Source organism: Chenopodium quinoa, unplaced genomic scaffold (assembly GCF_001683475.1).
Source record: "Chenopodium quinoa cultivar QQ74 unplaced genomic scaffold, ASM168347v1, whole genome shotgun sequence".
NCBI classification, from domain to species: Eukaryota; Viridiplantae; Streptophyta; class Magnoliopsida; order Caryophyllales; family Amaranthaceae; genus Chenopodium; species Chenopodium quinoa.
Window position 1 is genome coordinate 1,142,452 of NW_018743792.1, and position 54,877 is coordinate 1,197,328.

At 39.4% G+C, this 54,877-nt stretch overlaps 2 protein-coding genes and 1 long non-coding RNA gene across 3 annotated transcripts; all 3 read right to left on the bottom strand.

The window, feature by feature from the left end:
- Nucleotides 1-4,671: 4,671 nt before the first annotated feature.
- Nucleotides 4,672-5,166, bottom strand: LOC110685257. Its single transcript, XM_021861754.1, has 2 exons — nucleotides 5,065-5,166; nucleotides 4,672-5,007 (listed from the first exon to the last, which is right to left on the bottom strand). The coding sequence occupies exons 1-2, from the start codon at nucleotides 5,164-5,166 to the stop codon at nucleotides 4,672-4,674; spliced, it is 438 nt and encodes a 145-aa protein (XP_021717446.1).
- Nucleotides 5,167-10,082: 4,916 nt separating this feature from the next.
- LOC110685177 lies at nucleotides 10,083-13,142 on the bottom strand. The gene is made up of 2 exons (XR_002503937.1): nucleotides 13,102-13,142; nucleotides 10,083-11,614 (listed from the first exon to the last, which is right to left on the bottom strand). It is a non-coding gene; the product is annotated as an uncharacterized LOC110685177 (long non-coding RNA).
- Nucleotides 13,143-20,812: 7,670 nt separating this feature from the next.
- LOC110685258 lies at nucleotides 20,813-21,445 on the bottom strand. The gene has a single exon (XM_021861755.1). It carries the CDS (start codon nucleotides 21,443-21,445, stop codon nucleotides 20,813-20,815), a length of 633 nt encoding a protein of 210 aa, XP_021717447.1.
- Between the last annotated feature and the right edge of the window lie 33,432 nt (nucleotides 21,446-54,877).

Here is a 54,877-nt window from a genome sequence, read left to right on the forward strand (position 1 = left end):
AACCGTTTACACCAAACCGTTAACAAACCGCAACCCGTCTGCACCGAACCGTTTACTACCCGGACCGTTTACAACCCGAACCGAATTTAAACCGGGTTAAAGACCGTTTACACCGAACCGTTAACAAACCGCAACCCGTTTGCACCGAACCGTTTACAAACCGAACCGTTTAGAACCCGAACCGAATTTAAACCGTTCAAGAATAAACCGAAACCGAACCGAACCGATAATTATTTAAACCGAACCGAAACCGACCCGTTAGACATTTAAACCAATTTCAAATCGACCCGATTTCAAACCGAACCGATTTCAAACCGAACCGAAACCGAACTGTCAAACCGTTTTGACAGTGCTATATATCCTAACTCTTAGTTAAAAAAAGAAAACATGTGGCCTCACAAAAAATAAAAAATAAAAAAATGTACCTAATTAAATTAAATGTATCTAGTCATATTTAATTGCTTACTCAAGTACTGTATTTACTTATAGAGTTACATCAATGTTATTAACCTTTCTCTCGTTTTCTCTAACATTCTCTTTTTCATAACTTTATTATAATCAATAACATTGAGACGGGATAGTTCTATCCCACCTATATCTTTACTGACTAATATAAGAAGCATAATGACTTTTGATTACCATACAATAATTATGAATTTGAACTTAAATATAATCTGATTACTTTGTAATTCTATTAAAGGTATCTTTACAGTTAAAAATAAAGACCACTCTTGGTCTGTAGTCCACAATATTATGAACAACCGTAATCTTGGAAAAGAAAAAAAAAAGGAAAAATAAAAAATGTGCATAACACTCGAATTCGAAGTTATAATATCATTACAGGCAAAAAAGACTAGTAATTGTTCTTCGGTAGGGACAACGATGACGACGAATGATTGATGAGCTAATGCATCGAACAACATCAAGAAACACATCCTCATCACAAGGGATCCACAATCTTAACATGGTGGGAGAGTCAACATGCTTGTCTCGTGCCAAATCAAGTAAAGCCACAAAACAAGGGTGTTTGAGCAACTCTATATTTATTATCACTCTTCATGTTATCTCCTATGTATACTACCATATGACCTCTATACTTAACTTTTTTTTTTATCTTCCTTTTTTGGCGGGCAGAAATAGCCTTTTGAACATGTAGTATTAAATTATAAATTAAGGTGGCTTATGACTACTTAAGAACAAACTAAGCTCAATTATTTAGGTGATGTTACCGATCTTTTTTTTATTAATACTAGTCTTTAATTCTCCATGCATGCTTCATTTAGCATCCAATAACATTTTCCCTGTTTTATTTGTCTTCACATGCTTTAATTTATTTAACATTCAGTAACTTCGGCCATTTTTTTTTTAATTTCCATTGAGCAAAGTTTACTTTACTACAGAACAAGTTAGGTAAAAAAATGGCACATGGGCTGGTTTACAAGTCATTAACTTTAACTCCCAAACTAAGGATTCCTGGATCTGGATTAAAGTTCTTTAAATCCGGCCTCTTCTAATTCACGGCCTTATTTGAAAACGAGAAAACGGTTCTTTGGGTTGATATTTAACTTAATTGGTATGCTGATACTAATGTCATAGCCTTGGTAGACTTGGACCTAGATCAAATCCCAAATCTTGATCTCATTGTAGATACCTTTATTACAGATGATAACTCTTGGGATCACTCTACTTCTCTTTGTCTTTCCGGCTGATCTGGATAAAAAAAAAAAAAAAATACGAGGCATTCCCTTACCTTCCTCTGTCATGGCTGATGAAGCTTATTAAGGTTTATCTTAAGATGGTCAATTTACGGTTAAATCTGCTACATGGTTAGTTCATAACCACTCCCCTATAGTTCTCCGAAGTGGGAATTTCATTAAATATGGAATTTGGATATTCCCCCTAAAATTCAGCTTTTTAATGGCAAATTCTCTATAATAGTCTTCCTACTCATCACACTTTTACTTCTAGGAGTATTAATGTTCATTGTCATTGTGCCTTCTATAACACCTGAAACCCAGGGTCATTTATTTTTGCATTGCCCTTTCTCTTTTCACCTTTGCTCTACCTCATTTAATTTGTTAGAAAATGGATTGGCATCCTTCCTCCTCCTTCTTTTTCCCTCCATGCTCTTTTATCTTCTCTTAAATTTCTATCTTAATGTCTGCTTCCCAAGTTTGTAATTATTTCATAAAGTATTTGAAAATGCAGAAATGTGACTGTTTTCAAAGCCTCAACCCTCTCTATCCATACAATTCTCTTCAGTGCTTTTTCTCTCTACCAAGAATGGCATGCTGGAAATTTTCTAGACTCGCTTCACCCCTCGTATACTAACTCTTCTCTTAATCCTCAGAACACCACATCTGATACGATCGTCTCATGGTCTTCTTCCCCAGTAGGGATTTCTTTTTTTGGTTTTTTTTTTTTTTTTTTTTTTGGTAAATCAGTGTAGAAATTTTACAGCTCAAAAAAACTTTTCACAGACAAGTCCCAATAGGGAGCAAACCACCAGGCTACAAACAGCCCAACAAACAAAATAAAGAAAAACCTATACAATGAGTTTTTCTATATTTTCTCTATCTACAATCTTTATCTTCTTAGAATTTACACCTAGAAGTCTGTTTCTCACCTCAAACTTTATACACTTTACAACTGTATCTATACATAGGACTTTCATATCCCAAAGAGCTACATTTCTAGCTCTCCAGATCTGATAGATGATTGCCAGAGCACATACTCTAAGCAGCCCTTTCTGGAAGCTTGAATGCTGATTTTTAATCTGCCTTAATAGCACTGTCAGGGTTCTAACATTGCATCTTGTATTCAACCAATGTAGGATCTGATCCCATATCTTCTTACTATATATAACTGCACTTGAAGGACAAATGATCACGTGACTCTGTCTCATCTCTACAAAGAAGGCAGTCTGTCAAAGTTCCCGCACCAAAACTATGTATTCTATCTCTGGTCATTAGTTTTCCCTGAATTGCCAGCCATGAGATAAACTTGTGTTTTGGAACAGCCCATCTTTCCCAGACAAATTTATCCCACCTGCATTTAGGGTAGCTAGGCCTTAAGACTTGAATGCTTATTAATCTTGTACCCTCCCTGCCCAAATTGACTAGCAGAGTAAAGATTCTTTAATTTCTCCTTTACTTCACACAGGTTTTTCCAATACCAACTTGCATCAGCCTGTGGCTTGTACTTAAACCAATCTTTCCCTTTCAAATATACACTGCTCACCCATTTGATCCATAGGTTCTCTTTCTTTTGTGCTATAGCCCAAACATGTTTGCCAAGAGCTGCAGTATTCCAGGTTTCATCATCTTGTATGCCTAATCTACCCTATGACTTTTTCTTGCACACATATCTCCAGGCCACATAACAAGCTTTGTGGTGCAGGCTTCCATGCCATAGAAAATTCCTACAGATGGCATTAATCTTCTCTAAAATGGCCTTAGGTAAGACCATGATTTGTGCCCAGTACACTTGGATGCTTAGAAGGACAGAATTTATCAGAGTTACTCTTGCTGCAAAAGAGAGATTTTTGGAGCTCTAAATCTTGATTCTAGAACACATTCTATCAACGAGATGTTCACACTAAACAACAGAAATCTTTTTTGAACAGATAGGGACACCCAACCTAAAAGGTAATCTACCTCTTGTGAAGCCTGTAGTCCGCAAAATTTCTTCTATTGTATAATCTTGTATACCAGCACAGTAAACTGATGTCTTCTCTGGGCTGGCTTGAATATCAGTAGCTTTAGGGAAGACTTGGAATCCCTTCATGAGTAGTTTTATAGATTTCAGATCTCCTTTAAAGCAAAGGATTAAATCATTTGCAAAACATAAGTGAGTGAGCCCTGCTGCCTTGCATCTGGGGTGAAACTTAAAATCAGTTTTGGAGCTGAATATTTTCAGAACCCGAGAAAGGTATTCAATGCATAGGACAAAAATTAAAGGAGAAAGAGGATCTCCTTGTCTTAATCCTCTCTTAGATTGAAAATAGCCATGTAGAGAGCCATTGATCATAAGAGAGAATCTTGGAGTTCTCACACACACTATAATGAGTTTTACAAAGTGCTCAGGGAAGTTGAGAGCCTGCATCATTTCCTCTATAAAGTCCCACTCCACAGTGTCATAAGCTTTCTTCAAGTCCAACTTGATGAGACAGCTAAGACTAGCACCAGAACGCCCATAATGTCACACTAAATCTTGACAAACCATGATATTGTGGACTATATATCTACTATGAACAAATGCACTTTGATTCTCAGCAATGAGATGAGGCAACACTTGTTTCAACCTATCACATAAGACTTTTGAAATGCACTTATAAAGTACATTACAGCAGGCAATTGGCCTAAACTCAGTCACATTGAGAGGAGACTTAGTTTTAGGAACCAATGTAATCGAGGTTGAATCTATTTCCTTCAAAAGCTTGCCAGTTTGCAGAAAATTCAATACAACCTTGCTTACATCTTCACCCACTATGTTCAATCTTTTCTTGAAGAAATTGCTCCCTAATCCATCAGGACTAGGTGCTTTATTCTCATTTATGTCAAACATAACTTTCTTTACTTTCTGCAAAGTAAAATCACTTGTTAAAGTGTCAGACATGGCTGTTGTGATCAGGATCCCAGATTGGACAACATGGTTATTAACATGTGATCTTTAGGTGGCAGCAGTACCCAGTAATGCATCATAGTACTCCAAGAAAGCCCTAGGAATGTCAACCATATCGACCTGTGTGCCCTGTATATCTTGAATAGTGTAAATCTTGTTCTGCATTTGTCTTTTCCTGAGAGCTCTATGAAAAATGGCTGTGTTCTGATCTCCTTCCATTGACCATTCCACTTTTGCTTTCTGTTTCAAGAAAGAAAAGTAAAGGTCCTGAGCTAGCAGCAACTCTTTTCTAGCCACATTTTCATTTTCTCTAGCAACATTGTCAGTTGGCTTGTTGTGGAGAGCAGTCTGACATTTGTCAAGGTTTTGCTTTGCCAAATTGTACTGGATTTCAACATTTTAAACTCTATTTTTGCTCAAAATGATCAAGCATCTCTTGACTTCCTCCAGCTTCTGCACCACACAATACATTGGAGTTCCTTGAACATGCTTCTGCCATGCTTGGGAAACAACACCTGCAAACTCAGTTCCATTGCTCCACATATTAAAATACCTAAAAGTTCTCTTGCCTCATGTAGGGAATATTTCATAAATCAACTTTGGGCCCCACTGTGATCATACAATTAAGCATGGTGGCGTCCAAAGGGAAAGAAGGTAGAGATAAAAGAGTCGCCAACAAGTTTAAGGAACATGTAAATCGTTCATGGGTGTGAAGGTTACACCCCATTCATAATTACGGAGATCGCTAACTCCATAGTGGTCCGAAACCATGACTGGATATTCAGAGATGATGTACGAATCCAACCTAAAAGAGACTGAACCCGCCCTAAATCAGCCTCTACTAAATTCTTATGATATTCATGTGTGCTTCCTGATCAACATACATAAAACAAGTTAGTCCTAAACCTATTTAAACTATGTTGGTTGAATATTAATGCACAAATAAATCTATTATTGGCGATCATTTGAAAAAATCATATTAGACCTAAAATCAAATTATTAGTTATCTTATTAGACGTGATTCAAGTACAAATTCCCTTTAAACCTGCACGAAAGGGCGTGATCAAGCAATAACAATAATTATGAATAATCAAGCAACATATTATAATTGACACAACAAATCATCATCATAATAACAAAGCAATATCTCCAAAATAATATTAGCAAGATCCTAGGCATGACTTTAAACGGATTAATAACAAACCCTACCATGTCACTAAATAATAAAAATCAAAGCTTTAGCCTAAGCATGATACTAGAAAGCAACATGATATAAGCAATATCAATTAACACCCTAACATGATACTAGAAATCAAAATCAACATCCTAACATGATACTAGAAATCATAAAGACATCCTAACATGATACTAGGAATTAAAATAATAGTCTAAGCATGATTTCTATATCAAAGGAATAAGGATTGTAGATTTACTCACTTTGATGTCTCGTATCTCTTTTTATCAAAACAATACACACGTTAGAAACTTCAAGAAAAAAATAAATCAAACTAAGTAAATAAATCAAATAATAATTGAAATAGAGTTTTGAGACCAAACCCTCAAAACTATCAACCTTTCACGTCAAGGTCGAAGGACACTACGAGAAGGGCTTGGACTATTCAAATCTCGCAAAGGTCGTATGATGTGATGTGTTTAGGCTAGGCTAAGAAAGAGAGAGAAAAGCTTAAAGCTTAGAGAGGGGGTTAGATGATCATTATTGGTGAATGAAAACGGAGGAAAACGTCCCTTTTTATAGGGAAAAGATTAGAAAAAGAGGCAGAATCCGACTCGGAGTAAAACGCCTTTCATCGCATGGCGATGGTTTCATCGCGTCGCGATGCTTATATCACTGCGCGATATTAGAATCGCCGTCCGATGATTCCATCGCTACGCGATGCTTTTCAAAAGATAAGGTCCGTACGGAATCTGACTTCCAACCAAATTGGGTCAGTCGAATGTCTGTACTTATCCCTATTTTATCAGAATTAATTTATTAATGTTTTATCCGATATAAAATTCTTAAACTTTATCGTTTCAAAAATAGGATAAATTAGAACCTTCTAGAGGATTCCAAAATATAATAATCAATCCTAAGGGATTTAGGACTCAAAACAACATTCTGGAGAATTCTAGAAACTTATGATAAATCCTAATGGTTTTAGAAATACAGTTAAGATAAATGGACCCTCAACCATGATCATTGGGTCCGCAGATAAGGCTCGATTTGGACCCAGTATAGTATTTTAGTCATAACTTCTTTATAACTTGTATTTGGGCTTATAATATATCGTTGGAAAGATTTTTTCAAACCCTATCTAACTACACAATCATTGGACCATGATTATGGACAAAAACAAACTGATTTGGACGTTTTTATAAAAAGGATACGAAAAGAATGATTTTAAGTACACGAAATGAATTATTTTGTGTTTAAAACATTTAAAGAGAGGTTAGAAATATGGTCAAGGCTAAAGGAAATTCACGTGACTCTTCAAATCTTCCCTTACTCGATAGTCAAAGACGTGAAAGGTACTCATCACGGGGTTTGGTTTTTTGGGAGACGTAATTAGGCGTCTACAAAAGCCCCCACTTTGACTGAGTTTGGAGAAACATAAGTTTCGAAAACAAAAGTCAAAATATTGATAGGGACAGAGAATGATTCAGAACGCTTGGCGATTCTAGATAATTCTTTTCAACGCCGATACGTGCAAAAAATTGCTAGTTATACAAATAAGGGAGATAGAAACGCGTATCTTGCACCGTCGAGTACACGCATCTTGTCTGATCTAATTTGTTTGACAACCTCCACAATGTTTCGTGAACGCCGTCAAAGACAGCATTGCTTCGCTATCTTCAGTTGTAGTGACAATCTTCCAAACCCTAGGGAACATCGTCAAAGGTGACCGTGCTTCGCCATCTTCAGTTTTGTGGCCATGCTTTGCCACGGCTGTGCTTCGCCGCCATTATCGTCGTTGTGGCTATGCTTCGCCATGGTAATGCATCGCCGCTGTTGTTGTCGTTGTGGCAGTGCTTCGTCGCTTCATTGTTCTTGTGGTCGTGCTTCGCCACTGTTGACAATCTCCTCCATGCTTCGGGACATCGTCGAAGACCGCAGTGTGTCGCCATTTTAAAAAATCTTACCATTGCTTCGACGTGACCAATTAATACTGACAACCTCCACACCCTAAGGAAAGCTATCGAAGATCTCAATGCTTAGTGATCCCCAAATCTCGCCAATGCTTTAAGCGGGGTTAACCCATGCTTCGCTATGCTGAATATGTGCTCCTCCAGTGCTTCGGTGGACTGCACCAGTGTATTGGTGCGATGAATTGTGCTCTGCCAATGCTTCGGCGCGTTTAAGTGTAACGAGCCGATGCTTAGGCGCTTGTGTATTTTGATGAGCCAATGTTTAGGCGCTTAAGTCATTGAAATGATCGTCATCAAACCGATCATCAACCAAACTTGTAATCGGGCCGATTACTAATCAAATCAATTGATAAGAGGCTAAATGGCGCACCTAGGAGCCCAAACATTAAATGTAGTCTGCATAATCCATTTATGGGATCCACAGAGTTTGACGCTAGCTGTAGCAGGCGCATCGCGCAACTTCAGGCTTCATCGCGCCGCGATGGGAGTATCGCATTGCAATATTTTCATCGCTCGGCAATATTTTTTCATTTTCCAGATTTGAACCCCTTCTTCTTCCTTTTTCCGGGGTTGCTCGTAATTTATTCATTTTTGCCGAAAACTTCAAAGTCTTTGTTCTTGGTCGTTTCCCAACCAAATCGCTTCAAACTGGTTGCAAATCGACGCTCTTCCATCCTAATTTGCTGATCTAGAAATGGTACTCCGGTGCTTTGTCCATATGAGTCCCCGGGCTCTTTTGCAGCTGGGGTGTCGTCTCAGTTTGCTGGTGGGACGTATGAGGTTTACTCATCGTCGCAGCAGGAACAACCTACTTCTTTTGCTGGCGGAGGTACTCAATGGGCTGGTCCTACCATTACCATTCCGACGACTAGTGATGCTGGTCAGGGGCTGGCCTCGCGGAGTGTAGTGTTTTATGATGCATTCGGTGTTCCTCGTCCTCTGGCACCGTAGTTGTTCTTGTGTTTATTCACTATGTAGGACTTTGCTTATGTTTATCTTGAGGTTGACCCAAGGTTTAGTGTTACTCAACTCATTGTGTGACTCAATGTGTTTAAATCAACTCGACTCAATGCGTTTTGACACATGTGTAGACTCAACTCGATGTTATGCGACTCAACGTGTATACATGACTCAACTGTGTTTGTGTGACTCGAAAATACAGAAAAGCAAAAAAATTCCGTCATTTTTTGTGGAGGGTATCGACTTTCTCCCGAAAAGAAAGACGTGAAAATGAAAAGAGGTAGAGTGTCGGTGAAAGATGAAGGTTTTGAACTTTCCCAAATGGAAAAAGAGATGAAAAGAATGAATGAAGCGATGGTGCATGTTTAATGAGCTTAATCAAGCGTATGCGTTGATGTTGTATCTCGTGGTGCAAGGATTGTAGCATCCTAGACTATCTTAATTAATGGTTCGGTAATGAAAGTATTTGGGTAACTTAGGCGCGGAGGCTAAGTACTTCACACATTGTGATGCAATGATGATTATGATAATGAGTGATTCTAAGATGACAAGGCGTGCTTCAAAGTTGTGTCAAGATTCCATGACAAAGGGTTCCTAAGGGAAGTATCATTTGGCTATGTATTTGTGACGTGTATGAAAGTGATGCTAAAGTTAGGCTGCAAAAGCTAAGGGTGTGGAAAAATATTTTGTGTGGAGCCTAATGAATATTTTGAGAAGAGCCAAATGATGGTGACTATTAGCCTGGGTAGGCTAATGAAGTAGGGATCAAGCCCCCAAGTCTAACTCTAAATGGATAAGGGATGAGCATTGGAGATCCCTTGATATGATCATGCATGAATGTAAATATGAATGTGATGAATGCATTTTTATTACGGCCGCACCCCAATGTGAGGTTGCCTACGTATCCGTTAGAAATCAGGCCGAACGTAGCTCTAGCCGAACCTTGCACAAGTGTGTGTATGCCTCAAAGAGGTCTTTCAAGGGTTGTGATGGGGTTAGGCTAAAGGTTGAAGAAAAGATAAAGGCTCAAGACCTAAAATAAGCCCTCAAGGTGTGCAACCTTGCATTTGAATCTTGGTGTTTGTATGCTTGAGGTTTCTCACTTTTAAATTTCTTTTGTTTATTTTTTGCATTTGAAATTTGTTTTTGAATTTTCTTTTGTATAAGAGTGGGCAATCTTGATCATGCGATCTATCATTCACTTGGCATTCATGTTTCTAGGCATGGTACCAAGCACTCGATAAGAGACGCAATCTGAGACGTGTTCGTATCAAAGACATGTTCATATCAAAGACATTGGAACACTTGCCCGACCTTTTGCACACTTTTATTGCATTTTGAACTTTTTTGTATTTTTTTTTTTTTTTTTTTTTGAACTTTCAAAATTTTGATAACTGTCACTCAAGCTTTTGTATTTGGCTTTGATAATTGCGTAAGTTACACACCATCCCATCCCAAGGGTAGGTAAATGTGGGTTGAAAAAATAAAAGGTATATCGTTAGACAGGGCTCAAAGTGGTTTATAAAGAAAGGGATTGTGTAATGAATGAAAAGGGTAAAGGTAATATGATGTGGCAACAAGGGGTGCCTCAAATCATTAGCATACCTTGTGCTTAGTTCGGCAATGATTTTTTGATTTTTTTTTTTTAATAAGTAAAATGCAATGTAATGGTCATATGCAAGGAAATAAATGCTCATTTTATTAAAATGGAAAGGGTGAAGATAAACTTATGAAATAACTCTAAGGAAGATGAAGGGTGCCTATGCTAGACTTATTAAGGGGAAGGGGAAAAACAAAAATAGGAAAAGAAGCATGAAATCTTTGTCATTGAAGCGCACCTTGTGCTTTGTGCTTATCACAACTCGGTCTTCTTGCCAGCAGCTGGGGGATGGGATCTTGTTTGCATTGATGAGATCTTGAATGAGGTTTTAAAACCTGTGACATTCATCTGTGGTATGGTCGTTGCCTCGATGGTACTTGCAATAGGAGTCGGGATTCCATTCGGGTGTTCTCTTTCCAGGGGGGATCTTGCATAGGCCCAATTGGAGTGATGATCCCTTGGCATGGAGTCGATCAAAGACGATATTGTAGCTTATTCAAATTAGGGTGAACTTTTTGTCTTGTTCCTTGGTCTTTAAAACATCTTTGTCAAGAGCCTAGATTTCATCGATGTAACTGCCATTTTGATGGAAAGAAGCGGAAGAAGGATTGTTGTTCTTCCTGCTCTTGCCATTGTCGGGCCATTGTTATTAATCTTTGCTTTCTTATTGCTCAAAGGAACATGAAGACAATTTGAATCTATGAAGTCTTGAATGTGATTTTAAGGGTGAAGCACTTTTCGATGGTGTGACCGTGGCCTCTATGATATTTGCAATATGAGTTTGGATCCCAATTGGGAAGCCGTTTCTCAGGTACTAGATCTTGGATTGGACCAATGGGATGATTGAGACCTTGACCATGGAGATAATCGAAAGCTTCATTATAAGTCATTCCTATTGGTGTGTATTCATCAATGGTTCGTTTTACCCGTGGCTTAGGAGCATTGAGTTTTTCCTTAAATCCTTGATGGGAAGAAGGAGTAGGAGGATACTCGTTCTTTTCATTCTTTCGATCCTGACGATGAGAGTTTTGTTCAATGACCATCATCCGATTCTCTAGGCCTTCCACCATATTCAAGAACATGGCAACGATATCTCACAGTTTATGAACGTCTTCTTTTAGAATTGACGAGTTTTCCCTGGTAATACTTAAGAAAACTTCTTCTTGATTAGCCATTATTATGAACCTTTTTTTTTTTTTTCTGCGTCGAATCGATCTATCAAAGAGTAGTACTTGAACAAAGGTGTTGTCTTTGATTAAACGCTCTTCTCTCCTTGAACAAACGCTGTGGAAAGGGAAAACATGGTCACTCATTGTCAATTACTTGACTCAAACTCGATTCAGCATGCATAGGTGTATGAGGTGAATGATATGTATGGGGAATGCAAGTAAGATGAGAGAATGTGGAAAGTTTTATAAGAAAGAAAGTGTAAGGTATGTGATGGTGTAAAAGGAAAGAGTGTATTTGTGGAAAGAAGTGGAAAAATCCAAGAATAGAATAGACCCTCAACTCAAATCATGGAAAAGAAGACTTATGCATGGACCTTAAGACATGCTCATAATGTGAAAAAAGTATGTACAAATTGTGTGAAGACTTGTGAGTGTACGTGATATGTTCGAGACTCGTGTCATGACCATGTGACTAGACATGTGGTTAGACTCATATAAGACCAAAGAAGATCTTGTTTATTCATTAAACCGGTTAATTATGAAAATTAGACTTGACACGAAAAGAAATAAAGAAGGTTGGACGCTACTTAAAAAGAACTCCTAAACTGGACAAGCTGTGGTATTTCGAAACATACGCCAAATGATAGATAAAATCCAGTGCTACAGATATATAGGTGGCATAACATGTAACTCTTTCTAAAACTCCGTCTATGATCTATAGGTTTATTGCCTCCTGTAAGGAAAATTTCAAACATTAACTTTGAGCCCCACTGTGATCATGCATTTAAGCATGGTGGCGTCCAAACGGAAAGAAGCTAGAGATAAAAGAGTCACCAACAAGTTTTAGGAACTTGTAAACCGTTCACGGGTGTGAAGGTTACACCCCATTCACGGTCACGGAGATCGCTAACTCCATAGTGGCTCGGAACCATGACTAGTTATTCGGGGATGATGGTATGAATCCAACCTAAAAGAGATTGAACCCGCCCTAAATCGGCCTCTACTTTATTTTTATGATATCATGTGCACTTCCCAATCAACATACATACAACAAGTTAGTCCTAAACCTGTTTAATCTACGTTGGTTGATTATTAATGCACAAATAAATCTATTATTGGCGATCACTTGAAATTAAAATCATATTAGACCTAAATTCGAATTATTAATTATTTTATTAGACGTAATTCAAGTACAAATTCCCTTTAAACCTGCAAGAAAGGGCGTGATCAAGCAATAACAATAAATTATGAATAATCAAGCAACATATTATAATTAACACAACAAATCATCATCATAATAACAAAGCAATATCTCCAAAATAATATTAGCAAGATCCTAGGCATGACTTTAAACGGATTAATAACAAACCCTACCATGTCACTAAATAATAAAGATCAAAGCTTTAGCTTAAGCATGATACTAGAAAGCAACATGATATAAGTAATATCAATTAACACCCTAACATGATACTAGAAACCAAAATCAACATCCTAACATGATACTAGAAATCATAAAGACATCCTAACATGATACTAGGAATTAAAATAATAGTCTAAGCATGATTTCTATATCAAAGGAATAAGGATTGTAGATCTACTCACTTTGATGCCTCGTATCTCTTTCTATCAAAATAATACACACGTTAGTAACTTCAAGAAAGAAATAAATCAAACTAAGTAAATAAATCAAATAATTATTGAAATAGCGATTTGAGACCAAACCCTCAGAACTATCAACCTTTCATGTCGAGGACGAAGGCAACTACAAGAAGGGCTTGGAGTATTCAAATCTCGCAATGGTCGTATGATGTGATGTGTTTAGGCTAGGCTAAGAAACAGAGAGAAAAACCTAAAGCTTAGAGAGAGGGTTAGATGATCATTGTTGGTGAATGAAAACGGAGGAAAACGTCCCTTTTTATAGGAAAAAAATGAGGGAAAAGATTAGAAAAAGAATCAAAATCCGACTCGGAGTAAAACGCCTTTCGTCGCGTCGCGATACTTATATCGCTACGTGATATTAGAATCACTGGCGATGATTCCATTGCTACGCGATGCTTTTCAGAAGATAAGATCCGTACGGAATCCGACGTCCAATCAAATTGGGTCAGTCGAATGTCCGTACTTATCCCTATTTTATCAAAATTAAATCTATTAAAAACACATATTTTATCCTATATAAAATTCTTAAACTTTATCTTTTCAAAAACAGGATAAATTAGAACCTTCTAGAAGATTCCAAAAGATAATAATCAATCCTAAGGGATTTAGGACTCAAAACAACATTCTAGAGAATTCTAGAAACTTATGATAAATCCTCATGGTTTTAGAAATACAGTTAAGATAAATGGACCCTCCACATGATCATTGGATCCGCAGATAAGGCTCGGTTTGGACCAAGTTTAGTATTTTGGCCATAACTTCTTCGTTATAACTCGGATTTGGGCTTATAATATATCGTTGGAAAGGATTTTTCAAGCCCCATCAAACTACACAATCATTGGACCCAGATTATGGACCAAAACAAACTGGTTTGGACGTTTTTATAAAAAGGATACAAAAAGAATGATTTTAAGGACACGAAATGAATTATTTTAAGTTTAAAACATTTAAAGAAATGTTAGAAATATGGTCAAGGCTAAAGGAAATTCACGAGGCTCTTCAACTCTTCAACTGACTCGATAATCAAAGACATGAAAGGTACTCATCACTGGGTTTGGTTTTTTGAAGAGACACAATCAGGTTTCTACACCTCCCATTTGATCGTCATACACAGATATAATCCCCGGCCAATGATCAAAATCACCCTCATTGCCAAAGAACATTTCTTCTTGTCTGAACAGGTTATCCCATTTGTCATTTCACATTCCCCTGTCTATTTTAAGGAAAACCCTGGCATCCCCACATTGCTTGTTATTCCAAGTGAAGAAGTTTCCTCCATACTTCATATCATAAAGACCACATTTCTTAATACAGTCTCTAAAATCAGCCATGTCTTTCCATGTTACAGCAGCACCTATCCTCTCTTTTGCCTCTAGAATACAATTGAAGTCACCCATGACAATCCAAGGATCATTAATGGAGACACTTAGAGCCATCAAATCATTCCACAAAGGTATTATTCTTTCAGAGTTAGCATTAAAAGCATAAACAAAAGTGTAGTGAAAACTCTCATTTATACTTTTTGGCTTAACAAAGCAATGAATAATCTGACTAGTGCACATGAGAATGCTCAAGTCAAAATATTGAGATTTCCATGCCACCAGAATTCTCCCACCTGGATGCATACTATTATTGCAAGTAAAGTTCCAACCCTAAAAAACTTTAAGGTAAAATTTGCCCATATTATGGGATTTTACCTTAGTTTCAAGGAGCCTAACTAAGACACAATTGTTAGCAGAAATTACCTGCCTTATTTTCATTTGTTTGCTTAGCAAGTTGGCTCCCTTCACATTCCATGACATGATTCTATCCATGACTGTCAGAGGGTATTCCACCTTCTGCAGAACGAGAGTCACCTGGTATCACCTCATCTTGTATTTCATCAAGGGCAGCAAATGCATTATGAGTGACAATTGCTTCCACCTGACTAGGACTTTTCCTAGCTTAATCCAGGATAGGCTGAAAAGAATTCTCAATATGTACTTCTCCAGGAACACTATTCTCCTTGTTTTCCTCATTTCCCTGTCTGTTTTGTTACCTTCTTTTCTTTTTCTGTATCTTTTTCCACCTGTGCCTTTGAGTTCTTCTTCCTCTTAGGCACCCATTTTGTTGTCTTTTTTCCTCTACAATCTTTAGATGTATGGCATAGTCATTTTCATGTGACACAAAGAACAGGTCTCCATTCATATGTCAGATTCACCATCACCCTATTGCCCTTCTCATTGACAAAAGTGATAGAATCAGGCAATTTCTGGTCAAACCCAACTTCTATCATGACTTTAGCAAAGTGCAGCTTCTCCTTTCATGCAGTAGCCTGATCCATTTTCACCCAATTCCCAAATTTACAAACAATCTTCCTCAATGATTTTTTTTCCCCAATATTTTAGATCAAGTTTACCAAATCAGGTGTCCAAGGTTTCAGAAATACAGGTTTATTGTCAAAAAGATTTTAGGTCCAGCAATCACCTTATCCCGATTCTCCATAGTATTAAATCGAACTATGAAGATCCCTTTCTCCTTCAAAGACACCTTATCAACACCCAGATTCCTCTAAATTCTTCGAAAGAAACCCTCCATTACAGTCAATGGCGGATTAGCTCCACAAATGAAGCAAACAACAGAAGAATTCTAATAATCAATTTCTTCTTGAATATCCTCTAAATAAATTACAATATCTGAAATATCATCAATCAAATTCATAAACTTATTTCAAACTCCCCCATTATCATCATTATCCCCAATTTTCACCATCAAAAGAATGCTGTAAATTCCTAGAAATAGAATTTGCATGTAAAACAAAGGGTTGAAAATTGGCAATACCTTGCTCCATGATCCCTTTGAGCTAGCTTTTACAGTACTAACCCAGTCTGAGAAAGTCCTTCGAACATGTTCTCGTTGCTCCAATTCCTCCAGAGAAGCTTTTGGTGATAGAATTGGCTCTTCCAGAAATTGTCGATTACTGGGTTTGACGACATTTCCTCCTCCAAATCTTTCAATGCTTCCTTCGATTTCTTATTCCTCTTTGTTTTTTGTGTGATTTTCTATTGTTTCTGCACAATTTTCGAGGAAGATTGTGCTCTAGTGCCCACTGCAATGGCGGTCCAAGCTCACGCGCTTAGACAAGGCTCACACGCTCTCTCTCTCTCTCTTTCTCAGCAGGATATTGCAAGTTAAAAAAAAAGAAAGAAATAACATGTTAAAAAAGGAAAGAAAACATACATATGTTGCAAATAATTTGTAGTTTTTCATTTACGGTAAATGTGACAAATTAAATAAATTAAAGGATAATTTGATGTTTGGTACCACCAAAATACCCTACTTTGATTTTTGGTACCTATTTAAAACTAGTTTTTATTTTACAACCTATCAAATTCTAAAAGTATAGCTATTGGTACCACTTAACGATTTTCGTTAGGGTTCTGTTAGTGGTTAGCTAATTAATTTTTTCTCGTTTTACGTGCTGAAAAATGTTCGATTAAAGTTTTAGAGGTCATTTTATTCCTTAGTGTTCCAAATTGAGCCCGGAATTGGTAAAAAAAATAATTTAAGTTCCTTGTTTTGTGTGTGATAAAATATATCGATTTGCATGTCATTATCATTTTTAGCCGTGAAAATTGTTCGGGTAAGATTTTGGAGGACGGTTTAGTTCTAAAGGGACCAAGTTGAGGTAGGAATTTGCCAAAAAAAAAAACGTGAATGCCTCGTTTATCAAAAATTGTTTGTTAGCTAGTCAAACCTCTTGATTTACCAAAAAAAAGTGACCATTATAGAATATAGTTTATTTAGCAATTGGCCATTGGCTGCTGGCGGTTTACTTGGCTGGTCTGACTAGCTGTTTGTATTGATTTCTTATGTTGGTTGTTTGAGTGTTGGCTCTTATTAAATATGTTTGGTACAGTTGATTGTTAGCTGCTAGGTTTTTTTTTTTATTTTTTTTTTATTTAATATAAAAATGACATTTAAGAACATTGGTATATTTTAAAATCTTTATTCAGTAATATACAATAATATGTATTCACAATTTATAAAACATATATATAATTGTTATTAAAAGCTCAAGATCATTGAACACAAATTTTTTATAGGAAATCCGACACCAAGATTGGTAATTGATTTCTAACTTTGTTGATAATTTGTAAATTTGAGATGGTGTCGTGTGACACTTCATTACAAAAATCTGGCTTGTGGTTGAATAAATATCAAGCTATGGAAAACAAAAAGTTCTTTTTAATAAACTACTAATTTATTTAAAAGCTAAGTTAGAAAAATTAAAGAACATAATTATCTAAGATACTGTACTCTTATAATGTTGATACGCATTCTTAAGTGCCCTGAACTTAGCTGCTATCTTATCATAATCTGGCAATTTGGGGTGTACATGACCTGGTGAAGTCGAGTTCCTTATACCGTCCAACTCCTCTACAGTCTGAGGTATCGATCGAATGATTTCTGTACTCTGTAACTCTATTTTATTCCCTGAGGCATTGTTGCAACACTAACATATGGTGCAACTCGTGCACGAGCCATGGTACCACATTCCAATTCTTCGATTTCTTCACCTTCAACTTGGTAATCGAGTGCATTTCCTAGCCCTTGTTCGTCGCTAATAGACCTATAATCATCATAATAATTCTCACATTGCAAATCATCTACAGTTTTTATTATCTCCCTAGATACTGATCTCCTCATCCTTTCACTAGTAATCATTTCGCCGTCTTTACCCCTTGTATCACTATAACTCATAACATTGTCATACAAGGAGGAAAAACTGAATACAAAGAATCTTTGATCCTGATCGATGCAGTGAAATTCATCTTTCATAGGCAACATGAACTCTTGTACATCGTCTAGGTAAATGATCGAATCCTCAGAATACTGAACTGAACTTTCTGAAGAACTGCTAGCTTTATCACTATTGTTTGGTTTCGTAACATCAATTGCACCTGTTTGATACTCATAGCAAGTGATCAGTCTTGCAATGGTCTGTACTTCTTGCAACGGAGTTTCGATAACAAGATTGGGAGATGGCAACACAATGGAAAAGTTAGTAGCAGGGCTACTTTGTTCTTTCTGTTCAACTTCATAAGATTCAGTAACCTGCAACAAAGTACTTTTTATGTTATTACATTTAAAATCACAAGCAAATTTAATCGCATTGATACGTAATGAGTATAGGAATCTATAGTTTGTGCTTGAAAATACGGCTTGTATTCAAGTGCTAACACCTCTGGTTTAAAGAAAAAACTTCTCACAATTTCATCCAACAATCTGTTCTTTTCAAATTCAGGATTTGACCGTGCGATTAGTTTTTCTTTCACCTGCAATTTCACCCAACTAATGCTTAAAAAATAGTAAGAAAATAATTGCAAAGTTTCTAGGTAATAAAAGAATAGAGTTAACCTGAAGGTTAACAAGGTTTCCAGGGTGCAATTCAACTGCACTGGTTATAAGCTTCGGACCATAGCGGTCCCTGAAGAGCTTCCTGACATGCCTAAGCTCTGGAACATCACCACATCTTGCTGAGGCAAAGATGAGTGTCGAAACAGCCTCGTTTAAATCATTGGGAAGATCCCTTCAAAATACCAAAATGCAATGCAATGCTATATGGTTATATGGATAGTACTAAACTGCATTCCAAATATTACTAAAGATTATGTAAAGCGAAACTTAGCTACATCAGTAAAATAGAGATACATACTTGTGTCGACGAATGTATGAATAATTGAGTAGTATAAACTTGGAGAATTGATCCAACAGTTCATATAGAGCTACCATATTCTCATCCAAATATAATTGATCAAGCTGCATAAATTGAAAATTTTCTGCAATTCAAACTAAGTAATCCTAGAATTTGTTGATAAAATATACCAAATAGTAATGTTGCATACCCTGTTTAAAGCAATCTGTTCATAGCCATTCTTCAGAAGCTGAGCAATGTCTTCTTTTGACTGCCTTATAATGGTAATTTTTTTGTTCTTCAGAATCTTCAGACGACATCGAACTTTCTTGATCAACTTTTTACTGAAACATATGAAGTAAAAAAAATGAGCAAAAAGTTATATTACACTACAATGTACAAAAAAAAAAGACCAAATGAGTGTATTTTTGTATACCACTTGGAAGCTTTTCTCCATCCAAATATAACGTTCAACATTTTCAAGCTCAAGTTTAAAAATTGTGGAGAAAAAATATGGAAAAACTAATTTTCTTTAGAGTTCGTTCTGCTAATGTTGGTAGTGGAGAGTAACCAATTTTGCATGTAAATTATAAAGGACAGAAATTTGTTTTTACAGTACCTCTCAACTTCATTGGTCAAGTCCACTTACTATACCCACAACCCACAAACGGTTAATTTTATTAAATTAATTAATTTTATTTATCAAAAATTATTGCTAATAATATTTGAGGTGTTTTGAAAAATGGAATTTAAAAAATGTACAACTCTTTAAGAGCATGTGCAATGGAGGGGATTCATGAATCCCCTTAATTCTTCTCTCTCATTCTCTCCTTTTAACACATCATTTCTCTTTCTTCCACATCATTTTCCACTATCTCCATCCTCTTCCTCTTCCTCTTTCTTTATTTTTTCCCACAACAAAGGGGATTCATGAATCCCCTTCCTTTCTATTTATGCCCCACCAACTTCTATTTTAGATATTTGTAAATTTAATATGACAAATTATTATAATTAGATTAATGACAATTTTAATATATTACAAAAATGTACAATTAATGATAATTTAAAATGCATAATTAGTAAATAGAACGGTTGTCATGCATATAAAATAGTTAAAAAGGAACATTGCAATACATTATGTAAAAAGACAATTCATGAAATTCGGAAACATAAAAATACATTAAAAGCCGATAATTGAAAAACAAGAAACTAAATCATAAATACATTTTATTTATAAGGTGAGTTGACAAAAGTGCTCCCAAACCTAGCCCATATATGTTCCAGCAAATCAATCTTCAAAGATATATTAATTTGTTTGTCACGAAGATTATCTCGTGTAGCCATCATTGTAGCTAAATTTTGATCTTTATAACGCCCAAGGGTAACGGTGAAAGTTGTTGCTCTTCTCCTTGATGATCCTGCTAGATTCTCAGGTTGTTCGGTGGAAAATTCCGTTGGATCCCAATAATTCATGTAATTACCGCGCTCATCTTCTACAATCATATTGTGCATGATAATACACGCCATCACGATTTTCCATAGCATTTCGACACTCCATGCCAAAGCCGGATGTCTAATTATTGCAAATCGAGCTTGTAGCACACCAAAAGCACGCTTAACATCTTTTCTAATACTCTCTTGTTTGATTGTAAACAACTTCTGTTTAGGGGTTTGTGGGGAGGTAATAGCGGAAATAAATGTTGCCCATTTTGGATAAATCCCATCTGTGAGATAATATCCTTGGTTATAGGTATTTCCATTCACAGTGAAATTAACTTGTGGAGCTCGACCATTTAAAATATCGTCAAAGACGGGAGAACGTTGAAGAACGTTTATATCGTTGCATGTCCCTGGCGTGCCAAAAAAGGCATGCCAAATCCATAAATCCCAAGAAACAACAGCTTCTAAGATCACCGTCGCCCTTTTAGATCTTCCTTAATACATTCCTTTCCATCCAGCTGGACAATTTTTCCATTCTCAATGCATGCAATCGATGCTCCCCATCATGCCAGGAAAACCCCTTTCTTCCCCTTGTTTAAGGAGACGAACAAGATCTTCGGCGTTTGGCTTCCGCAGGTATTCTGTTGAGAATTCATGAATCACTCCATCAACAAAGTGTATAAGACATTCTCTTGCCGTACTTGCCCCAAGTTTTAGATACTCATCAATTTGATCAGCTGGGCAACCATATGCTAACATTCTCATTGCTGCAGTGCATTTTTGAATTCCAGAAGCACCCAGTCGCATTGTGGCATCTGGATGTTGTTGAAAAAATCTATCAGTTGCACTCAACGTATTCACTATCTTCATGAATAGAGGTTTTCGCATACGAAACCTACGTCGTAACTTTTCATCACCGTATAATGGATGGTCACTAAAGTAGTCTGTAACTAATCGATCATGTGCTCCTTCACGATCTCTTGGAACGATCCACCTTGACATTTTTTCACGTCGTGAACCATGAACTTCTTGTTCTTCTACATCAGTATTAACAACATATCTTACTGTATCCTCTATCACTTGTTGTTGTCGATTTTCCTCAATAGAATCTAACAACATGGAATCGCATATTTCATCACTAGAAGTAGAAGAACTAGAATCAAAATTCATTTTACAATTTTTTGATAATATTTGTATAAAACTGAATGTTAATATTTGTATGACAATGATAGAATTATATGTGAATGAAACTGGTCAATATATAGACAATATGATCCACATGAACTAAGTAATAATGCAAGAGAATATTTTGGTAACACATTTCAAAATTTGAATTATGAGATGTATTTCAGAAGATTAGATTTTTGCATGACAATAATCTATAGCTTTTCAGAGATATGTATGGCTTTACAGAAAAGTTGACATATGAAGTAGATGTATCAATGCATGAAGTGACTACACACTGAATTTTGTTTTTTGTTTTTTACCACTCCTAATAATAATAATTACAAATTAATAATAATAATAATAATAACAGTCATAATAATATTAATTATAATAGTAACTATTACAATATGATTAAACATATATTAAAAACATTAAAAGATAAAAACTAATACATTAAAAAAATTAAAATAAATTCAGAAATAAATAAAACATTAAATAAAACTAATACATTAAAAACATGAAATAAATAAAACATTAAAATAACATATAAGAAGAACAACTTCATAAGAACTTATTACTAAATTCCTCTCTAAGCTTCTTGTACATTTCTACCTCAAATTCATCAAGGTTAGGTTTCATCATCAACATATTTAACATTTTGAACTTCATATCCTCTTCCTTTTGCCTTTTCCTTTCTTCATCTCGCTCTCGTATTAAGGCCATCATTCGTTCTCCTTGGTCATACCTCTTGTCACTACATTCTTCAAGAGTTGTATTGAACGAATCAAGGTTTATAGATGAAGACGAAGAACCAGATTCCATTGCTAGTCTCTTCGTCTTTTTTATGCCATCTGGTCGAGTTCGTGGTTTTCCACCTTCAACAGTTGGTGATTCTGGTTCAGATCGTTTTGCACTTCCTCCGCTTTCAGCAAGTAATTACATGACCTCATTCGGATCCCATTTTGGAAAATTTTGCATAACTTCAAAACAATGTTGCAAATGGAAATGTTTACCTTTGTTCGCCATTGCAAAAGCATTATGTGCACGTTTTTCAACATCTGCATCTGATTGTCCACTCTTTGGATGTCGTATCTCGTAACTGTATACCTCTACCCACTTGTTCACATTCGAATTAATGTGATCCCAACGTTGTTGTAAGGACTTAGTATTCCTCGTCTTCTAGAGCTCATCAGGATTTGCAAGTCGTGCTTGTTCGTACAATTTACAAGCTGCAGACCAAAATCCATTCTTAGTCCTTTTTGTATTTTTTGTAACATTTCCCCCGGCGTTGATGTAAGCCGAAACAAGTGCGTTATCCTCTGCTACACTCCATGAATTCCTCGGCATAGCCTCTCCAGGAGAAACTTCAACGACAACATCATCAAGATCCTTTAGATGTTACGCTTCTCGTACTTCTTCAGTTGGAGTTGCGTTCGTGCTACCTTCTCCTCCCGGAGAATGGTCCATAAGTTGGGTAAAATGTTGAGACATGGGAAATTATGGACTATGTTGAGAAAAATGTTGGTGATATTGGGTTGTATCATTTGGATTCATTGGTCTTAGTTGAATACCAAACCATTGTAAGGCAGCTTGAAATTGAGGATTATTGAGGATATTTGGATCAAAAGGATGATTATTTGAATTATTTTGAGAGTTTGGAATATTTTGAAAATTCAAATTTCTTCTTAAATTTGGATTATTTCGATCCATATTGAAAGATAAAATGTAATGACTTAAATTGAATATGAGTGAGATTAATAGGAAAAGGAGAGAAAATATGGAGAAAATGAAGATTTTGAAAATACGGCAAATTTAGGTTCATTTTATAGAGAAAAAAAAAAATATAACCGTTGGTGTTTTTTTTTTAAAAAAAAATAAGTTACAGTTTTTTTTTATTAGTGTTTGAATAATTATAACCGTTGTAAATGTCAACCAATTCGAAAGCAACAAATGTCAGCAAAAGCAACCAACAAGTGGGCCCCTGCCAGCCCGAGCGGCCAGCAGGAAGCTGCCACATTGCAGCTGCTGGTCCAACTTTTTTTTTAACTTTTTTTTTTCCTTTTTGTTTTTTTCCCCACCTTTTCCAATCCCCTTCCCCATCTTTTCTTCCTCTTCCCAAAGAGGATTTACCATATTCCTCTTCTTAAGAGGACTCCCCATTTCACCTCTACAATGAAGGGGATTCCTCTTAAGAGGAGAGAGAAGGCTAAGAGGAGGGTGAATCCCCTCCATTGCACATGCTCTGAGAGAAGTTCACCGCTCCTCTCATTATGAACAGTAGAACAGTATAGTGACGGTTATACCCTCGGTGTTTTGAGTTATTTCCGGTTTTATCTTTTCCTTTGTTCTTCAGCGCTTTGCCGAACTTAATATCCCTTTTCTTCTGTCCTTCCTTTCTCTTTCTTCTTCTTTACTCATTCTGAACTCCTTTTCTTTGCTCTTTCCCCTTTTCTCTCTCTTCGTTTCATTTGATTCAATCTCAATTTCATCCTCCATACATACTTATTCTCTTTCTCTCTCCTCCATGAGCAGCGTATTGAGCTTTCTTTCTCTTCTTGATTTTTCGTTTCCCCTCTTCCTTCCCTTTCATTTGTCAGACAACCACCAGGTACATTGTTTTTTTTTTTCTCATCAATGAATTAATTATAAACTTGGATTTTCGATTAGGTTTACGGCGCTGTTTTTAGTTTTGCATGTTGGGATTTAGTGTATATTGGTTTAATTTTTTGGGATTTAGTATAGATTGGTTTAATTTTTTGTGGATTGTTTGTAGTTTTAGTTATTTTTTAGGTTTTTTGTTTTTTGGCCATTGGGGTATCGTTGAGGATTTATTTGGTCGATTTGTGTTCGATTTTTTGGGTTTATTTGTTCGATTGGTTTTCGATTTTTTTGGGGTTTATTTCTATTTATTTTTTGATTTTTTTGGTTGAATTTATTTGGGTCGCTTCAATTTTATGTGATTTGGATCTAAGATCTTGATGTTTTTGTGATGATTATGATTTTTTTTAGTGAAGAAGAAGATGGTGAATCCTTCAATGGCGGAAAAGAAGGAGGAGCTTCTTTGATTATTGAGTTGAATGATAAATCGATGGTCACTGGTGGTGGCGTGGAAGATGTTTCAGTCAAAGGTAAGCCTTTTAGTTTATTTGCATGTTCTGATTTTCTTAATTAAATTGGATTTCTTGGGTTAAATTTAATAAACAAATGAACAATAATTAAGAAAACGGATAAAGAAGTAATACCCTTGAAGCGTGCTTCGCTCGCAAACCGAGCTCTTACTTCGAAGCTATTAAGCCTCACAAGCGTGACGGCCTCCAACGGCTCGTACCCACGACCCGACCCGAACGATCTTCGTCTCGAGGGTTAGTCGAGACTTGAACAAGTATAAAAATAAAGTTTTACAAACTTAAAAGTTTTCTCAATAATAGAGATGCCTTTTTTAGTTCCACTCAAGTTGTCTTCCCAAATGCCCAATAATGGGGTATTTATAGGGAATGGCAACTTGTATCCCCATTTCATGATCAATGTGGGATAGTTGCATTTTTCACTAATTTATTTAATTCCAAAATAAATTATAAAACAATGCAATTACAAATCAACAAGTGGCATGAGGAGAGGAGGGGTTAGGTGATGACCATGACCATGGGGGGACCATTACCTTGTTCGCCAAGGCATGGCTCTAAGCCTTGGTCCCCACTCTCCTCAAACCGGCTTCAAGCAAAGGAGTGAGCTGGCAGCCCACCTTGCTGCCTAGCTAGCACTGCCAGCTTGTGCACAGCTAGCATGGCCAGCACGCACCAGCCAGTACAGCTAGCACATGCGTGCTGCTAGCGAGCCACGCATGCTGCTCGCTGCTTGGTGCTGCCATGTGAAGGCACGCACGCACGCAAGCAAGCAAGCACATCATGCTGCTGCTGCCAAGGCCTGCACGCACACGCACACACGCACAGGCCTAGCCATGCGATAGTGTTGTGCTATGCGTAGGCTGTGCGAGGGCTTGCGATAACACCTAGGCACACAAGCACGTATGCTGCGGTGGTGCTGTGCCATGTGAAGGCACACACACACGCAAGCACGCTGCTGCCATGCGAGGCACGCAAGCACCTAGTGCTAGCGATGTTGCTGCCTTGTGCGCTTAGCACGCATGGTGCGCTAGCACACACATGATGCGCCAGGCTTGCACCTAGCCATGCAAAATGCATGCTAGATCGAGCTAGCCTAGCGTCCACATGGCTAGGCCAATGTGATGCTACGGCTACGCCCGAACTTGTTGCTTGTTGATTTTGCGACGCTCGGTCTCGACGCCCTAGGCTCGATATCCGACGTCTATGTTCGTAAAACTCTAGTAACTCATCAAATCCTTCGGATTGATTCGTCTGTTCGGATCTGCAATTTGTTTGGGTTTGACCCAAAGGGTTTAGTCGAGCCAAAGCTGTAATATTAATTGCTCATTAATATTAATCGTTCGGAAGCGGCCTCCACGCAGGCATTTCGATCACTTGATCTCACTGAAGAATTAGCTTCCTGATAATTCTGAACCCTCTATCGGAATAATACACTTGTTGGAAGGACACCATTCCTTTCAATCTCCCACTTGTCCTTCCGGACAAATGTGCATACAGTGTATAGCCCATTTCCTGTGTCGCTTAATGTCTTTCATGAACTATAAGGTAAGAATCTTCGTCATCCTTATTACGTCCAGAAGTATTTCTCGATCTCCGAGTTCGACTGTCAAAAAGCAGATGATTTCTAAAATCCATCTGAGCACGGCCATGCATTTTCTCAGTCTCACTCTTCGAGCGGCCTTGTAAACAACAAAGACATATTACCTATTGTTAATAGGGGGACATTCCCAGTCTTGTACTGCAAGCCTCTCTTACTAAGAGGACTTAATTTCCCAAGTATTCCCGTTATAATCCCCAGTTACGGCGGACGTTTGACAACATCAAAGAGATTAGTACTCAAACAAGAGAACTTCCCAATACTCATCGTTGAGGAAACAAGTTCCGATAGCTATAATGAGAAATGTACTTATGAAGTTTTTAAATCTCTTAAAGTACTCTCATAGGTCGATCCGGTGCGATTCCAAACTAGCACCTATGCAAATGATTTATGACTACTATGTCCTTGCAGCACAAGAAACGGTGCTGTAAATCATATATACTACACACTAATATCCAGTGGTCATTAATCGTCCATCAGTTAAATGACCTCGATTAGGGATAATTTTCGATTTAAATATTCAATGTTCACTTAACAGGTGTTTCTTTATCCAAGACATGGTCTTGATACCCTGTTTTGAATATTCTCAATATCGAATGGACTCATTATTTAGTTCTAAACCACAATTAAATAGCAATGGAGTAAATAGTAATTTTGCATGAAAAATTAATTACTCTATAAATGAATGGTTTCTACATAGTGTTTTACATTAAAACATCTAGTTTAATTAAAACACATGTACAGGGAATTCAAAGCCAATTTCCAACGTGCTTGATTCCCATTGCCTCGACGTGCTTGTTGTGCTTCACTTGAGGCAGAGGTTTAGTCAAAGGATCGGCCACATTGTCATCCATACCGATCTTACAAATTCTGATTTCACCATCTGATTTCCATTCCCTTATCATGTAAAATCGCCTTTGGACATGTTTGACCTTCTGGTGCTCTCTTGGCTCTCTGGCCTGAGCAATAGCTCCATTGTTGTCACAATAGAGATCTGTTGGACCCTTGATGGAGGGTACAACACCAAGTTCACTGACGAACTTACGAATCCAAACTGCCTCCTTAGCTGCTTCCAAAACTGCCAAGTATTCGACTTCAGTTGTAGAATCTACAGTGGTTCTTTGCTTGGCACTCTTCCAACTAAACGTTCCTCCATTTAGGCAAAATATATACCCTGACTATGACTTGAAGTCGTCTATTTCAGTCTGGAAGCTAGCGTCGGTGTAACCTTTAACAACCAAATCTTTATGGCCACCATAGACCAGGAATTTATCCTTGTTCCTTTTCAGGTACTTTAGGATATTCTTGGCCGCAGTCCAATGCGCCTCACCTGGGTCTGATTGGTATCGGCTCGTAGCACTTAAGGCAAACGATACATCAGTCCTAGTACATATCATGGCATACATGATCAATCCAATAAGCGAAGCATATGGAATCTGATTCATTCTCTCTCGCTCAACAGGTGTCTGCGGACACTGTTTCTTGCCGAGAGTTACGCCATGGGACATGGGTAGGTGCCCTCTCTTGGCATTCTCCATGCTGAATCGTGCCAGTACTTTATCAATGTAAGTACTCTGGCTCAATCCAATCATCCTCTTAAATCTATCCCTATAGAAATTGATGCCTAATATGTACTATGCCTCTCCTAAGTCCTTCATTGAAAAGCACTTTCCCAGTCAGCCCTTTACGGACTCTAATAACTTTGTGCTGTTTCCAATGAGCAATATGTCATCGACATATAGGACTAGGAATGCGATGTCACTCCCACTAACCTTCTTGTAAACACAAGACTCATCTGGATTCATGATAAAACCAAATTAACTGATGGCTTCATAAAATCGTAGATTCCAACTTCTACTTGCCTGCTTCAGTCCATAAACGGACTTCTTAAGCTTGCATACCTTTTTAGCTTTGCTTGGATCAACAAAACCGTCCTGCTGTGTCATATACACATTTTCTTCCAAAATCCCATTAAGAAAGGCGGTTTTGACGTCCATTTTCCATATTTCGTTATCGTAATACGCAGCAATCGCTAGGATGATTCGGACGGACTTAAGCATTTGATAAGTGTCATTTATGACACATATTAGGGCGTTTTTCTCCTTTAGTTTTAGGTTTATTTCGGTGTTTCTTTATTATTTCTATTCTTTTTAGTCTTGTTTTAGTTATCTTTTCCCTAGTTTATGGTTTTAGGCCTTAGTTGTGAATAATATGCTTTTTTGCTCGGTTTCTAGCTTGATTTGCATGTTTTTCTATGTGTTCTTTCACTCTTTTCTCTCTTGGTCTATTTGTGTAGGTGCTTGACGCTTTCTTTGATGCTTATGACCCGAGAAAAGGCAAGAAAGTTCAATAGAAGAAGCTTGAAGCTAAGAAAGAAGCTAAGAAGCTTGAGACAAGATAGCTTGAAGCTCGTAGAAGGCCTTAAACCGAGTCTTGTTCACTCTTCAGCCATAACTTTTGATCCACACATTTGATTGAGGCGATTCAAATTTCGTTGGAAACTAGACTTGAAGAGCTTTCCAACGATAGGTCGCACACCCCAAGACTCTTCCTAGAACAGAAGTTATGGCCGTTTGAATCTGCAAGACGCTGCCAGGCTGCGCAGCCGCCGCGGCCGCGGCCCTAACACCCGCGGGCGCGGACAGTGGTGCCGCGGGCGCGGCCATTTGTGCCGCGGGCGCGACACTCGGCTTTTCCGATCTTTGTAATTTTCTGGAGATGCCTTGCCGCGGGCGCGGCTCTTGCTACCGCGGGCACGGGGTTCTAGGTCTTTTACGAGCTTAATTTTTGGATTTCTTTCTTTCTCTTCTTGTAATATAAATAGAGCACTTCTTAGACTTCCTAAGGGGGGAGTTTTTGGGGTCTTCTCTCCTGTTTGAGGGGATAAAACCCCTTTGCCTTCTCCATCATTTTATCACTTAGATTAGGGCTTAGATTTAGTTTTATCTTTGTTTTGTAATTTAGTTTAAGAGTAGTTTAGAGGGAGAAAGTGAAGAGCTTCAATGGTAGATTGAAGAGGTTGAAGATGCAAAATGTGACATTGTTTTGGATTCATTTTCAATACTTCAATGAGCATTCTAAACTCTATCTCATTTATTGTTTTCTTTAATTATTGCTTTGATTAAGTTGCTCTTGTTATTGAATTTGTTCTTAGTTTAATGTTTTCCCTAATTTCTTGTTTACTTAGTTTAATTGTTTAGGTTTAATTGTTCTTGTTAGTTTGGTTTAATAGGTTTCTTGATTGTTCTTCTTTATTCTTGTTAGTTTAGATGGATTTAGTTTCTTTGTTTTTTTTTATCTAGTCATGTTAGTTTAGTTTCCTAGCTAGGGTTAGGGATGATTGTTGATTAATGTGCAAAATGAACACTTTATTGATGGTTTGATGGGGATTGTTGGTGTATTGAACTAAGAATGAAGGGCTTAATGCTTAGTGTCTTTTTAGCCAATCGATATCATGATTTAATTGCTATTATGCTAGTTGTACGAGAGTGAGCTAGTTTAATAGAAGAATTTCGTTGCTTGGTTGACCACGACCTCATAGGCGGGGTTGAGAGTCTAATGGCCTAGTGTGTGCGAGAGTGACCTAGGTTGTTAGGCAATTCTCCAATTTCAACTACTTGACCGATTAGATAATCAATAGTGTTTGTTTGCGTTTGATTAGTGCTAGTATATCGGTGCGTATGGTTATTTCTTGATGATTTGGATGTGCTCATTGAGGTGTGTTAATGCTTGCTTTCACTTTGGCTAATTGAATGCATGATTTAATTGCTACCCTATTTAGTTGCTTGGGAAAGAGCTATTTAGGTAGAAGAGAACCCCTTGAGTTGATCACGAGCCTTTGGCCGGGATTGGGTGTTTAATTGTATAGCGTGCTCGGGAGAGACCTAGATGATTAAGAGTTGCCCCTTACATTTTATTGCGAATGTACATGCTTATTGCTATTCTTGTGCTCGTCACATTAATTATGCTTGATTCCCCTTTCCTAGTGACTTTATTTCTTAGGTTCTAATTCCCTAGTTAGTTAGATCATCTTTTGTTTTAATCCACCCCTCATATCTCCTTTGACCTAGCTTAGTTGGTGGTAGTGTTGACGATAGTTTAGCCGTCTCTGCGGATCGACCCTTTACTTACCATTAGACTTGTCTAGTGTAGGTTTAGGTATAAAAATATTGTTTGGTAGAGGGATAGTTAGTCCAACGACCTAATCTAATCCGCTCTAATCAGCATTGCGACTGGCGAAAAGGTTTCATCATAATCAATCCCGTGGATTTGCCTGTAACCTTTTGCCACCAATGCTTTGTATACCGATACATTTCCATCTTTGTATGTTTTCAATTTGAAAATCCGTTTGCAACCGATGGGTGTGTAACCTGCGGGCAAATTTACTGAAAGGAATGGTGTCCTTCCAACAAGTGTATTCTTCCGATAGAGGGTTCAGAATTATTACAGAGTTAATTCTTCAGTAAGATCAAGTGATCGGAATGCCTAGGTGGAGGCCGCTTCCGATCAGTAATATCAAGGAACAATTGATATTACAGCTTAATCTTAACTGAACCCTTCGAGTCGAACCCAATCGAATCACCGATCCGAGACGACGAATTAATCCGAAAGGATTTAATGAGTCGACAGAGTTTTACGAATACAGACGTCGGATATCGAGCCTAGGGCGTCGAGGCCGAGCGTCACAAAAATCACAAGCGACAAGTACGAGCGTAGCCGTAGCACCACAATGGTCTAACCATGTGAATGCTAGGCTAGTTCGAGCTAGCATGCACCTAGCATGGCTAGGCGCAAGCCTAAGCACACTAGGTGTGCTAGGCGCACCATCGCAGCCCATCGCACCATCGCAGCACAAGCACAACACCATCGCATGGCTAGGCCAGTGCGTGTGTACGTGTGCTTGTGCCTTAGCCTATCGCATCATCACAGCAAGCATGCCTGCGCACATGCGTGCCTTTGCATGGCACTGCATCGCAGCATGCGTGCCTGGGTGCTAAGCACCATCGTAGGCCCCTCGCACAAGCACATCATCATGGTAGGCCTTGTGTGCGTGTGCGTGTGCGTGTGCGTGTGCGTGGAAGGCATCGTAGTAGCAGCAGCATGCGAGTGTATGCGAGGCTGGTGCGTGGTGCGAGGCTGGTGCGTGTGGCTGGCGAGGCAAAGGGCCAGCATGCGTGGCTCACTAGCAGCACGCATGCTGGCTATGCGAGCATGTGCGAGATAGGGTAGGCAGCAGCACCACGCATGCCTGTGCGTGAGTGTGTGCGATGCCCTGGCAGCAGCGCCCAGCGCCCAGCACAAGGCGTGGCTCGCTAGCAGCACACAAGTGCTGGGAAGGCTGGGTGATGCGTGATGTGCGTGCAATGGAGGTGCTGGGCAGCAAGGCAGTGCTAGCTGGCAGCACTAGCTGGCACGCTAGCTGGCAACCAGCCAGCCCTCCTTGAGCCGGTTTTGTGCTTGCTTGTGGGGACCAATCAAGGGCCTTGGGGAGCAAGGCAAATGGTCCCCCCACCAAGCCTTGGCCATCACTCATTAGCATGTGATTGTGCCACTTGTCGCAATGTGATTAAGTTGATAATTTATTTAATTTTAAATTAAATAAATTGTTGATTTTACCAACTCTCCCACATTGATGGGAGATTGGAAATCAAGGGTGCTCTTCCCTATAAATACCAAAGGCATGGGTATTGGGAAGAAACAACCTTGAGTGGAATTAAAAAGGCAACTCTTGTAATTAGAGTAAACCTTTGATTCGTAAAACTCATAGTTTTATTTGTTCGGGTCTTAACTAACCTTCAAGACTTGGGACGCTCGGGTCGGGTCGAGAGTACGATCCGTCGGAGATCTCGTAGTTTCGGGATTTTGAAGTAAGAGCTCTTCGGGAGCGAAGCACGCAACAAAGGTATAATTCTTGTTCTTAGTCTTGCTTAATTATTTTTATTATGCTTGTTAATTGCTTTAATTAAGGGGCGGGTCTTGGGGGGTTTCCTTCCGCGCAGTGTCGGGTCACTACGAAACCCTACAGCGGTATCGGAGTCACGCTCCTTTTAATTTTTGCAATTACTTATTAATTAAGGTGTTTTAAAAGAGTTTATTTTTCTGGTTCATGTTCTTCTAATTAGATTAGAAGCTCGTTTTAATTAATTTTTTAAAACTCGGTTTTATTCTCGATTTGGCTGTCAAACCCAGATTTTGGCTCAAAAATAGTGAATTTTGGGTGGAATCGACCTTCTGAAACAGTTTCAAGATTCTTTGAGGACTGTCCAGAAGCCAAATTCGAACCAGAAACCCATTTTTTCTGGGGGTTTTCGTTTTTCAACGAAAATTTTAATTCTTTTTAAGCCTTGATTAATGCAAGCATTACAAGGTTAGATTAAATGCAAATTTGCATCACTAATCTACTGTTTTAAAAATATCCTTAAGCATAATAATGGAGTTTTTATTAGTGCTTAAGTTGATATACCTTTTTTTTCACATAAACTTGTTTTTCACAAATTTTGCAAATAAATTGCAATAAAATGTGAAAGCTTGTTGTGAACTTGTAATTTAAAGTTCCTATATTGTTAAAGTTTTAATCTTTAAAGGTTTAAATGATTGGAACCCTAACCCTAAATTCCATGTTGAGCAAAGTTTGGATTTTTCATGTTTGGTTGATTAAAATCCATCAAGTTCAAATACTTGTGAGTAAAATTTGATTAATCTTCATATTGGAAGATGTAATCTTGGTATTTTACACAAGTATGAAAGTTGGAAAAAATTTTCATTAGATGATTAGTTTATTTTTCCAAACTCCCATTTGTCAAATCCATTATTAATTTGCATATTGGCAAGATTAATTATGGACATAGCTCATTTTTTTTTAAGCATAAAGAAAGACCTAATTTTGTTCAAAAAAAATAAATTTTTTGGATAATTTAGGCTTGTGCACCAATAAAATTAAATTTATTTAGTTTTAATTTTAATTTCCCTTAAATTGATTCTAAAATGTAATTTAGAATTAATCATGTCACACACAAATCGGAATTAAAATTCCGAGGAAATGCACGCAAATCGATGCAAAATCGCAAGCGTCACCAAGGCCAGCTGGGCTGCCCAGCAGCCCGCATGTAGGCTGCCTATGGTGCACGCAAGGGCATTGCACCAATGCGCGTGGCTGTGTGGCAGGGAAGGTGTTGAGCGTAGCAGCATAGGCTTGGCTGTGTGGTTGTGTGGAGTGCGCGCATGCTGGCTAGCATCAAGAGGCGCCAGCCCAGCAGGCCAGATGCTCGCAGGAACCAGTGTGCTAGCAAGCATGCCCAGCATGCAAGCAGGCAGTTGGCGCTAGCAGCAGAGCATGCTGGGCACAGCGTACCTCGCCTATGCACCATGGCACCAGGCCATGGGCTGCCTAGCAGCCATGGTGCGCACCCTCAAAGGGTTATGTTGGGGAAATTTTGCTGAAAACTTGGGCTATGATTTTTGCATTATCTCGTCTTTAAAATATTTTTGGTAATTATTTTAACGAGGTTAAAAACCTCGATTTTCGGTTTTGCAAAATTTTGACAAATTTTGGGTTATGCCAACTTAATTAATCGGATTAATTAAGTATGGATGCGGAATTTAGTGGGAGCTTATTTGATTACGTGAGCATTTGCGTTTAGAAATAATGGATTAAACAACTTTGACTAGTTTTAATTAGGCGCGTTAATCGGATTAACCACCTAAGTTAGTTACTAGTTTTGTGTGTTTAATTATGTATTTCGTAAAATTGCATGGGCCATTCACAAATAGTGAATGGATGAATGGATGAATGGAAGATTATTTTCAAAACGGGTTATTGAAAATGACAGCTAGTGGGGCCTGACTAGGATAGAAAATACGGACTGCATTCCGTTATGTATTTTTGTAAATCTAAATACGGTCTGCGAACCGTTAAGTATTTTTGTACTATTAGATTAATCTTAGTCGTTCTAGCTAGTTTATTTTATTTTGGCCAAGATGTCTCAAGACGGCGTTTCGATGAAGACGAGCCAAGATGAAGACCCATGGAAATTGAAGATTTCAAGGGGTCATGCTAGTTGCCAAATGCATCTATTTTTATGCCTTATATATTGTTATTATATATGTATGTTTGCTAGATGCATGTCTAGGATTTCTATGATGTTGCGATGATTAGTTAAGTTCACTTAAATCAACCAACATAGAAACCCTAGGTCCCTTAATAATATTGAGCTAAAATTTGCCGTTCCAAGAACAACACTTACCGAACTAATGCGCGTACGTGATGGACTACGCCAAAGCGAGACATCACTACTTCCCTAGGAACGTAAGGTATACTAGGTATACAAGTTGTCTTGGTTAAGCTCAACGATATCAGTAAGGAGTCCTTAGATGTCGTGGAAAAAGAGATAAAATGTCAAGGATGCATTAGATGCGACATTTTATCAAACCGAGAGTAGCTTGGAGCTATTAGCAATTGCATTGCTTACCTTAAGATATTTAATGATTAAGACAAGCCAAAGCATGCTTAACCATTTCTTGATCTTTGGGATCTCGAAATCATTTTATTCTCGCCTAAAAGGGACAATTTTATAAATGCGTGGATAAAATGCTCAATAAGATTGAAAATATGCATGAACGTTTTAAATTTTAACTTATTGATTTATGAATGGTTTTTCACTTCAAATTCTTTCAATTGTAGAACCATGTCTGCAAGTAACTCAAACAACAACCATATGTGCCCGGAACTCCCCGAGAAGTTGGCATTTTCCTTAAACTTGGTCAACTTCAAGGAATGGGAGGAGGAACTCAGGAAAACTGTCCGGAATTGTTCCTTGGAGTACACTCTAGACACTCCCATTCCAAGCTTCTACTCTAAAGGAATCATGACCGATGAGGCTCATGAAGAATGGTCCTCCAGCTGCAAGAAAGTCTCACGACTTATGGCAAATTCCATCCCGGAAGATTGGAAGGAAAGTCTTACCTCCTATCTCCCGGACATGTTCCTCAAAGCACTTGAGGACGTTGTCAATGTAAGAGTCACCAAGAGTGACAATGGCAACTTTGATGGACTCGTGTTTGACTTGACTAGGTCACACTCAAACATGAGGATAAATCCACCAAACGTGGGATGTCTTGCTAAGGAAAGGCGCCGGCTTTGGACAAAGGTCTACAATGCCAAATTGAGACCCGGCATGCTCCTCCGACCTCATGTGCTTGGAATGACTAGACTCTTCAAACACATGGAGCTTCTCGGAATCCCATTGGAAGATGAGATGGCGGGGCATATCTTGCTTGCTTCACTCCACTCGGGCTATGATGCACTTAGAGTGCATATAGCTGCGGGAAAGGAGACACGCTCCCTCAAGGAGATGGTGCAACTTCTTAGCCAAGCCACCGCCTATGGAGTGACCAAAAGGCCCTTGAGAGCTAAGAAGAAGGAGTTCAAGAAGGTCAAGGCAAAGATGAGATGCTTCCATTGTGGCATGCAAGGCCACTACAAGAGAGAATGCATGCTCTTAAAGGAAGAAGGGAACATTCCGACTACCTCAGGTATCTTCCTAAACACTTGTGAATTAAGCTTATCATAGGTATTGGATACCAAGTATGACTCACTTTAGGTTGCCTTTTCAGGGACCTAGTGAGAAGCTTATCAAGTGTTGGTGCAAGAGCAAGAAGACGACGAAGATGGTTTTTCGGTCTACTTGCATGCACATGTTTTGTCTTTGAGATGTAATTAAAACTAATCCTAGTTTTGTCATGCCTTTTGAACAATGTTTTGATCGATGGTGTAGGACACTTAGATGTTTGATATGAAAGACTTCTAACTTATTTGGTTCAAAGATTGTCTTTCAACATACGTTCAAATTAAATTGCATACTTTACACAAAGACAATGGATTGATACCAAACGAACTAAGCCATCTTAGAATTCACTTTCATTGACAATAAAAGATATGGCTATATCTACAATAATGTCAAATAAATCTGAATCCTTTGAGAAATTCAAGGAATTTCAGAAAGAAGTTGAAAATCAACTTGGCAAGAAAAAGCACTTCGATCTGATCGAGGTGGCGAATATTTGAGCCATGAATTCGACGATCACTTGAAAAAAAATGGTATTCTTTCAGAGTTGACACCTCCCGGAACTCCTCAATGGAACGGAGTGTCCGAACGGAGGAATCGAACCTTGTTAGACATGGTTCGATCAATGATGGGTCTTAGTGAACTCCCTATCTCTTACTGGGACATGCGCTGCAAACTACAGCACTAACACTGAATAGAGCTCTGTCAAAAGCAGCTGAAAAGACTCCATATGAATTATGGCCTAAGAAACCTCCTAGGTTATCTTTTCTCAAGATTTGGGGATGCGAAGCATATGTCAAGCGATTAATTTCGGACAAACTTCACCCCAAATCGGATAAGTGTTTCTTTGTGGGATATCCAAAAGAAACCAAAGGGTATTACTTCTACAATAAATCCGAGAACAAAGTTTTTATTGCTCGTGATGGTGTCTTTATGGAGAAGGGTCACCTTTCCAAAATGGCAAGTGGGAGGAAAATCGAACTCGACGAAGTTCGAGAGGACGAGCAACAATGTCAACCTGATAAAACTGACAATCTAGATGCTTTGGAAGCATCTAAGAAGATTGGTCAGAATCAATCTGACAATGAAAATGCTCAACCGATTACCCTTCGTAGCTCGCAACGGCAAAGATCTCAACCAGACAGATACCTTGGTATCGTCTTAACCGATGATCAGGACATCCTAGTCATGGATGGTGATGAGCCAGCGACATACAAGCAAGCTATGACGAGCCCCGACTCTGAAAAATGGCAAGAGGCCATGAGATCCGAGATGGACTCCATGTCTAAAAATCAAGTCTAGGACTTGGTGAATTTGCCCGAGGGTTATACACCCATTGGTTGCAAATGGATCTTCAAAGTGAAGACAGACAAGGATGGAAATGTATTGATATACAAAGCTAGACTGGTGGAAAAAGGTTATAGACAAATCCACGGGATTGACTATGATGAAACTTTTTCACCAGTTGCAATGCTAAAATCCGTCTGGATCATCCTAGCGATTGCTGCATATTACGATTATGAAATATGACAGATGGATGTCAAAACCGCCTTCCTAAATGGAATTTTGGAAGAAACTGTGTATATGACACAACCAGAAGGTTTTGTCGATCCAGGAAACGCTGGAAAGGTTTGCAAGCTGAAGAAGTCCATTTATAGACTGAAGCAAGCCAGCAGAAGTTGGAATCTGCGATTTGATGAAGCCATTAGCAAGTTTGGTTTTATCAAGAATCCAGATGAATCTTGTGTATACAAAAAGGTCAGTGGAAGTGATATTGCATTCCTAGTCCTGTATGTCGATGACATACTTCTCATTGGAAACAGCACAAAATTACTAGAGTCCGTAAAGGGCTGGTTGGGAGAGTGTTTTTTAATGAAGGACTTAGGAGAGGCATAGTACATATTGGGCATCAAGATCTACAGAGATAGATCTAAGAGGATGATTGGATTAAGCTAGAGTACTTACATTGATAAGGCACTGGCTCGATTCAACATGGAGAATGCCAAGAGAGGGCATTTACACATGTCCTATGGCATAACTCTCAGCAAGGAACAGTGTCCACAGACACCTGTTGAGCGAGAAAGAATGAATCAGATCCCATATGCTTCGCTGATCGGATCGATCATGTATGCCATGATATGTACAAGGCCAGATGTATCGTATGCCTTGAGTGCAACGAGCCGATACCAATCGAACCCAGGAGAGGCGCATTGGACTGCGGCCAAGAATATCCTAAAGTACTTGAAAAGGAACAAGGATAAATTCCTGGTGTATGGAGGCCACAAAGAACTTGTTGTTGAAGGTTACACCGACGCTAGCTTCCAGACTAACAGAGACGACTCGAAGTCACAGTCAGGATACGTATTCTGTCTGAATGGAGGAGCGTTTAGCTGGAAGAGTGCCAAGCAGAGCACCACTGCAGACTCTACAACTGAAGCCGAGTACTTGGCCGCTTCAGAAGCTGCCAAGGAAGCTGTTTGGATTCGCAAGTTCATCAGCGAACTTGGTGTTGTATCCTCAATTAAGGGCAGATAGACCCCTATTGTGATAACAATGGAGTTATCGCTCAGGCCAGGGAGCCGAGAGAACACCAGAAGGTCAAACACGTGCAAAGGCGATTTCACATGATAAGGGAATGGAAATCCGAAGGTGAAATCAGAATTTGTAAGATTGGTACAGATGATAATGTGGCTGATCCTTTGACTAAACCGCTGCCTCAGGTGAAACACAACAAGCACATTAAGGCAATGGGAATCAAGCATGTTGGAGACTGGCTTTGAAATTCCCTGTACATGTGTTTTAATTAAATACGATGTTTAATGTAAGACACTGTAATGAAACCATTCATTTATGGAGTAATTAATTTTGTGCAAAATTATCATTCACTCCATTACTATTTAATTGTGGTTTAGAATTAAATATTGAGTCGATTCGATTTACGGAAATATTCAAAACAGGGTATCAAGACCATGTCTTGGATAAAGAAACACCTGTTAAGTGAACATTGAATATTTAAATCGAAAATTGTCCCTAATCGAGGTCATCCAACAGATGGACGATTGATGACCGCCAAAGATTAGTGTGTGGTATGATTTACAGCACCGTTTCTTGTGTTGCAAGGACGTGAAAGTCATAAATCATTTGCACAGGTACAGTTTGGAACTGTACAGGATAAGACCTATGAGAGTACTTTAAGAAATTTAAAAATTGTCATAAGTACATTTCTCATTATGACTATCGGAACCTGTTTCCTCCGACCATGAGTATTGTGAAGTTTTCTTGTTTGAGTACTAGACTCTTTGATGTTTCCTAACGTCTGCCGTAACTGGGGATCATAACGGGAACACTTGGGAGACTAAGTCCTCTTAGTAAGAGGAACTTACAATGCAAGACTGGGATTGTCCCCCTATTAACAATAGGGAAAATGTTTTGTTGTTTACAAGGCCGCTCGAAGAGCGAGACTGTGAAAATGCATGGTCGTGCTAAGATGGATTTTAGAAATCATCTGCTTATTGACAGTCAAACTCGGAGATCGAGAAACACTTCTGAACGTAATAAGGATGACGATGAATCTTACCTTATAGTTCACGAAGAAGCATTAAGAGACATAGGAAATGGGATATACACTGTATGCACACTTGTCCGGAAGGACAAGTGGGAGATTAAAAGGAATGGTGTCCTTCCAACAAGTGTATTCTTCCGATAGAGGGTTCAGAATTATTACAGAGTTAATTCTTTAGTAAGATCAAGTGATCGGAATGCCTAGGTGGAGTCGCTTCCGATCAGTAATATCAAGGTACAATTGATATTACAACTTAATCTTAACTGAACCCTTCGGGTCGAACCCAATCGAATCACAGATCCGAGATGACGAATTAATCTGAAAGGATTTAATGAGTCGACAGAGTTTTACGAATACAGACGTCGGTTATCGAGCCTAGGGCGTCGAGGCCGAGCTTCACAAAAATCACAAGCGACAAGTACGAGCGTAGCCGTAGCACCACAATGGTCTAACCATGTGGATTCTAGGCTAGTTCGAGCTAGCATGCACCTAGCATGGCTAGGCGCAAGCCTAAGCACACTAGGTGTGCTAGGCGCACCATCTAAGCCCATCGCACCATCGCAGCACAAGCACAGCACCATCGCATGGCTAGGCCAGTGCGTGTGTTTGTGCCTTAGCCTATTGCATCATCACAGCAAGCATGCCTGCGCACATGCGTGCCTTCGCATGGCACTGCATCGCAGCATGCGTGCCTGGGTGCTAGGCACCATCGTAGGCCCCTCGCACAAGCACAACATCATGGTAGGCCTTGTGTGCATGTGCGTGTGCATGGAAGGCATCGCAGTAGCAGCAGCATGCGAGTGTATGCGAGGCTGGTGCGTGTGGCTGGCGAGGAAAGGGGCCAGCATGCGTGGCTCGCTAGCAGCACGCATGCTGGCTATGCAAGCATGTGCGAGATAGGGTAGGCAGCAGCACCACGCATGCCTGTGCGTGTTTGTGTGCGATGCCCTGGCAGCAGCGCCTAGCGCCCAGCACAAGGCGCGGCTTGCTAGCAGCACGCAAGTGCTGGGAGGGCTGGGTGATGTGTGATGTGCGTGCGATGGCGGTACTAGGCAGCAAGGCAGTGCTAGCTGGCACGCTAGCTGGCAGCTAGCCAGCCCTCCTTGAGCCGGTTTTGTGCTTGCTTGTGGGGACCAATCAAGGGCCTTGGGGAGCAAGGCAAATGGTCCCCCCCACCTAGCCTTAGGCATCACTCATTAGCAAGTGATTATGCCACTTGTCGCAATGTGATTAAATTGATTATTTATTTAATTTTGAATTAAATAAATTGTTGATTTTACCAACTCTCCCACATTGATTGGAGATTGGAAATCAAGGGTGCTCTTCCCTATAAATACCAAAGGCATGGGTATTGGGAAGAAACAACCTTGAGTGGAATTAAAAAGGCAACTCTTGTAATTAGAGTACACCTTTGATTCCTTAAACTCATAGTTTTATTTGTCCGGGTCTTGACTAACCTTCAAGACTTGGGACGCTCGGGTTGGGTCGAGGGTACGATCCGTCGGAGATCTCGTAGTTTCGAGATTTTAAAGTAAGAGCTCTTCGGGAGCGAAGCACGCAACAAAGGTATAATTCTTGTTCTTAGTCTTGCTTAATTATGTTTATTATGCTTGTTAATTGCTTTAATTAAGGGGCGGGTCTTGGGGGGTTTCCTTCCGCGTAGTGTCGGGTCACTACGAAACCCTACATTTACCAAGTCCTAGACTTGATTTTCAGACATGGAGTCCATCTCAGATATCATGGCCTTTTGCCATTTAGCAGAGTCGGGGCTCGTCATAGCTTTTTTGTATGTCGTTGGCTCATCTCCATCCATGACTAGGATGTCCTGATCTTCGGTTAAGACAATACCAAGGTATCTTTCTGGTTGAGATCTTGGTCGTTGCGACCTACGAAGGGTAATAGGTTGAGCATTTACATTGTCTATTTGATTCTTACCAATCTCATCACCTGCTTCTAAAGCATTTTGATTGTCAGTTTTATCAAGTTGACATTGTTGCTCGTCCTCTCGAACTTCGTCGAGTTCGATTTTCCTCCCACTTGTCATTTTGGAAAGGTGTTCCTTCTCTAAAAAGACACCATCACGAGCAACAAACACTTTGTTCTCGGATTTATTGTAGAAGTAATACCCTTTGGTTTCTTTTGGGTAGCCCACAAAGAAACACTTGTCCGATTTTGGGTGAAGTTTGTCAGAAATTAATCTCTTAACATATGCTTCGCAACCCCAAATCTTAAGAAAAGACAACCTTGGAGGTTTCTTAGTCCATAATTCATATAGAGTCTTTTCTACAGCTTTTGACGGAGCACGGTTCAGTGTTAGTGCCGCAGTTAGTAACGCATGTCCCCAGATAGAGATAGGAAGTTCACTAAGACCCATCATTGATCGAACCATGTCTAACAAGGTTCGATTTCTCCTTTCGGACACTCCGTTCCATTAAGGAGTTCCAGGAGGTGTCAACTCTGAAAGAATACCATTTTCTTTCAAGTAATTGTCGAATTCATGGCTCAAATATTCGCCAACTCGATCCGATCGAAGTGCTTTTATCTTCTTGCCAAGTTGATTCTCAACTTCACTATGAAATTCTTTTAATTTCTCAAAGGATTCAGATTAATTCGACATAAGGTAGACATAGCCATATCTACTATAGTCGTCGGTGAAGGTAATGAAATATCGATAACCTTGCCTTCGGGTGTACTCATTGGTCCACATACGTCCGTATGTATTAGACCCAATAAGTCACTTGCCCTTTCTCCCAACTTGGTGAATGGATGCTTTATCATCTTGCCTAATAGACATCCTTCGCAATTTTCAAACGACTCCAAGTCGAATGAGTCAAGAACACCTTCTTGTAGAAGTTTCTTGATGTGTTTGACGTTAATATGGCCAAGACGACAATGCCACAAGTAGGTTTGATTCGACTCGATGGTCTTAGCCCTTTTGGCGGTATCATTAATGTTATAAACTTGTTTGTCAAGAGAAAGCACATAAAGACCATTTTCTGAATATGCCTTACCATATAAAACATTATCGAAATAAAATGAACAACTATTGTTCGTAATCGAAATTCAAATCCCTTAGCGTCCAACGCCGAAATTGAAATAATGTTTTAGGTAACTCTAGGAACATGATAGCAATTGTCAAGTTCTTAAACAACCCCGGAGGGAAAAGACAAACTGAGAGTTCCAACGGAGACATCACACATCTTTGCACCATTGCCGACCCGAAGCTTGACCTCTCCCTTCTCTAGCCTCCTATTTATCCTTAGTCACTAAGCATTGGAACAAAGGTGTGAGCCACATCCGGTATCTAATACCCATGATGTTTTGCTAGCGAAGTTTAAGTCTATAACAAAAATACCTGATGAAGAAGCAACGGTGTCGTTCTTCTTATCTTCCTTGAATTTGAGGCAATCTCGTCTCCAATGTCCCTTCTTCTTGCAGTAGAAACATTCGGAATCGGATTTGGAAGAGGCTACCTTCTTATCCTTGCTGCTCTTGGTAGTGTTTGACTTAGGCGGAAAATTCTTCCTTTTTACTTTAAAGCTCTTCTTCTTGCCCGAGCGCTTGAATGGCTTGCCCTTTCTCACCATGAGCATATCATGCTTTCCCTCATCCTTGAGGGTTTGCTCGGCTTTCTTCAACATACCATGAAGCTCGGTGAGAGTTTTCTCCATGCTGTGCATATTATAGTTCATTTTGAACTGATCATAGCATTTGTGCAGCGAGTGGAGAATGATGTCAATTGCCATCTCGGTTGAATACCCAGCATCGAGCCTTTCCATGTTCTCAAACAATCCAATCATTTTAAGAACATGCGGGCTCCCCGGCTCTCCTTTCTTGAGCTTGCTCTCAAGGATTTGCCTGTGGGTTTCGAACCTTTCGGTTCGGGCCTGCTCTTGAAACATATTCTGAAGCTCAGAAATGATCTCAAAAGTCGTCTCCTTTTCAAAGAAAGTCTTTGAAGGTCCGGAGACATAGTGGCCAACATGATGCATTTGACATCCCGATTGGCACTTTGCCATCGGTTAAGGGCAGCCTGAGTGACCTCCTCATTGGGAGTGTCGGGCATTTCCTCATCAAGGACGTATTACTTTTGTTCTTTCATGAGAACAATACGCAAATTTCTTTGCCAATCAAGAAAATTTGGCCCACTCAACTTCTCCTTGTCGAGAATTGAGCGTAAAGAAAACTGGTCGTTTGAGTTACTTGCAGACATGGTTCTACAATTGAAAGAATTTGAAATGAAAAACCATTCATAAACCAATAAGTTTGAAATTTTAAAGCGTTCATGCAAATTTTCAATCTTATTGAGAATTTTATCCACGCATAAAAAATTGTCCCTTTTGGTGAGAATAAAATGATTCCGAGATCCCAAAAATCAAAAAGTGATTAAGCATGCTTTGGCTTGTCTTAACACTAGATATTTTAGGGTAAGCAATCTAATTTCTAATAGCTCTAAGCTACTCTCGGTTTGATAAAACGTCGCATCTAATGCATTCTTGACATTTTATCTCTTTTGCCACGACATCTAAGGACTCGTTACTGATATCGTTGAGCTTAACCAAGACCAACTTGTATACCTAGTATACCTTACGTTCCTAGGGAAGTAGTGATGCCTCGCTTTGGCGTAGCCCATCACGTACGCGCATTAGTTCGGTAAGTGTTGTTCTTGGAACGGCAAATTTTAGCTCAATATTTTAAGGGACCTAGGGTTTCTATGTTGGTTGATTTAAGTGAACTTAACTAATCATCGCAATATTTGAAATCCTAGACATGCATCCAACATATATATAAACACAATGATATATATAAAGCATAAAATAGATGCATTTGGCAACTAGCATGACCCCTTGAAATCTTCAAATCTTCAAGGGTCTTCATCTTGGCTTGTCTTCATCGAGCGCCGTCTTGAGACATCTTCGCCAAAATAAAATTACTATCTACTACGACTAGGATTAATCTAAATATTAAGGTGCAAAAATACTCAACGGTACGCAAACCATATTTAGATTTACAAAAATACGTAACGGAACGCAGTCCGTATTTTCTATCCTAATCAGGCCCCACTAGTTGTCATTTTTCACGAAACCTGTGAAACAAGCTTTCATTCACCCATTCACTATATGTGAATGGCCCATGCATTTTACGACGAAAAACAAGTAAAAATGCACAACACGCGAGAACTAGTAACTAACTTAGGTTGTTAATCCAATTAACACGCCTAATTAAAACTAGTCAAAGTTGTTTAACATATTATGTTTATTAAGGTGCAATTTGTTCACGAAACAATTCATAAGCTCCCACTAAATTCCGCATCCAACTTAATTAATCTAATTAATTAAGCCGGCCAACCTAAATTTTGTCAAAATTAAAATTTTGCAAGAGCCGGAAAAATCAAGGTCTAACCTCGTTAAAATTTTTAATTAAAAAATTAAAACGGCAAAATTTTGCAAAAGACGATAGCCCAAAATTAAGCAAAAAATGTCCCACTCAAACCTTGTGGGTTGCACACCATGGCTGCTAGGCAGCCCCATGGGATGTGCGTGATGCTTGCTGCTAGCATGTTGCGCCCAACATAGCACGCTACGCTGGCTAGCACCAGCAACTTGCTACACATGTTGGCTCGCATGCTTGCGCCTGCCAGCGAGTGGTGGGTTGGCTGGGGCTTGTACCATGCTGCCCAGCAGCATCCCCAAGCATCCAGTAGCCTAGGCCATGCACAAGCATCAGCGCACCAACATCCCTACGCCACACAGCGCGCTGTTTCGTGGCTTAGCCCCTGTACGCACCATATGCAGCCACATGCGGGCTGCGTGGGCAGCCCGGCTAGCCTTGGTCACGCTTGGGTGTTTTTTACCTCGATTTGCGTGTCGTTTCTCGGGATTTTAATCCCGATTTACGTGTGACATAAAATCAATTCTAAATTTATTTTAGAATGAATATAGGAAAAAATGAAATGAAATTAAGTCCAACTTAATTAAATTCAATTTTAATGGTGCACAAGCCTAAATCATCCAAAATTACCCTTTTGAAATAATTTAGGTCTTTCTTTGATGCTTAAAATTGAAAGGCTATACCCAACATTAATTTGACCAATATGCAAATTAATAATGATTTTGACAAAGTAGGGAGTTGGAAAATAAAACCAATCATCCAATGAAAAATGTTTCCAACTTTTAACTTGTGTAAAATAATAAAATTACATCTTCCAATATGAAGATTAATCAACATTTAATCACAAGTACTTGAAATTTAAGAACTTTAATCAACAAAAAAATGATTAAATCCAAAATTAGTTCAACCATGGAATTTAGAATCAAAGTTCCAATCATTTAAACACTTAAAGATTGGATCTTTAATATACAAGGAACTTAAAATTTCACATTCACAATAAACATTCACACTTTAATGCAATTTATTTGCATGATTGTAAAACAACAAGTTTATGTGAAAAATTGAACACACCAACTTAAGCACACATTATTACTTCATAACCATGCTTAAAAGGGTTTATAATTGCAATAGATTAGGGATGCAACCATACATTTAATCTACCCTTAACATGCATAAATTAATCAAAGCATAAAGATTTAAAATTTTTTGTCAAAAACGAAAAACCCCTCGAAAAACATATTTCAGGGTGGATTTTGGCTTCTAGACAAACCTAAAAGGAACAGAAACGACTTAGAACATCGATTCCACCCAAAAATCACTATTTTTGAGTCGAAATCTAGGTTCGACAGCCAAAATGAGAAAAATACGAGTTTTAAGATTAATTAAAACGAGCTTCTAATCCAATTAGAAAGAAAAACCAGAAATTTAAATCCATTTTAAATCACCATAATTAATTACAAATTGCAATAATTAAATAGAGCGCGGCTCCGATACCGCTGTTGGGTTTCGTAGTGTCCAACGCTACGCAGAAGAGAAACCCGCCCAAGACCCGCCCCAATAATTAAAACAATAAAGCATGCATAAACATAATTAAACAATACTTAAGAAAAGTGATAAAGAAGCAATACCCTTGAAGCGTGCTTCGCTCGCAAACCGAGCTCTTACTTCGAAGCTATTAAGCCTCACAAGCGTGACGACCTCTAACGGCTCGTACCCACAACCCGACCCGAACGATCTTCGTCTCGAGGGTTAGTCGAGACTTTACCAAGTATAAAACTAGAGTCTTACGAACTTAAAGGTTTTCTCAATAATGGAGATGCCTTTTTGAGTTCCACTCAAGTTGTCTTCCCAAATGCCCAATAATGGGGAATTTATAGGGAATGGCAACTTGTATCCCTGAAAGGAATGGTGTCCTTCCAACAAGTGTATTATTCCGATAGAGGGTTCAGAATTATTACAGAGGTAATTCTTCAGTAAGGTCAAGTGATCGGAATGCCTAGGTGGAGGCCGCTTCCGATCAGTAATATCAGGATACAATTGATATTACAGCTTAATCTTAACTGCACCCTTCGGGTCGACAACAATCGAATCTCCGATCCGAGACGTCGAATTAATCCGAAAGGATTTAATGAGTCGACAGAGTTTTACGAATACAGACGTCGGAAATCGAGCCTAGGGCGTCGATACCGAGCGTCGCAAAATCACAATCGACAAGCATGAGCGTAGCCATAGCTAGGCTAGGCTAGCTCATCGCAAACCTAGGTGCACCATGTGTGTGCTAGGCGCACCATGGAGTGCTAGGCACCATCGGAGCCTAGGCGCACCCTAGCAGCCCATCGCAAGCTAGTATGGGTGCCTATGTGCGCATGGCAGCCATCGCAGGCCACACAGGCACCAGGCAACCCATAGAAGCTAGCAAGCATGCTAGCGTGGTGCCTGGGTGCATATGGCGCCTATCGCAGGCCATGGCATCACCACGCGCACCATCGCAAGCACTAGGTGCTGCGTGCGTGCGTGTCTGGCCTGGCAGCACCATCGCAAGCACCAGGTGCTGGCATGGCTAGCTGCCTGGCAATGACGCGCCATGTGCGTGTGCTTGAGTGCTAGCCTTCGCATGGCAGCACTAAGCATCGCAGCACATGCGAGGGGCTGCGCGCCAGCTCGATGCTAGGGCCTGGCACTCGCATCCTCGCACACTAGCCTCGCACAAGCAGCCTTGCATGTGATACGTATGGGCTGGCAGTGCGTGGTGCGTGGCGCATGGCTGGTACGTGTGCGTGCAATGCCTGGCTAGGTGCTAGGCAGCAGCGCCACGCATGCGAGTGTGTGTACGTGCGCACATGCCTCGCATCAAGCACAAGCAGTGCTAGGCACTGGCTAGTGCTAGCGTAGGCATCGTGCTAGTGCGTGTGTGCGATGGGGTATGCGAATGGTGCGGGGGGGGGGGGGGGGGGCAGTGTGGCCAGCATGCGTGGCTCGCTAGCAGCACGCATGCTGGCTGTGCTAACAGTGAGGCGCGAAGAGTGAGTGCGTGGGCTGCTGGGGCTAATGCCAGCATTAGGTGGTAGCGGCGCCCAGCGCCAGCACGTAGCACCAGCACAGCCTAGCAGCAGCGTGCACTGGCTTGCTGGCTGGGTGCTGGGCATCAAGGCACGCTAGCTGGCAGCCCCAGCTGGACACTTGCTGGCAGCCAGCTAGCACACCTTGACCCGGTTTTGGGCATGGTGTGTGGGGACCAATACATGGCCTTGGGGATCAAGGAAATGGTCCCCCCAAGCCTTGGTCCTCACTTGGCTTTCTCTATATTTGTGCCATGTGTCGATTTGTGATTGAGTTGATTAATTATTTAATTTTGGAATTAAATAATTATCATTTTACCAACTCTCCCACATTGATGGGAGATTGGAAATCAAGGGATCATTTCCCTATAAATACCAAGCTTGGTATTGGGATTTGACACAACCTTGAGTGGAATTAAAAAGGCAACTCTAGAAAAGAGTAAACCTTTGATTCGTAAAACTCATAGTTATTTTGTCCGGGTCTTGACTAACCTTCAAGACTTGGGACGCTCGGGTCGAGTCGAGGGTACGATCCGTCGGAGATCTCGTCTTTTCGAGATTTTGAAGTAAGAGCTCTTTAGGAGCGAAGCACGCGTCAAAGGTATAATTCTTGTCCTTAATCTTGTTTGATTAAGTTTATTATGCTTGTTTAATTGCTTTAATTAAGGGGCGGGTCTTGGTGGGTTTCCTTCCGCGTAGTGTCGGGTCACTACGAAACCCTACAGCGGTATGGGAGCTACGCTCTTTTTAATTTTTGCAATTATTGTTTAATTGAGGTGTTTTAAAGAATTTATTTTTCTGGTTCATGTTCATCTAATTAGATTAAAAGCTCGTTTTAATTAATTTTTTAAAACTCGATTTTATTATCGATTTGGCTGTCGAACCCAGATTTTGGCTCAAAAATAGTGATTTTTGGGTGGAATCGACATTCTGGAACTGTTTTGAAGCCAAATTCGAACCAGAAACCCACTTTTTCTAGGGTTTTTCGTTTTTCAACGAAAGTTTAATTCTTTTTAAGCCTTGATTAATGCAAGCATTACAAGGTTAGATTAAATGCACATTTGCATCACTAATCTACTGGTTTTAAAATATCCTTGAGCATAATAATGGAGTGTTTATTAGTGCTTGAGTTGATATACCAAGTTATCACATAGACTTGTTTTTCATAATTTTGCAAATAAATTGCAATAAGGTGTGAGAACTTGTTGTGATTTTGTATTTAAAGTTCCAAGTAATGTTAAAGTTATAATCTTTAAGTGTTTAAATGATTGGAACCCTAACCCTAAATTCCATGTTGAACAAAGTTTAGATTTTTTCATATTTTGGTTGATTAAAATCCATTATGTTCAATTACTTGTGAGTAAAATTTGATTAATCTTCATATTGGAAGATGTAATCTTGGTATTTTACACAAGTATGCAAGTTGGAACATTTTTATCATTGGATGATTAATTTATTTTTCCAACTCCCTTTTGTCAAATCCATGATTAATTTGCATATTGGCAAGATTAATTTTGGACATAGCTCATTTTATTTTAAGCATAAATGTTGACCTAATTTTGTTCAAAATTGATAATTTTGGATAAATTTGGGCTTGTGCACCAATTAAAATAAAATTGTTTAAGTTAGACTTAACATTTGTTTTATTTTATTTTTCCCTCAAAATTAATTCTAAAATTTGATTTAGAATTGATTATTGTCGCACACAAATCGGAATTAAATTCCGAGTTAAATGCACGCAAAACAATGCAAAACCGCAAGCGTCACCAAGGCTAGTCGGGCTGCCTAGCAACCCACATGTAGGCTGCCTGTGGTGCGCATATGGCTGTGCATCGCTTGGTGCGTAGCTGTGTGGCGTGGAGGGGTTGTTGTGTTGTGTATGTGCTGGCGCGCAGGGGCCTTAGGCTGCTGGTATGCTTGTGCGGCTGCTGGGCAGCGAGGCAGCAAGCCCCAGCCAGCCAGCCCCTGATGCTTGTGCCAGCAAGCTGCTAGCATGCGTAGCATGCTGCTGGTGCTAGCATGCTAGGCAGGCTGTGCTAGGCGCACCTGCTAGATGCCAGCACCACGCACCATGGCGCAGGGGCCATGAGCTGCCTAGCAGCCATGGTGCGCCAAGCATCATTGGATGATGCTCTTCTTGCTTAAGGATGAGCTATGATTTTGCGATTTTTTCCGTATTAATAATTTTAATTAATTATTTTAACGAGGCTAAAAACCTCGATTTTCGATTTTGCAAAATTTTGACAAATTATGGGTTATGCCGACTTAATTAATCGGATTAATTAAGTACGGATGCGGAATTTAGTGGGAGCTTAATTGAATGCGTTAGCATTTTGCGTTTAGAAATAATGGATTAAACCACTTTGACTAGTTTTAATTAGGCGCGTTAATTGGATTAACGACCTAAGTTAGTTACTAGTTTTGCGTGTTTAATTGTGTATTTCGTAATATTGCATGGGCCGTTCACAAATAGTGAACGGGTGAACGAAAAATTGCTTTCAAAACAGGTTGTTTGAAAAATGGCAACTAGTGGGGCCCGACTAGGATAGAAAATACGGACTGCGTTCCGTTATGTATTTTTGTAAATCTAAATACGGTTTGCGAACCGTTAAGTATTTTTGTACTATTTAGATTGATCTTAGTCGTTCTAGCTAGCTTCTTTTATTTCATTTTGGCTAAGAAGTCTCAAGACGGCGTTTCGAGGAAGACGAGCCAAGATGAAGACCCATGGAAATTGAAGATTTCAAGGGGTCATGCTAGTTGCCAAATGCATCTATTTTTATGCCTTATTTATTGTTATTATATATATATGTTTGCTAGATGCATGTTTAGGATTTCTATGATGTTGCGATGATTAGTTAAGTTCACTTAAATCAACTAACATAGAAACCCTAGGTCCCTTAATAATATTGAGCTAAAATTTGCCATTCCAAGGACAACACTTACCGAACTAATGCGGGTACGTGATGGATTACGCCAAAGCGAGGCATCACTACTTCCCTAGGAACGTAAGGTATACTAGGTATACAAGTTGTCTTGGTTAAGCTCAACGATATCAGTAAGGAGTCCTTAGATGTCGTGGCAAAAGAGATAAAATGTCAAGTATGCATTAGATGCGACATTTTATCAAACTGAGAGTAGCTTGGAGCTATTAGCAATTGAATTGCTTACCTTAAGATATTTAATGGTTAAGACAAGCCAAAGCATGCTTATCCATTTCTTGATCTTTGGGATCTCGGAATCATTTTATTCTCGCCCATAAGGGACAATCTTAAAATGCGTGGATAAAATGTTCAATAAGTGTGAATAAATGCATGAACGCTTTAAATTTCAACTTATTGATGTATGAATGGTTTTTTTCACTTCAAATTCTTTCAATTGTAGAAAACATGTCTGCAAGTAACACAAACAACAACCAATTCTCTTTGCGCTCAATTCTCGACAAGGAGAAGTTGAGCGGGCCAAACTTTCTTGATTGGCAAAGAAATCTCCGCATTGTGCTAATGCAGGAGCAGAAGGAATACGTCCTTGATGAGGAAATGCCCGACGCTCCCAATGAGGAGGTTACTCAGGCAGCCCTTAACCGATGGCATAGTGCCAATCGGGATGTCAAATGCATCATGTTGGCCACAATGTCTCCGGACCTTCAAAAGACCTTCTTTGAAAAGGAGACAGCTTTTGAGATCATTTATGAGCTTCAGAATATGTTCCAAGAGCAGGCCCGAATGTTTCTACTTCAAGAAGAAGGGACATTGGAAAAAGGACTGCCTCAAATTCAAGGAAGATAAGAAGAACGGGAACGTTGCTTCTTCATCAGGTATTTTCGTTATAGACTTAAACTTCGCTAGCAAAACATCATGGGTATTAGATACCGGATGTGGCTCACACCTTTGTTCCAATGCTCAGGGACTAAGGATAAGTAGGAGGCTAGAGAAGGGAGAGGTCGAGCTTCGGGTCGGCAACGGAGCAAGGATGTATGCCGTCTCCGTTGGAACTCTCAGTTTGTCTTTGCCCACTGGGCTTGTTCTGGAACTTGAAAATTGTTATCATGTTCCTAGAGTGACCAAAAACATTATTTCAATATCGGCGTTGGGCGCCAAAGGATTCGAATTTCGAATAAAAAACAATAGTTGTTTTATATATTTTGATAATGTTTTATATGGAAAGGCACATTCAGAAAATGGTCTTTATGTGCTGTCACTAGACAAACAGGTCTATAACATCGAGAATACTGCCAAAAGGGCTAAGACCATCGAGTCGAATCAAACCTACTTGTGGCATTGTCGTCTTGGCCACATTAACATCAAACGCATCAAGAAACTTCTTCAAGAAGGTGTTCTTGACTCATTCGACTTAGAGTCGTTTGAAAATTGCGAAGGATGCTTATTAGGCAAGATGATCAAAAAGCCATTCTCCAAGTTGGGAGAAAGGGCAAGTGACTTATTAGGTCTAATACACACGGATGTATGTGGACCTATGAGCACACCCGCAAGGCAAGGTTACCGATATTTCATCACCTTCACCGAAGATTATAGTAGATATGGCTATATCTACTTAATGTCGAATAAATCTGAATCCTTTGAAAAGTTCAAAGAATTTCAGAAAGAGGTTGAAAATCAACTTGGAAAGAAAATTAAAGCACTTCGATCGGATCGAGGTGGCGAATATTTGGGCCATGAATTCGACGATCACTTGAAAGAATGTGGCATTCTTTCAGAGTTGACACCTCCTGGAACTCCTCAATGGAACGGAGTGTCCGAACGGAGGAATCGGACTTTGTTAGACATGGTTCGGTCAATGATGGGTCTTAGTGAACTCCCTATCTCGTTTTGGGGACATGCGCTACAAACAGCAGCACTAACACTGAATAGAGCTCCGTCAAAAGCTGTTGAAAAGACTCCATATGAATTATGGACTAAGAAACCTCCTAGGTTGTCTTTTCTCAAGATTTGGGGATGCGAAGCATATGTCAAGCGATTAATTTCGGACAAACTTCACCCCAAATCGGATAAGTGTTTCTTTGTGGGATATCCAAAAGAAACCAAAGGGTATTACTTCTACAATAAATCCGAGAACAAAGTGTTTGTTGCTCGTGATGGTGTCTTTTTGGAGAAGGATCACCTTTCCAAAATGACAAGTGGGAGGAAAATCAAACTCAACGAAGTTCGAGAGGACGAGCAACAATGTCAACCTGACAAAACTGACAATCTAGATACTTTGGAAGCATCTGAGAAGATTGGTCAGAGTCAAACAGACAATGTAAACGCTCAACCGATTACCCTACGTAGGTCGCAATGGCAAAGATCTCAACCAGACAGATACCTCGGTATTGTCTTAACTGATGATCAGGACATCCTAGTTATGGATGGAGATGAGCCGGCGACATACAAGCAAGCTATGACGAGCCCCGACTCTGCAAAATGGCAAGAGGCCATGAAATCCGAGATGGACTCCATGTCTGAAAATCAAGTCTGGGACTTGGTGAATTTGGCCGAGGGTTATACACCCATTGGTTACAAATGGATCTTCAAAGTGAAGACAGACAAAGATGGAAATGTATCGGTATACAAAGCTAGACTGGTGGCAAAAGGTTATAGACAAGTCCACGGGATTGACTATGACGAAACTTTTTCACCAGTTGCAATAAAGTCCGTCCGCATTATCCTAGCGATTGCTGCATATTACGATTACGAAATATGGCAAATGGATGTCAAAACCGCCTTCCTTAATGGGATTTTGGAAGAAACTATGTATATGACACAGCTAGAGGGTTTTGTCGATCCAGGCAACGCTGGAAAGGTTAGCAAGCTGAAGAAGTCCATTTATGGACTAAAGCAAGCCAGCAGGAGTTGGAATCTGCGATTTGATGAAGCCATCAGCAAGTTTGGTTTTATCAAGAATCCAGATGAGTCTTGTGTATACAAGAAGGTCAGTGGGAGTGATATTGCATTCCTAGTCCTGTATGTCGGTGACATACTTCTCATTGGAAACATCACAAAATTGTTGGAGTCCGTAAAGGGCTGGTTGGGAAAGTGCTTTTCAATGAAGGACTTAGGAGAGGCACATTACATATTGGGCATCAAGATCTACAGGGATAGATCTAAGAGGATGATTGGATTAAGCCAGAGTACTTGCATTGATAAGGTACTGGCTCGATTCAACATGGAAAATGCCAAAAGAGGGCATTTACCCATGTCCCATGGCATAACTCTCAGCAAGGAACAGTGTCCACAGACACCTGTTGAGCGAGAAAGAATGAATCAGATCCCATATGCTTCGCTAATCGGATCGATCATGTATATGACACAGCTAGAGGGTTTTGTCGATCCAGGCAACGCTGGAAAGGTTAGCAAGCTGAAGAAGTCCATTTATGGACTAAAGCAAGCCAGCAGGAGTTGGAATCTGCGATTTGATGAAGCCATCAGCAAGTTTGGTTTTATCAAGAATCCAGATGAGTCTTGTGTATACAAGAAGGTCAGTGGGAGTGATATTGCATTCCTAGTCCTGTATGTCGGTGACATACTTCTCATTGGAAACATCACAAAATTGTTGGAGTCCGTAAAGGGCTGGTTGGGAAAGTGCTTTTCAATGAAGGACTTAGGAGAGGCACATTACATATTGGGCATCAAGATCTACAGGGATAGATCTAAGAGGATGATTGGATTAAGCCAGAGTACTTGCATTGATAAGGTACTGGCTCGATTCAACATGGAAAATGCCAAAAGAGGGCATTTACCCATGTCCCATGGCATAACTCTCAGCAAGGAACAGTGTCCACAGACACCTGTTGAGCGAGAAAGAATGAATCAGATCCCATATGCTTCGCTAATCGGATCGATCATGTATGCCATGATATGTACAAGGCCGGATGTATCGTATGCCCTGAGTGCAACGAGTCGATACCAATCGAACCCAGGAGAGACGCATTGGACTGCGGCCAAGAATATCCTTAAGTACCTGAAAAGGAACAAGGATAAATTCCTGGTGTATGGAGGCCACAAAGAACTGGTTGTTGAAGGTTACACCGACGCTAGCTTCCAGACTGACAGAGACGACTTCAAGTCACAGTCGGGATATGTATTCTGTCTGAATGGAGGAGCGTTCAGCTGGAAGAGTGCCAAGCAGAGCACCACTGCAG

Coding starts and splice junctions, on each gene's coding strand:
- LOC110685257 (XM_021861754.1), bottom strand. CDS start 5,166: ATGTGGAGCAATGGAACTGAGTTTGCAGGTGTTGTTTCCCAAGCATGG. Junction 5,008..5,064: donor TGGTGCAGAAGCTGGAGGAA/GTCAAGAGATGC, acceptor GTTGAAATCCAG/TACAATTTGGCAAAGCAAAA.
- LOC110685258 (XM_021861755.1), bottom strand. CDS start 21,445: ATGAATTTTGATTCTAGTTCTTCTACTTCTAGTGATGAAATATGCGAT.